Source organism: Nuphar pumila, chromosome 2, assembly GCF_984573655.1.
Source record: "Nuphar pumila chromosome 2, dmNupPumi1.hap1.1, whole genome shotgun sequence".
In the NCBI taxonomy this organism is placed as follows: Eukaryota; Viridiplantae; Streptophyta; class Magnoliopsida; order Nymphaeales; family Nymphaeaceae; genus Nuphar; species Nuphar pumila.
The window spans coordinates 31,240,762-31,312,850 of NC_143250.1; the positions used below are offsets into that span (position 1 = coordinate 31,240,762).

Genomic DNA, 72,089 nt, shown 5'->3' on the forward strand with positions numbered 1-72,089 from the left:
GGTCTTTCGGGTCTGGACATTACACCAGACCCGGACCCTCTGTTCATTTACACTTATTAATACCATGTTTAGGTCACGATTTCATATTATTGAAATCGTGACAGCCGCACCCTTTGTCTCCTGTTTTCTTCTTCTCTTTTCTCATTCCACAGGTATCTCTCGAACTTTCAGAAACTAGACTCAAGTCCATATGTGAATCCAAATATTCCAAAGATAGTGTGTTGACCGTTTCTAGACCTGGTGCCAACACTAACACATACAAACCTACTCACTTTGAGAAGCCTCATTTTGGAAAGTCGTGCATTGAAGAAGGGAAAAAGAAGATTATTTGCCATAGTTGTAGAAACCGAGACATATTAAGCTCTATTGCACGAAGCTAAAAGGAAGGGATGAGAAGAAGGTGGCATTGGTAGGTCCTTCTCAACAACAACAACAACAACAACAACTACGCCTTCATCCCAAAACAATTGGGGTCAGCGATATGAACCAAAAAAGAAATTCATTTTGGGTCTTCCACATGAATCCTTTTCCTCCAATCATTTCTATCCAACGCCATGTCCTCGGTGAGGTTCAAAGCATTCATATCCTTTCCTATCATCTCCATCCAAGTCTTCCTAGGCCTACCCCGACCTCTTTTAACTAATATATTTTCCCATTTCTCCAACCTTCTAACTGGAGCATCATTAGGCCTTCGCCGAATATGTCCAAACCACCGTAAACGATTCTCTCGCATCTTATTTTCAATGGGTGCAACACCTACCTTCTTACGTATCTCTTCGTTCCGAATCTTATCTTTTATTGTATTTCCACACATCCATCTAAGCATCCGCATCTCAGCTACACTCATTTTTTGAATATGATGTCTCTTGGCAGCCCAACATTCCGTACCATATAGTAAAGCGGGTCTAATAGTCGTCCTATAAAACTTTCCCTTCAACCGCAATGGCATTCTACGATCGCACAACACTCCAGTAACACTTTTCCATTTCATCCACCCAACCTTTATCCTATGATTTACATCTCCATCAATTTCTCCATACTTTTGAATGATGGATCCCAAATATTTGAAATAATCATTCACCGGTATATCTTGCTCACCAAGCTTCACTACACTCCCATCACTACTTCGTTGCTTACTAAACCGACATTCCATATATTCACCGGTAGGTCCTTCTCAAGAGGACAAAAATTGAACCAATGGAGACTCCAAATCCATTGGAACTATGACTTTGTCTCAATTGGTGGAGGCTTTCTAACCACTCTTCAAAACCTCATCCTTCATCACGTATCACACTTTACCTCCTGATAAGATTTCTTAGCTTTAGACTCTGGAACATTATTTCATATGGCCCCAAATGATACCTTGTTTTTTTATTATTGCACTAATTTAAGTAAATCCCATGTTTTCACGACCAATGGAACTTTACTTGAAATTAAAGGAATTGAAAACCTTGAAAAATTTTCAAAATTTTTAATTCCAAAAATTAGATTTATTCTTAAATTAAACTTGAATTTGCTTCTTGTTTCTCAAATTACCGATATAGTTGTAATGTCTCCTTCTCATCGGACAGTTGTTGGGTGCAGGATCACCAGTTAAGGAGGCTACCGTAGAGAATGAGGCCTTTACTAAAAATAAAATCCTTACCTTTAAAAAAAATTTATTTTCCTCTAAACCGCTTGAATTAGTGCACTCAAACATTTGAAGTCCCGCTCTTATTGTCTCTAAAAGTGGATATACTTATTATGTCATATTTGTGGATGATTATTCTAGATACACATGGATTTACTTTCATAGGCACAAATTTAAAGTTTTTGGTATTTTTAAGATCTTTCATAACATGATTGAAAATCAATTTAACTCTAATATATCTATTTTTTGCTCAGATTCAAAGGGAGAATATATGTCAAATGATTTTAAAATTTATTTTGAGACCAACGAAATTTTACACCAAAGATCGTATGCTAATACACCTCCAACAAAATGGTTTGTCCGAAAGGAACCATAGACATATTATTAAAACTACAAAAACTCTTCTTATATCAAACCATGCACTAAAAGAATTTTGGGTCGAAGTCGTTCTCACTATTGTGTATCTCACTAACAGAAATCCTTCTACAAAGTTTCAAAATGTATCCTCTTTTAAAGAACTTTATAAAATTTTCCCTGATTACTTGAGATTAAGAGTGTTTAGATGCAAATGTTTTGTTTTAAACAACAAAAATGATAAACTAACACTAAGAGTTGTACCCTATGTCTTTCTTGGATATGGTGAAAATAAAAATGGTTTTAGTTGTTATGGTCCCAAATGATAAACTTTATGTTTCAAAAAATGTTTCATTTCTGAAAAAAGAAGTTTTTTCGATTATGTTGTGCCTAAGAAAGATACTGTATACTCTTTTTTGTTAGAATTATTGCCTAAAAATTGCAATGGTGAGCATGAATTCAATGATGTGATTGTGAATGATATTATTGATGAAGAACCACAAATCAATATCCAAGATGGTAAAAATAATGATAATGTTGACACCGAACCCACATTAATTCAATATAGTAGAAGAAGAAGTAATAGACAACCCAATGTCGTACAAAAATACTCTAAAGTAGGAGATCAAGAACAACATAACCTTAGACGCTCTGATAGAGTCTCTAGACCCCCTGATAGATTTGTGTCCTATGAGTCATTTTCTCCTCGGTATAGAGCTTGCCTAGCTAAAATTTGTTCATATTTTGAACCATCAAACTAAAACCAAGCCAAAGATTACCCTAAGTGGATAGAGGCTATGAATATAGAACTAAAAGCCCTTGACAAGTCTAAAACATGAAAAATAAAGGACCTACCTAGTGGCAAAAAGACAAGAAGTCGTAGATGGGTATACAAAGTCAAAACTAAAAATGATGGATCATTAGAAAGATATAAAGTTAGGTTAGTATCAAAAGGTTACTCCCAGGAATATGGCATAGACTATGATGAAACCTTTTACCCAGTAGCTAAAATGACTTTTGTTAAGACACTCATAGTTGTTGTTACTATAAAAGGTTGAACAATATATCAAATGGATGTGAAGAATGTCATCTTAAATAGAAAATTAAAAGAAGAAGTTGCAGGTTTAGTACTGTTATGATAAACGTGGATATAAATCTTGTTACATTGACACTGCTATGTTTGTTAAGACATCTGATACAGGTATTGTTGTGTTACTTCTCTATGTTGACAACATGATTATTACTGAAAGAGATAAACAAGGAGTTAAGTATGTCAAAATTGTTCTTAAAGAAAATTTTGAAATGCATGATCTTGGGTTTCTTAGATTTTTTCTAGAAATTGAAGTTGTTTATTCTCCTCGTGAATATTTACTAATCCAAACCAAGCTTGCTACTGAAATTGTAAACAAGTCAGGAATTACTGAGGAAAAAAGGGTGGGCACTCCAAAAGTTATCAATGTCAAGATAAAGATAGATAATGGAACACCTCTGGATGATCTCACTCCTTACCGTCAGATGATTGGAGCACTTACATATTTGACAATTACTAGAACTGACATATCTCATACAGTTCACACTGCAAGCTAGTTCCAACAGTCACCTACCAAAGTACATATGAGCGTTGTGATGAGTATTATTAGATATTTACAAAATTTTGTTTCTAAAGGACTTTTATTATCTTTCTCCACCTCTCTTTACTTAATTACTTATTCTGATTCAGATTGAGGGGGAGATCATAATAACAAATGCTCAACTAATAGTTTCTATGTCTTTTTAGGTGATTTATTGGTGTCGTGAAAGTACAAAAAACAAAAGGTATCATTATCATCAACAAAAGCAGAGTATTGTGTTGTCTACTACGACATCAGAGATTATGTGGTTGAGAAGATTGATAAAAGATATGGTGGTTCACTTGTAGACACCCTCAAAATTATGTTGTGATAACAAGCACATTATTTATATAGCTAGCAACTACACATTTCATGAAAGAACTAAACATATTGAAATGGATTGTCACTATTTTCATGAAGAATGCTTGAATAAGACTATCATTTTTCCCTATGTCACCTTGAAATATCAGTTGGATGACTTCTTTACCAAGGTGCTTCTGTCTCATCGATTTCATTTTCTACTTGACAAACTTTTGATGAAATCACCGTAAGTTTGAGAGGGGGTGTTAAAATACGTAGTTCTATGTAAATATATATATATATATATATTAATATATATACATTAATATATGTATATTGGGTCTTATGTATCTTTTATTTTTATTTTCAGTTTCTTTTTGTGTCTCTTTTTTGTATTTTTTCTTTTATTTTATTATTATTTTTATGTGTCATAGGCTGTCCCCATTAGGGGCACTTTTGGTATCTTTTTTGTAACTGTTTGGGTTATCCCAACAGCTAGTTGAGCTTCCTCTTTTCATCACTCTATTGTATATATATATATATATATATATATATATGTGTGTGTGTGGGGGGGGGGGGGGGGGGGAGCGGTTTGCCTACATTAAGTAATGCTTCTCTTAAGCATTTTAATAATAAATATTTATTTTTTATTTGGGTTTTCCTGCCCTTTAGTGGGTTGTGATTGTGCTGCCTAGTATGTTCTTGTATTTGCCCATAAGTGGCTCTTTTGTATTGCCTTAGTGGCTTTGTGTTTGTGCACTCTTTTTGCAAGTGTATAATCCTTAGTGGGATTTGTATTGTGAACATCCTTTGTATTTGATTACAAATGTTCTGGGTTAACAACACTAAATACTAAATTAGTACATCTACTGCTAAGTTCTGGGTTAATTTTCTAGGATGCATGCCAATAAAGAAGAAATGTTGGCGAAATATAGATCTTTCTTTTTCCCCTATTAAATCCAAATTCTGGAATCATATTGAATCTACAAAAGTAAGACTCTATTAACCAACTAGGCAGTATGAAAATGTAAAAATAGCAAAGACAAGAAATTTTATTTTCAGGATCCATGCCAAAGAAATAAGCTTCGATTATAGTGAAGAAATTGAAGAACATTATGGTCGAAAACAAAAACATTTATTGCATGAAATAAAGTTTAATATCCACCTAATAACATTAATCAATGAAAGCAGTATATCCGAAGAAAAAGAAACACAAAAGAAATGGAATCCTACCTGCCACCATGCTGGTCCTGGCATTGTAAAGAGAAAGAAATTTCGAGCACTGCAGACGATGGATCGAGTCTTTCCAGGAGCCATAGGTATATTGAATGAACAAATCCAGATTTTCCATGTTTGGGGACCAAAAAACGGGAGTTGTGTATCTATTTCTACCCTGGAAAAACAAAGTAGAAATATTAATCAGCACTATAAAGAGTTAAATTCAAAAAATGAAGGATCAAGTTTTCTTCACAAATCATTGCATAAAGTGTGCTGAATAAAATATGCATATTTTTCTAGCTGAGGACAGAAAGAAGAAAACAGATTATCAATCTCTATCCTAAAAAACAGAAAAAAAAAAAGCAAAGACCACTAGGATACTAGAATGGATTCATCTTTACCTAGAATATGTCAAAGATATGGATAAGATAGGGTTAGGGAGATGGAAACTATATATGAATGTGTTAACAAACATGAAGAGAGAGAGAGAGAGAGAGGTTATTGCATGAACAAGCACAAAATGCAGTAGAATGCAGTAGTAGCTGCAGCTTATGGCAAAAATAGGCCCTTCTTCATCCTCATTATGAATAAAATGACAGCCTTGCTCCGCATTTGAGGCCAATATTCGCTTCACGAAACGTCAAGTTCTATTTAACCTCAACAAAAGGTTCACAAGAGTTCCATGAGCAATGGCCCAATATTTGGCTTCATCACAACATGCAACAACAATTTTGTTTTATGCATCTCCATGATACAAGGTTCCCACCTATGATCCTAACAGAAGCAGCCCAATTGGCAAAAGCCGGGCACTTCAATGACAATGGCCATAATTAGAAAAAGAAGATACCCTTACCATGGGTCCACTTAAGATACCTCAATATTTGACATTAAAATGACGAAACATGATATAGATCTATTTAATGACCAAATGAATAAGATTACCAACCAATCCTTAATACAGTCTCATATAGTCATAGAAGGATTGCTCATGACCATACCTCCCCAAAATTCTGTCTTCAGGAATTTCCCATACTACATAAATTTAGACTCTTTTATTCATAATTCATGGAAAAAGTTCAAGAAGTTTTAGTTCCATTTGTGTTGTGTGCCAAAATCTCGTTAACTGCACTCTTGAGTGAAGCAGAAATTCTCTACACATCCAAACATTCTGGCAATACTAATCTTTTTTCTCCTTAAAAGCCTATTCTAGCTACACTTATTCAAGGTAATGGGGCATGCATTGCATCAATAAAGGTGCAGAACCTGTATCTAGAAGTACAAATTTATATGAAATGGAAAAATGAGAGACTATGGTTTCCTACTAACACAGAAAATAAACAGTAAGATGCAATGTAGAACATAATACTGATAAACATCTTGAAGGATTTCACAGCCAAAACGGTAAATAAGGAGCTACAGATCCATATTTCATGCAACACCAATCTTTTTCTTCAGCCCATATTCTGGATACACTTATTCAAAATGAAGGTATTATACTGCGCCCTGCATCAACCAAGATGCAGAATCTATATCTAGAAGTACATTTTGTATCAAATGGAAAAACGAGAGACTATGGTTTCCCACTAGATAGAAAACAAATGCCAAGATTTCAGCACACAACTTACTGGCAAACATCTTGAAGAATTTCACTACCCAACAATGAATAAGGTGCTAAAGATCTATATTTCAGGCCATGAACTTAGAATGAAAAACTTCTTTCTTCCCTAACTTGATGTCTATATCTAATAAACACAAATCACACAATAAACAGTTCTGTCATTTTGTACATTTGGACCACATATTTCAGACTTCATGTTGGCCGTATCAATTGCTTGTTAACTCATACTTGCATTCACCCTGTTCTTAACAGAGCTATACACATTATTTCATGGGGTGTCCATATGTCATCAAACTATTAATCGAAAGAATCTAACATGCTTGCCAGTTGATATAAGTTAGTGTCAGCAGCCATAGGTCATCTAAGGTCATAGTCCCAGCCCACATGTAACTAATAAATTCAGCCAAAACAAGAAAAGCTTTAACTGGAATTATTTTGAGCTAAATGAGTGAATTTGGCAGACGCGGCATAAACCCAAGCCTTATGAAACAACCATAGGCATATACTCACTTATTAATGTAGTAACATGGAGCAATAAACGTGGAACTAATCCGAGGGTTTCCATCATTAGATCCTGAAAATCCACAAACACCACTGTCCTCCATTTTAAAAGGCAACGGCTTGGCTCTATCCCGTCTTCCAGTAACCTATCAAAGCAATCAACTGTTATAAACAATGTTTAATCATTTGGCAATCAAAATTAGCCACTATTAGATAAATTTTATAATCCATAAAAAGAACAGCTTTGCCTCTAGAGCAATAGGATCTGGGATAGCTGCTTCACAGAGATATTTTATTCATATAGTTACATGTGTGCAGTTTCATGTGCAAAGAATTGGTTCTACACTCTACACACACATAAACACAATGCATGCACACACACACACATGAGAGAGAGAGAGAGAGATTAAATAACATCTCTTTGTATGAATAAACCAGATTTGAAAATATGGTCTTATAGTTATTAAATGATACCTAAGCCATAGCAAAGAAGCTAAAGTGATACGCTTTTACCTCAAAAACAGGAACTGCACAAATAATTGCAAGAAAAACTCTTCATGAAAAATAGAACTTGTAGGGAATAATTATTAATGAAGCCATAGTAAAGTTGTGCCTTTTTATGCTTAAAACAATATCTGCATACTTATCAAGTGGCATATATTTTCATGAGTCTATCTCATGAGAGAGATTAAGATCTTGGGCAAAAAGAATTACGAAGCCCACAAGGAACTTCCATATTCCTTGATTGTCATGCATCATAACTTGTTAGACTTTTGCATTTATTTGTGTTTTTAGATAACTATTGGGATAATGCTCTGTTTTCGGTTAGAATGGCCGAAGGATATTTCTCACAAAGCAATCATTCATCTTAAAGGAGATAACATCCAAAGTATGCTTGGTAAAAGAGAAACGAGCATTCGTTTAATTGAAAACTATCAGATCAAGCTTTTGAGAATGACATCTTTCACTGCAAATTGATAGCTAGCAAGCATTGTGAGACGCACCTTGTGATGGGCGAAATCTATATGAGAAGGATCAGAAACATTTTCCATAAGCGTGTCATATCCATAGAACAAATCCCTCTGGATTGTCACACTTGAAAATCCGGGATCGGAAAAATCATTCGGCAACCTGATTTGGTCGCAAAAAGCAAAGAACCAAGGTTAGAATTTTTAAGATTAAGGAACAGAGAAGAAGAAACCAAAGAATTGGGTCAGAATTGAGGTGCAACATACATGGGTGGCTTAGTAACTGAAGCCTTCTCCCATCCATTCTCATCCGGCCAAACAAAGAGCAGACCCTGAGATACAAGAGCTGGAAACCTGATCACGCAGGCTTTTGGTGACGCCACGGCACGGGCTTCGGGGCCTTCAGGAGAGGCTTGAGGAATTCTAGCACACGATCCATCAGATTTAAAGGACCACCCATGGTAAGAGCACTGTAACCAGCCATCCTCATCCACCCTTCCTTCCTGTGAGGAGGACCACAATGCTCAATGTCAGCAAATCTGTACTGTGTGTGGCTCATCCATACAAGGTAAATCAGGGCTTAAAAGATCGTTTTGAAAGCATAGATGTTGGATTATGTAAGTGAATATTCCTGTACAACCTTTTGTTGGTCCGAGGCTTTGACAACGAGACTATGTCAAGTTAAAAGTGATGGACAAGAGGTGAATATTTCTGTACTACCTCTTGAACTTGATGATTGAAAGAGACTATGTTAGATGAAAGATGGTTATTGACGAGACTATGTCAGGTTAAAAGCGATGGACATCAATACAACCTCTTGGTCTCAATGATGGGAAGGGATTCTGTTAGCCGAAAGATGGTTGTCAATCCAAGAATGTAAAGTGTGTCTACATGTGTGAATGCACTTATCAAAAGGAGAGAGAGAGAGAGAGAGAGAGAGAGAGAGAGAGAGAGAGAGAGAGAGAGAGAGATCGGGGAGTTACGGAGAGCGGGGCTAGACGATGAGGGCACTTGTCCTCGAAGGCGATCCAGTTGCCTTCCCTATCCTTCCAAAGGACGATCTCCCTGCCAAGCAGCTGGAAAGGAGTGGGGAGGCGAGGGTCGAGGTCCTCGATGAGCGACACCGGATACCAATGGTCCCTCCACGAGAACTTCTCCTTCTCCTTCTCCGCATCGGCAGCAACAACTGAATACTCAGTCTCGTCTCTTTGGGAAGACGTGACGGCCGAAGACGTCGCAGCATGGGAAACCACGCACCTCCTTCCACTTCTTACAGCGGTAGCCAAGGAAGATGGACAGGATAGACATGATTGCTTGATGTTGCTGCTGCGGTGGTGGTGTAAAACGGAACGGCTCCCGCTTGGGATCGACGTGCACACGAATGATGTCATCGTCTCGTAATATTATATGCACAAAAACTAGCACTAGATCTGCTGCTGCTGCAGATGCAAACGCACTGGCCGGGAACGTTGGGAACGTGGTAATATATAATATATTCTCCTTCTGTCGGGCGATCTGTACTCCCTTTTCCGGTGACTTCGAGTGTTCAACCAGGGAAAACAAAAGAAGAGTCTGAGACGCAACGCGCTACGTGTGTGGAGGACAGTGCGACACGTATTTGTATCAACGCTTTATACCGGCGCCCGCAGGAACTGTGTACTAGGTGCGCTTCCGGTTTTGCCAAAAGCTTTGGTGCCGGATAGAGAGAGTGTTTGAGAGTCCGCAAATCCAACCAATGACCTGATTCCCATCCCACTTCTGGCATATCACCTTTTTGTCATCTGGAAAATAACCGTATCGCAAAAGTGCAAGATTTCCAAAATGTTGGTCTAACCAAAAAAATAGAGAAACAAAGCGATCACTGCGTTCGACGTTTCGCCATACATATGGGAAATGGAATCTTAACTTGTGGGCGGCTTCTTTTTTCTTACCCTCAACAGGAAAGTGGGAATCGAACAGACCCCTTGGAAAATTATTTTTGTGTTTTTATTGGTCAATATTATGTTGGTAAAAATGATTGCATGGACTTTGGCGTCTTCCGGTTTTTACGACGTTATTATTTTGGTTGGCCATGTAATGTTGCATACACAAATTTTATTCCAAAATATGTATAAAATATCCAGAGCCAGCAACCACCTTATTTTATGGATTTAGGATAGGAGGGTGCACGAGAAAACTTGAGAAAAAAAAGATTGACGATTGAAAATTGATTAACGGCATGCATCAAGGGGATCCTTGAACCTCCTTGGTTGTTCTCTACAAAGACAGGAGACGAAAAATTTAATTTTTCCTGGATAACCGTTATTCAGCCTAACTGTTTTATTGGATTTTCAAACATGCTGAGAATCTAATGTGTAATGGGCTCTACCATTATCCTGGTGGTGCATATCTTAATGACTCACTAAGTGGGTCATTATATTTCATGTGAGATTCATTTGGCCACACTGGATCCATATTAAGATCCAACATCTCTCACTTGGTCATATGAGACGAACACCCATATTTTATCATAGTCGGGGCATGACATTATGAGTTTTATATACGCTAGTTGGATTTCTCCTTCATTATATATCTTTATCATGAGGTTGTTCACAAAATATGTTATTTTTTCATTATGTCATAGATTTCAAGTATTCACCATTTACTGCATATTAAATCATGCAGTCACATTTATGTATTTACAAAACTATAACATAAAATCTGAATCAATGTCGCAAGAATCATTTAGGAACCTGAATCAATTTTTAAATATATTCAGGGATTCCAATTCAGGGCTGAATCGTTTTTTAATCACTGAAAGACATGTAAAAATAATATTAAACATATTAAAAAACCATTTTAACCAATTTCCAGATTTATTTGAAAAATTAGCATGTTCAGGTGAGTTTCATATCGAAATCCCCGGATTTAGGATGATTCACAACAATACTAACAACATTGATCCGAATCAACCATAAATTACCGAACGTGTCCTAGGATCTGGTTTCAAGTCCCAAATTACAATGATTTGAGTCCTAAGTCTTCAATTTGTGTCTTAATACCGATGTAAAGTCCAAATCTATCTGGGTCTTGTTGACTATATCGGATCCGTTACAGCCGAACCGTAACTGGTATAGGGGAAATACCTATGAATTTAACTTTAACCTTGAATGTATGACAGAACCCATTCGAATTTGAGCCCAAACGTTTTTCCATCCGATTCTATGTCGGATTAAACCCGACCCGACCCGACCCGACCCAGATTTAGCTCCCCCCTTGCGCAGATGTGAAGAAGAGAAGATTGCTTCTCACCCATCGCAGCGCGAGCTTCCAAGGAGGACGAATCAGTCAATCGATCGATCTCTGATTGGTGTTCCATTCACGCCCTTCTCTGATGGTCTGTGTTGGTGGCGGTGGCGAACCATGATGGCGGACGGCTGTGGAACTCCTCACCTTCCTGAAATCCCTCTGGAGAAGATATCGATATCGGGCGCTCTCTTGTCTTCCCTGATTCAGAGTTTCGCCTCTTCCAACGGCGACTGCGACGGCCTCCTCTTCGGCCACTTGCGCCACCTCTCCGCCCCCAAGCTCCACGACGACTACGACGGCTTCTCCGATCCGTCCGCCGCTCAACAAACCCTTTCCGCCTTCGTCACCGGCTTCTTCTGCTCCGGCTCCCCTCAGAGCTTCTACGATGCCGTGGGGTGCCTTCACCTTCCCACCCTCAACAAATTCATCTCCCAGCAGCAGGAATCCGATTGCGACGTTGCCACCACCTCCTCGACGTCCTCCTCCGTCCTGATCGGCTGGTTCGTCGGCCGGATGAACACTCAACTCCGGCCTTCTATGCGCGAGCACGCCGTCTCGTCTTCCCTCTTCAATAGCTTCTCGCCCTCGAGCAAAACCCTAGCCTCCCCGAACCAGTCGGGACCGCCTCGCGTTTTCCTCCTCCTCTCGGGATCACTCTCTCCGCAATTGTCCATTCATACGCACGAGTACCGTGCCTTTGAGTTCCTCCGCGGTGGCTCCTTCGTTCCGAAATCCACCAACATTGTCAATGTCGGCCCTGGATTCAGTGGCCATTACGATGCATTTTGTCCGATTTCGTCCTTCTCCTGGATGTCCGTGGAGGCCCTAGCGGATGAGAGGGAGGAGGTTGTAGATAACTGTCGCAAGAGCAATGCGGCTCAGAATAGTAGAAAGGATGTTTCTGAAGAAGTGAGCAGCAGGTTGATCGGTGCTGATTCTGTGAAGTACACTACGGATTTGGAGGATCTTTACAAAAGGATGCTCTCTAAACTTGAGAATTTGTCGCGTCGTGTAGAAGATAGCTCCGCTGAACTTCTTGAGCAGGTAAATCTCCAACGAATCCTCTGTGAGGAAACATTCTCCCGATTCTCCTCTTTATTGCCTTAATCAGTTTAGTGATTTTTGTGACGGTTTTAAAGCTCGATGTCTTTCGGAATTACTGGTTTTGATCCTTTGGTGCATGATGGATTAGCAATGAATAGTCTGCATCTATGTGTGTGTGTGTGTGCAGAGTGGTTTTGTAGGTTCTAATTGATTTATTTTCTTCCATAGTTCGAATGTAAGATCTTCAATGAGCCATTATATTGATTCTCAATCATTCTATGGTAAATACTAAAAAAGCAGAATTCACTTTATCTTTGGTTTTTAACAAGTAAATTGTGATCGTTCTTTAACAATCATCCACAAAGGATACAAAACATCTGTAATAAAAAATGTACACTATAGGTTTAGATCCTATACATCAGAGGAGATCAACTCAAAAGGTGTAGATCTCCTAAAAACACTAACCAAAAAGGTCCTGCTCAATTTGACCTTTTGACATACTTCACCTTGCATAATTTGACTATTTTTTACCATGCAACTTCAAGGTATGAGGTCTGCATTTTGGATAAAGACAAGATCTTTAATTTTTTTTTTCGATTAGAAATGCTGGGGTAATATCCCCTATCATATTCATGTTGGGTCGGACGGGGGTTTCCACCGCCGGTCTGGAGCGCCGGCGACTGTGCCATCACTTGATCCGGCAAAAGCCCTGCAAAAAAAACAGAAGAATAACACAGTAGCATACCTGAGGCGGCCATTGCCGGAGGGCAGAGGACGTTGCCGGAGAAGGGCGCTCTTCAACTCAGTCGGTCTGCAACCACCACAAGCGCAGGCTATTGAATGCAGACGGTGAGTCGACCTTCTTCCCTCCTTTACTGTTTTCTCACAGAGACAGTGTGTTTTTTGCTGTTTTGGGTTGCTTATGAAACCCCTTTAAATAAGCATAGTATGAGAACGGTTTGCATAACCGTTCCCCCTTATCTATGCTAGTTTATCGGGATGGATCATCCCTGATGTAGGGAGTTACCACATCGTGGATAACCACCACGTTTTACGTGGTGGTTAATCCAACATTCTCCCACTTGATCCGACGATAAACTCTTTAACCAGAAAACCTTATGGGAATAACTTGATGAATAGAATGGTCTTTTTATTCTATTCTATAGGTCCTTAGTTGAATCTCTAATCCTTATGAGATTAACAAAAACCATAATGAGAATAAAAAACTGGAAGTGATCACTTTATTTATGTGCATATGTCAAAAAGAGTTTAACAATCCCATCTTCATTACATGCTCGGAATATAATCCCGGTGCTAGCCCTTTAGTAAGAGGATCAACGATCATCTCTTTTGTACCAACATTGACAATATGACTAAATGATTCTCCGTCCTTTCTTTAACAACAAAATACTTCAATTCCATATGCTTGCATGACGTAATACTTTTGTTGTTGTTCAAAAAGGACACCGCAACTTCATTATCACAATAGACCTTCAGTGGCTTCCCAATGAAATCTACCACCTTTAACTATGATATGAAGTTCTTTAACCATATAGCCTGCGAAGTAGTCTCGTACAATGCTATGAATTCTGCTTCCATGGTGTGGGCAGCAGTGGTCGTCTGCTTTCCACTCCTCCAAGAGATCGCGCCCTCAGCAAGTAAGAAGATGTACCCAGTACTAGACTTTCTACTATCAAGGCATCCTCCTAAATCTGCATCTGAGTAGCCAATGACCTCGAGGTGATCAACTTTATGATACGTCAACATATAGTCTTTTGTCCCTTGCAAGTACCACAAGACTTTCTTGGTAGCCTTCCAATGGGGTAAACCTGGGTTAGACTGAAATCTGCCAAGTACCCCTACTGCAAAAGAAATATCTGGTCGAGAACATGTCTGCGCGTACTGCAAGCTGCCAACAACTGATGCATATGGATAAGCACTCATCTGTGCTTTGTCAATATCGTTCTGTGAACAATCCTTTAGGCTCAGCTTGTCACCCTTTGATATGGGTGTAGAACTAGGAGAACAATTCTCTATTCCATATCGCTTTAACACCTTTTCTATATAGGATCTTTGAGAGAGGCTTAGAAAATCTTTTGCTCTGTCTCGACGAATCTCTATGCCAAGAACGTAAGCAACCTCACCCATATCTTTCATATCAAAATGTGATGCAAAAAACTGTTTTGTCTCTGAAAGCAACTTTATATCGTTGGTTGCAAGTAAGATGTCAACCACATACAACATTAATATAATGAACTTACTCTCACTTTCCTTAAGGTATATACATTGATCAATAATGTTTTCTGTAAACCCAAAAGTCACAATGACATGGGAAAATTTAATATACCACTGTCGGGAAGCCTGTTTAAGTCCATATATTGATTTGTTAAACTTGCATACCAAACGATCATCTTCAGAAAAACCAAGAGGTTGTTCCATGTATACCTCTTCATTCAAATCCCCGTTGAGGAACGCTGTTTTCACATCCATCTGATGTAGCTCTAAGTCATAATGAGCTACGAGGGCCAAAATTATTCTCATTGACTCCTTAGTTGAGACAAGAGAAAATGTCTCATTATAGTCAATGCCCTCCATCTGGGTGAATCCTTTAGCAACCAATCTTGCTTTATGTCTCTCTATGTTACCTTTGGAGTCCTTTTTGGTCTTAAAGACCCATTTACACCCTACGGGCTTTACTTCTTTAGGTAACGTGACAAGATCCCACACTTGATTTTTAGCCATAGAGTCTAACTCTTCTTTCATGGTTTCTATCCAGTGCGAAGATTGTTTGCTTTCAACAACTTCCATAAAAGTCAACGGGTCATCATTCATATCTATGAAATCACCAGGCTCCTGAAGGTACACCACATAATCAGGATGTATGGCAGATCTCCTAATCCTTGTGGATCTCCAAACAGGTCGTTCCTCAGGCTCAGATTGAACCCGATCATCCTGTTCGTGCTCTTCCGCATTGTCCACAACAAGTTCACTTTGGATTTGTGCATTAACAATCGAATGATCAACCACACCATCATTAGGAATAACAATGTGGTATCTTTCGATGTTTTCCTTAACAGGTGGCAAAACTGGATCCTGTATTTCCTCAAAACCAAGGTTTTGAAGTGCACTCAATTCTACTGAACCATCTTGTAGGAATTTTGCCTTATCCGTTTCAACAATCTGTGGTGAGTGAGATGGGCAATAAAACCTGTACCCTTTTGATCTTTCTGGATAACCAATGAAATATCCGCTGGTTGTTCTTGGATCAAAGGCTTTAATGTGAGAGTTATACAGTTTAGCCTCTGCAGGACATCCCCATATGTGCATATAAGACAATGATGGCTTCCTACCTGTCCACAGCTCGTAAGGAGTTTTAAGCACAGATTTCATAGGAACCTTATTTAAAATATGCACAACAGTCCTTAAGGCTTCATCCCACAACTTTATGGGAAGCGTTGAATAATTCAACATAGCTCTGACCATTTTCTTAAGCGTACGATTTCTCCTTTCAGCTACACCATTCTGATAGGCACTATCAGACATGATATATTGAGGCACAATGCCTTTCTCTTTGAGAAATCGCGCTAATGGTCCTTCCCTTTGCCCTATCTCAGTAAATCTACCATAATATTCGCCATCTCTATCAGACCTGACTATCTTAATAACTTTATCAGTTTGTTTATCTACTTTTTTCTTAAATTTCTTAAACATCTGAAAAACATCAGATTTTTCAAAGATCAAGTAGAGATACATATACCGAGAATAGTCATCAATAAAGGTGACAAAATATTTTTCGCCTGTGTAACAAGGGAAAAAATGGTCCACATACATCCGTATGGACTATCTCCAATATCTCACTACTGCGTTTGACACCCTCTTTATATGTGTTTATATGCTTAGCCTTTATGCAATCAACACATGGGTCATTATCGGTAAAATCTAGAGATTTCAAGATCCCTTCATTTACGAGTCTCTTTATTCTCTTTTCAGAGATATGACCCAACCTTCGATGCCAAAGCATGTAATATTTATCATTTATCAAGCTACGTTTATTTCCAACCAATGCATATTCAGAAGTTAGAGACTCCTGAGTTTGGATCTTCACATTCAATCTATATAAACCATCATAAACTGATGCAGAACCAATTTCAATTGAATTTCTGAATATGAATAATTTAGAATTTTCAAACTTAAAACAATATCCAAATTTATCCAACTTTGAAATTGAAATTAAGTTTCTACTATATGATGGAATATAAAAGACATCGTGAAGATCTAAAACTACGCCTGTATCTAGAGTAATTCTGCAGGTTCCAACACCCTTCACATGTGAACGCATCTTTTTTCCCGAATAGATGCTCTTCTCATGCATTGTTGGTTCCCTTCTGCTCATGAACAACTGTAGACAGTTGAAAATATGAACAATAGCACCAGAATCAATCCACCAGCTATTTTCAGGAATTTGTAATAAATTATACTCATGAGAAACAAATGACAAATTACCTCTCTTTTTCAACCACTTCTTATACTATATGCAATCTGCCTTCATGTGTCCCTTCTTCTTGCAAAAGAAGCACTTTATGGGAGCAAAGTTGAATTGCTTTTCTTGGGATGACTTATCCCCAGTTGGCTTCTTCCTAGCATTTCTCTTAAATGCATTCTTCCTTGGTCTTACCTTGGACGTATGAGAAGCCATATGTGCACTCTGCACCTTCTCACCTTTCATCCTCTCTTCTTCTTCAACACACTTGGACATGAGTTCATTAAATGTCCATTCATCATTATGTGTGTTGTACGAGATTTTGAAAGGTCCATATTCCAAGGTAAGGATGTTAGGATTGAATGCACTAGGAAAAAATTAGAGATGGTGAACTTCATGTCATTTAGCTGAGATGCTATGTTCCTCATCTCCAAAATATGCTGGCGAATGTTTCTCCCTCCAATATATTTCATAAATATGAGTTTTGACATCAGGGTACTGGCTCTGGCCTTGTTTGAACTCACAAACTGTGCCTCAATGGCATTCATGAATTCCCTCACTGTTCTGCATTGTGGGATAACACTACGAATGTTCTTAGCTACTTTAGATTGCAAAAGCAACAAGCTAAGCCTATTCGAGCGCTCCCACTTCTCAAAAGCAATCTTTTGATCAACAGTGCTCTGATCAGTGAGGGCAGTATGTTCATTTATCCTTAGGGTCAAATCTAGATCCATATACCCTAATGCAAAAAGAACAGTTTCTTTCCAATCACTAAAATTAGACCCATCAAGAAAATTTATAAAGCTTGAGTCATCTAAAATCACAAAACTAGAAACTGCATGACAAAAGACACGTATCAAGAAGCATTCATACGAGACTAAACTTTAATAGAAAAAGCAAAAGAATAAAGACCCTTTATATGCTTATTTTCAGGCGAGTGAAGGGGGTCATCGGAGTCCTACTTTGGTAAGAGCTCCAACACGCGAAACCACTTCGCCTACCGACCATATTCGGTAAAACTAAGGTTCTTGTGAAGTAAACCATCAACACAAGGTACCTTTGGATACACATGTGTGATGTATCTCAACACATTTACCTTATTCTACCCTACTTAAATTTCAAACACGATAAAACTACCTTTGGGTCGTCTATCGTTTCATGAATCTAAGTACAATGTGCATATCGGCTTAAACTGTATGATAGTATAAAATTCATTGGTGACATACGTGTATTCAGTCACTTTGGTGACATGAAAACACTGATTCATCTAACTATCCTTAATGTCAATATGCAAAATAATATCTTAAAATGGTCCGTAAACCGAATGGACCAGACATATGACCCTCAAAATGGTTCGAAAACTGAATGAACCTGTGATATGTATCACGAACTGGTCTTAAAGCACTCTAAACCGGTCTGAAACGACCTCGAACAGGTCATCCAACGGTCCAAACCGATTCTAAACCTTATGAATCGGGTCAAGTATGGACAAAAGTTCATAAAAACCCTATAACTGTATGCCAAAATCTCTTTATTTTCTTATATTTAAGAAAACAAAGTCTTAGCATCTCGGAACCGGTGAGAAACTGGAAGAAACCGGTCAAAAACGGCTCTGAACCGGTCCCGGAAGGGGGCCGAATTAGTCCCTGATCCGGTTCAGGCCAAATAGTGCCTAGATCTGGATCAGACCCGACTGTAACCGGATCCGGGTCGGACCCGGTTGGAACCGAATCCGGGTCGGACCCGATTGGAACCGAATCCGGGTCGGACCCGGTAATATCTGGATCCGAGTCGGACCTGGTTTAACTTGATCCGGGTCGGACCCGGTAAAACTAGATTCGAGTTGAAAACCCAGTTTAACCACATCCGGGTCGAACCCGGTAGAACTTGATCCGGGTCAGACCCTGTTTATACCAAATTCGGGTCGAAAAACCCGGTACATCACGAATCCGGGTCAGGCCCGGTTGTAACCAGATCCGAGTCAGACCCGGGGTTTAACCGGATCCGGGTCTGACCCGGTAGCTACCAGATCCGGGTTTGACTCGGGGTTTAACCGGATTCGGGTTTGACCCGGTTGCTACTAGATCCGGGTCGGACCCGGTACATACCGGATTCGGGTCTGACCCGGCATAACCGGGATCCGAAAACGGATCCCGATATAAAACGTGAAACACGAAATAGGGTTTTCAAAAACCCTATTTCGCAGTTTCACTCACCCCTCTGCAGAGGGCGATGCACGCCGCCGCCGCCTACCGGCGACCCATGCCGTCGGCTGTCTGCAAACGCCTGCCGATCAACGCCGCCTGCCGGCGATCAACGTCGGAGCTCTGATGACGACTCTTCTCCGGTGATCGACGAGTCACCGGTGACCGACGAGTCGACGGTGAAATGAAAACGGCAGAGGATCATTTCTAAAATCCGGCGACTCAATAGTCGCCAGCGACTGCACGGATGGTTTCAACAGCAACCCCGACGGTGGAAAGACTCAAAAACCCCCCATCGACACTGGTAAGTTTTTTTTTTTTATCTGTCTGTCGCTGGCGACAGTCGCCGGTGCCGGCGACCAGCAGCAACGTCACTCCATGATGACTTGCTTTGCTGGACGACCCAGAGCACACCCCGCAGCGGAAGCGAGGTATGAGCCCATAACCCTTGTTGGGTCGGACGGGGGTTTTCACCGCCGGTCTGGAGCGCCGACGACTGTGCCATCACTTGATCCAGCGAAAGCCCTACAAAAAAAACAGAAGAATAACACAGTAGCATACCTGAGGCGGCCATTGCTGGAGGGCGGAGGACGTTGCCGGAGAAGGGCGCTCTTCAACTCAGCCGGTCTGCAGCCACCACAAGCGCAGGCTACCGAATGCAGACGGTGAGTCGACCTTCTTCCCTCCTTTACTGTTTTCTCACAGAGACAGTGTGTTTTTTGCTGTTTTGGGTTGCTTATGAAACCCCTTTAAATAAGCATAGTATGAGAACGGTTTGCATAACTGTTCCCCCTTATCTATGCTAGTTTATCGGGATGGATCATCCCTGATGTGGGGAGTTACAACATCGTGGATAACCAAAACGTGGTGGTTAATCTAACAATTCAAACTACACAACACTATACATAGTTACAAGGCACAACCAAAAACTGGGCTACAAAAAACCATATGTACAACGCCCAAAAGTCAAAATTTAGACATGAGTATCCCCACTGGGTAGGCTTCCTACCCACGTGACATAGCCTTCAGGAGGAGTGGGAACCTCTAAAAGTTCACAAGTCAAAACACAGGGCATCTCTGCAAGAAAACTCCAGTGTTGTGTCCAAAAAAAGAAACAGGACTAAGTTCTTGAGGTGGCCAACTGCGGCCCATCCTTGTTGCTTTGATCCATCTTATCCAGATCTCATTGTTGGATACGATTGATACCCTCTGTAGGCGCTCTAGATGACTACAAATGTGAGGCCAGATTAAGTTCTCGGCTAACAATAGATCGGTAGTACTAACAATCAGCCCTGCAATCAGCACCTCCCTGCTAATCATGATGAGCGAAAAAGCGACACGATGCATGGACACCTTGCGAGTAGAAACTACCTGAAGCTCAAATTCTCTAGAGTATTCTATGGGCCAGTCACCTGGAAAGAATCCAAGTTTGTGCCAGAGGTTTAACTTACAAACCAGACCCATTTGCCAATTAAGCTTGAGGAAGTGGCCGTGGCAGACTGCCCAAATGCGCCTCTTGAGTCTCCCCACTGTCAGTGGCTCCCCTCCACGAGTAATTTTGTTTCTTTCAATCCACAACTGCCAAATTACCGTAGGGAAAATGAGGGACCAACAGGGTTGTAGACTTTGAGCCAGACACTGTTCCATAGTTGTAGCTCTTGTTTAACTGACCTAGAGGGGTTTCATTTTTGCCCAAGCTATCTAACTATGAAATCCCATACATTAGCTGCGACCAGGCAGGTAATCAGAGCATGGTTATTACTTTCTTCACTGACCCCGCATAAGGAACACCCATTGTCTAGAGAAAACCCCAACCCCTAAAGTCTTGGTAAAATCGTAACAAACCTTTTGATTTAAACTCGAGAGCATTATCAGTGCGAACAATCTTGACACTAGATTCAACTGAGTTTTTATTTCAAGAATTAAAGATTTGATAATACTTGGAACGTCAGATCGTTCCTTTATTAAAAACACCCATGACAACTTAGAGAAATCATCAACAATAACTAAATAGTATCGACACTGAGTCCTAGTAGGAATCTATTAGGACCCCATACATCTGCATGAAGAAGTTCAAAGACTTTATTACTAGACTGACTCTGACTCGAAGGGAACGAACTTCGATGATGCTTGCCTAGCTGACATGCTTCACACTGAAATGATGTGGTGGAAGGAATCTGAGGAAAGACCGAACGAAGCTTTGACAATGAAGGATGACCAAGACGACGATGCCACTGAACATGACTGAATGAATGTTCCACTGCAGCATGAACAATACCCATTGGATGATGTAGGTAGTAAATTCCATTTTCTTCATAGCCTCCACCAATCTTCTTCCCCGTCAGCAAATCCTGAAAATGACAACCCATTGGATCAAATATTACTCTACAGTTTTGTTCTTTTATAAGGCAACTAACAGAGAGTAAACTTTGAGGAAATTTTGGAGCATGAAGAGCATTTTTCAACTGTAATGAGGAGGATATAGAAATATTTCCCTGACCAACAACCGGGGAGGAGCTCCCATCGGCTAATGAGACTCCAAGCTGAGCCTTAATATCTTTTAGATCTGAAAAAACAAGTGAATTTTCACACAAATGTCTGGATGCACCAGAGTCAATAATCCACTTACTGTCAGTCGAATGAAGATGATTTCAGGTAGAATAGGCAACACCAGCTACAGGAGGGGTGGAACTCAAAGGACGAAGAGCTATCAGCTCATCATATTCAGCACGACTGAGGGTGATACTACTGTCACTTGCAGAGATATTTTCCTGTGCCTTTGTTGCCTCGAGAGTAGTAACATTTGCTTTAGGAGCATATGACTTTGATGAATAGGAGGTTGGCTGGCCATGCTTATCCCAACAACGATCTTCTAAATGTCCAGATTTTCCACAGAATGTACATTGAAACTTTCCTCTGCCTCCCACACCTCGTCCTCTGATGTTCTGAAGATTTCCACGCCCATAACCAGATGAGACAACTAAGGCAGATGACTGAGTCACAGGCTGAGAATGTGGAAGAGAGATTGCAAGTCTACTCAGACGATTATATGCCTCAGCAAGAGTAGGTACATCCGAACCAATTAACATTTGGACTTTTGCAACAGAGAATTCTGAAGATAAACCTGTAAGAAACCGAGCAACCATAGTTTGTTCTTGATGATTCTTTTGTTTCGAACAGCAGAGGGGTCTGTGAGCATTAAGTCTTTCAAAGGCAGCTTTTACGGAGGCATAGTACTGGGCCAATGTTTGATCTCCTTGCTGTAAATTATATATTTCCTATTCAACTTGCAGGATACGACTCACATTAGTCTCTTGTGAGTACGTATCTTGAAGATTGTCCCACATCTATTTGGCTGTATTATAGTAAATTAAACCATCTGCAATATGGGGTTCGACACTATTCATAATCCATGACATAACTATGTCATTATCTTCATCCCAGGTAACATATTTTCCCACATTTTCAGTGGGTTCGTCTTCCAACAAGATATGTTTTCTACGATGTCCAGATACCGACATCATAAATGTTCTGGACCACATGGCATAGTTAGTTTCATTCAACCTTACAGACGAGCCGTACGAAAATGGATTGGCAAATGCCTTATATTCTTCAATATTTTCCAATTTTGAATCACATTTCGAAGATTCAGCCATACTTCTGGTTCAGCAAAAAAAAAACTGGACAGACTCCAATCAACACAGGGAAAAGCGTGTGTTACACTCAGACACCAACCGATATGACAATCAGCAGCTGTTCACACACGAACAAAAAAACCCACGACAGTAGTGAACAGCAACCCACAAACATGAAAAAAAAATTCAGCACGTTAGTGAATCACGACCAACATAACTTCTGCATACGCAGAACCTGTTTCATAACAGGGGCAGCTCCCCAGACATATACAGCTCGACAATCAGTCATTTTTCAATCACGAGCAACACCACTACGAGTTGGATTGCTGTTTCTCAAAAAAAAAAAAACAGGAAGTCGCGGCATGAAATCACGATAAAAACAAACTCAGGGCCCAAAAATCAGGGTATCACGGTTGAAATAAAAGCACTGATATCTTTCACACATTCACTGCAGATCAGAAAGCAAAGAGAGTAACACACAGGAGCTAACGTGGTTCAATACAAACTGTACCCATGTCCACGATATCAAGATCTCACGCGATAAAAAAAAACTGGGCCCAAACATTTGCAGAATCACCAACAACAATCAAACTCCCAGCGTAGGTAGTCACGAGAACTCACAGCGAAATTACAACCAACATTTTCAGAATCACCAACAACAATCAAACTCCCAACGTAGGTAGTCACGAGAATCACGAGAACTCCCAGCGTAGGTAGTCACGAGAACTCACCAACAACAATCAAACATTTGCAGAATCACGACAGGAACTACCAACTCGGCAGTAGGTAGTCACGAGAACAAAAAAAAACAACACTGAGGAGCTACGAAACCCACAACAAGCATCCACGACCAGCAGCACGCCCAGATCTGTCATCAGATCTTAAAAAAATTTTAATCGCTGACCTGATTGGAAAAATATTCATTGGATCGAAGTTTGATCACGATCAAGAAAGCCTCCACGATCTGCTGTGCTTTGATCACACTCGATCACGCTCCCACGATCGGCTAGGCTTTGATACCATGTATAAGATGCACCGAGCCTTATATATATATATATATATATATATATATATATAGAGAGAGAGAGAGAGAGAGAGAGAGAGAGAGAGAGACGGCTGCACAAGAAAAAGAGAACTTGATATAGTTATTAGGGCCTCTCTCTATGTTAAATAGAGAGAGGCTTAAAAGCATAATTACAATCAAGCCCCATTATAAAAGCAAAAATACAAATAGCATCTAATATAAAAGGACTTCACTTAAAACCACCTATTCTCAACACTAGTTATCATGATCTGCGTGTTTTTTGATGTGTTTGCTATGTACATATTGATCAGTCCCTAAGAAACAAGTTTCAGGACAAGGCCCAGAAGTGTAGGTTTGTGGGATATGCAGATGACTATAAAGGATATAGGTGTTATGATCACACCAACAAACGTATCAGAATCTAAAGAAATGTTGTCTTTGATGAACAAAATTTTGATGATGACAAAGCTGATGTAACGAATATGCCAACTGAAGTTTACTGTCCTTGGTTGAGTTCAGAACTTTTTGCTGGCTCCAATGAAGCATGCTCCTCAGATTGCGTGCAGCAAGAAGAAGAGATGTTTGAGAACACTGGGATGTCGGGACCACAGAATGTAGAGGAAGTACCGGGCAGATACAAAGGCGTTGTCTATTCTAAACAGAGACCGACAACATCAAGCCATTCATATCATGTCTCAGTTGACAATCTGACTCCTTCCCATACTCTTGAGGTTAGAAAATCAAACCGCATACGACATCCCATTGACAGGTGGGTTAGCTATAACAACTTCTCCTTGGATCTTCAACTCTTTTTAATTGCCCTCAATAAGGAAGATGAACTCATTATGTACTACCAGGAGTCACTTCTACCAAGTTGGTAGAAGCCATGAATGATGAAATACAAGCCTTGCATGAATGTGGGACCTGGGAAGTTGTTCCCAGATCACCTGATAAAAATGTTGCCTGATGTAAATGGGTCTACAAAATAAAGTACAAGCCAGATGAAACCATTGAACGATACAAGGCAAAACTTGTGACAAAATGATTCACTCAAGAAGCAGGACAAGACTATGATGAGACCTTTAGTCCGGTTGTAAGAATGAGAACAATTTGAATTATTATTTCTCTGGCTGTTGAACATGGATGGAAGTTGAGTCAGCTTGATGTGAAAAATGCATTCTTGCATGGGGACTTGAAGGAGGAAGTATATATGGAGCAACCCCCTAGATATCAAGAACAAAATTGTAAAACTCATGTGTGCAGGTTAAAAACAGCTATCTATGGTCTGAAGCAAGCATCTCGCTCTTGGTTTGATAGCTTCTCGCTAAAGATTCAGAAACATGGATTTTCACGTTCCATGCTGGACCACTCATTATTTATTTTTAGAAGTTAGACTGTGACCACTCTGTTATTAATTTATGTAGGTGATATTATCGTCACAGGAAACTCTGCGGCTCACATCCAAGAAGTAAAAGACTTACTAGGCCAGAGGTTCAAAATGAAAGATCTTGGAGTTCTACGTTATTTTCTTGGTGTAGAAGTTGATAGCAAGGCTCATGGCTTGACACTCACTCAGTATAAGTACACCGTAGACGTTCTCAGTAAGGCAGGCATGAAAGACTGCAAACCTCTGGGAACTCCGAGTGTGCTTCACCAAAAACTTAGCGCTCATGATGGAGATCTGTGTGATAACCTCACCAGATATCGAAGCATAATAGGAATGTTACAATACCTCACATTCACTAGGCCTGATATTGTTTATTCAGTCAATCAAGTGTCTCAATTTATGCATGCGCCACGTACTGGACATATGGAAGCTGTTAAGAGGATCCTTAGATATCTGAAAGAGACTATTGGGGATGGACTGATATACTCACCACAGTCATATGGCAAAGATGAGCACAGACTCACTGTATATTGTGATGCAGACTGGGCAGGAGATCCTGATGAACGAAGATCTACATCAGGATATTGTGTCTTCTTTGGAAGAAATTTAGTCTCTTGGAGCAGTAGAAAACAAAAGGCTATCGCTAGATCAAGTACTAAGGCTGAGTATAGATCTATGCCTGCTGCTACTGCCGAAGCCACATGGATCAGGCATCTACTAACTGAAGTAGGAGAAAAGATCTCCCACACTACCTTGCTATGTGACAACCAAAATGCTATCAACATGTCATTCAATCCTGTACATCACAGTCGAGTTAAACACATTGAGATCGATTAACACTTTGTGAGACAGAAAGTTGAAGAAAAAGAGATTGAGCCCGAGTTTGTCAATACTGAAAGAGAAGTTGCAGACCTATTTACCAAAGGGTTAACAAATGATCGTTTTTGGATGCTTAAAGGCAAGTTGTTCATGGTTCATAACCATGATCAACTTGAGGGGAGGTGAAAAAAGGTGGAAAAGTGTCATTAGGACCCGATCCGGATCCGATGCGATTCATGTGATACTTGTGTATAGTCTGGGTACATTAAGACCCGAGCCATGTATAGTCTCCTTTTATTCGGGTTTGGATACACCAGACCCAATCCAATACTTCTGTAATGTAAGTTATAAATATACAACTTTAGGTCACGATTTCTCTTCAGAAATCGTGACAGCCGCAATCACCTCTTTGGGTTCTTCTCTTCGTCTCTCTCTCTCTCTCCCTCTCTTTTCTCTCTTTCTCAATACATGTACAGATAAAAAAACTTTCAATAGTCAACTAAGGGACAACACAAGAAGCCTCCAAAGAGGCAACACATAAAAAATATATGAACTTTATTGAATGAGGGCTTGAAAAGCCATACTTTACATGGGGGGAATGCCCTTCTATTTATACACAAAGGAGAGAGGGAGAGTGAGAAAAAGTGAGAGAAGACCTTGGGAGGCCCAAAGGGGACTCGTTGAGGGTCCAACGACTCTTTTGGTTGGGACCCCCAATGCAATGCATTAATTACATTTTACAATAAATGAAAAAGAAAAAGGAAAAAGAAAATGGAAAATAAAATACATGTAAAAATACTAAAATGCCCCTAATGGGCAGAATTACAAAAATGCTCTTTATCGGGTATATATATATATATATATATATATATATATATATATATATATATATATTAACACTTTCATCCCCAAGAACCCCTTCTGGCCAGTTATGGTGACCACATGCTTCAAATCCTTAAGTATTTTGCCTTACATAACTCAGCCCATAAGGACTTATTCAACTGTACTCTTAGCCAAAGATAAGCCAAGTTAGCTTTGCTCCAATCTGCTATGTTTTTAAGGCCTACCCCCCTTCTAGTTTAGGCAAGCAAAGTTTGTTCCAACATACCAAATGTGCATGTGATGTGTTATCCATGCCATTCCAAAGAAACCTGTTGAAGCAACACTCTATTGCAGTAATAATTTCCTTAGGCAGTTTGAAGCAAAGAAGCCACTGAAGAGGGAGATTGGCCAGTACATGCTGAATTAGGCAGAGCCGACTTGCATGAGAAAAGAGCTTGGATTTTCACCCCTCAAGCCATTTAGAGATGCGTAGTAGGAGATTCCTACACATATTGATATTGATGCAGAGCAGGACCCTACTGAATCGGTACCACGTGACCCACACTCGGCCCAGGCACCACCCGATCCACTCCAGGGGACAGATGGTGGGATCCAGGAGCTGGCTGGATCCGATCCAGTCCACGGCACCACGACGAGGGAGTGACGTACCCTTGCGTACTTATTCAAGAAGAGTGCAGGCACGCACGACCCAGGCCCAACAGCAGCAGAAAGACATCTCGGGTCTGGTACTGGACCCGAGATCCGGATCCGGTTGACCCTTTTAAAAACCCTATTCTAGGGTTGTGGGAGAAGAGAAGAAGATTGATTCCTGGGCAACAGCCTTTTAGTTCCAGCATTTTTTTACTTTCTTTACCTATTGTCTCATTCCTTTGCATTGTTTGCTATTTTCATTTATAGTTCAACACTGTTATTCGTTCATTGAAGTTCTCTATTTCAATAAAAGGAGGTTTAACACAACCACCATCATTTTGGGTGACTGTTTCTCTTATTTCTGCCCATTGCTGAACGTGAGAGTCACATTTCCTCATCCAGTAGATACGTTGCAGCCGACCATCACCTCTGCATTAGAGTGGTATCAGAGCCAGCGCCTTTCTCCCCGACAGCAAGATGAGTTTGGAGGTGAGGGGCGATCCGGTGACAGAGACCGAGCAAGAGGACGTCGGCAACACAGACCCAATGCTACGGATGATGGAAATGATGATGAAGATGCAGGAAAGCGTATTGCGAGTCAGCCAGGATGTGGCAAGTATATCACGGCGATTAGATGGGGTAGAGAGTGGAGTTGCAGTGATTGATTCACCGGCAGTACCACCCTCAGCGTCTTCTTAGCAGGTTGGTGTCGTCTCTGTCGAATCTGTGGCTGTGACCCAACAACACTTTCCGTTAGTCGTGCCATCTGGTGATACAGGGAAGGAGTTATGCAGGGACGTCGGCCAGCCGTTGCCCCACCAAAGGCCACCGACGATGATTCATGGAACACAGTCCACTCGAATGGGGGAAGACAGCCTGCCCATCAGCAACGTGGGTGCGCAAGCATGGCAACGACCCACGCAGCAGGGGCTGCCAATCAGGCACGGTCTGCGTGGGCCGAACCCAGAGTTCCTCTCGAACCTGATGCCAAGTCAAGCTGCAAACACACCCACCTCAGCCCAGACTGGGGTGGGTTTGTCAGTTTTCCCAGCACTTGTGCGCGGGGGTGCTGTTGCAGCACATTTGCAGACCAAGGGGACTGAACCCCTATGGATCGGACCTGCTCCAGCAGGGTCCGGTCGAGATCCCACTAGGATCAGACCCATACCCGATTTCCAGGGACCACCCTTTGGGTTTCCGGTGGCAGGTACGGGTCCTGCAAACCCATATCCAGCCTACCCAGTTGGGTTTAGATCACAGTTTACTACGAATCCGGCCCAACCCGTTACTTTCGAACCCCAAATTGGACCCCATACCGACCCAAACCTGTATCGGACCCGGGCGGAACTCCAGTTTGATGTTGAGCCGGGTCAAAACCAGACCCATAATTGTATGGATCGTGGATCGAGTTCAAACCAAGCTTTTTACCCCCACAACTCGATCCTCGATCCAACCTATCCAAATCTGGGTCCGACGAGTAGATTAGGATCAGGCCCGATCCATATCCAATCGGGCGAACCATCCCAGTCCTACACCAACCCAACTCGATACCCGAACTCTAACCAACCCAATAATCCCTTCCCGATCCAAAGCCCAGTACTTCGCCCGACCCTACACCATTATCCTAACCCATACCCTTACTACCCTTTTCCTACCCACTTAGAGCCAGAGACCCAACACAACCACCCACCTTTAGTAGGACCCCCTTACATACCAGTGCAACAACGACAACCACAGACGGCCCCCACCCGCGGGCAAACCAAGCCGCGGCAGTTTCAGCAGGGAGCAGCGCGATCTGAGCATCGACCACCCCTCGGTGGAGTTCGTCAGCACCAGCATCCAGGCGAGCAGTACCGCATAGAGGACAATGAAGCAGCGTGGGACAATGACGCGTTCTGGAACGAGTATCCTGCAGGAATGGTGGAGGCTCGTCAACAGAGAGCAGTGGAGCATCCCTCCACTTATGAGGTGAAACTGGACCTTCCGGAGTTTGCAGGGCGGTTCGACGCGGAGCAGTTCTTTGACTGGTCTTATGCCGTGCAATTTTTCTTTGACTACCACACCGTAGCCGAGCACCGTCGTGTCTCTCTAGCGTCTACTCGGTTGAGAGGATTAGCACAGACATGGTGGGTGGAGCTGCAGCGATCGAGAGAGCGACAGGGGCTAGAGCGTGTACACTCGTGGGAGGAGATGCAGAGATTGATGCAATCAAAATTCGTGCCTTCAGATCACGCTGAGAGAGCCTACAAGGAGTATCTAACCCTGCGTCAAGGCACTCGTACTGTGGCAGAGTACACTGCCGAGTTCCATCATCTTTCTCTGTGGGTGCAGATCGAGGAAACTGCCCGCCAACAGGTCACGAGGTACATTTTTGGTCTCCGTCCTGTTATTTCTGACGACTTTAGTTGTATCACAGTTGAGACATTAGATCAGGGCAACAGTTATGCCATGAACGTCGAGGAAAAGTTGAAACGGAGGAAGGAATATAGGACCTTCCGTAGTGAACAGTCCAGTCGACCCAAGTCGAGTTTTCCAACCAGGGGAGCGAGCTCCCCTAGGAAGGAGGACTCAAAGTCTACTCTTAGAGCAGAATTTAGCAAACCTGATCCGTCCGGACCCGCATTCAATACCCGGTCTAAAACCAAACCTAGTGAGTCTACCATCCGTTGTTTTAGGTGTCAGGAGCTAGGGCATGTCGCGTCTAGGTGCCCCACTGTGGGCAAAAACACTCATCTCGTCGAAGGTATTGTGCAGTCAGCATCCGACAGTGAGAGTGAGTCTTTGGTCGAGGATGAGGATGAGAGGGAAGTCATAGAGTTCGACGGCAATGTCGACAATCTATTATCCATCCGTCATGTCTTCATCGCACCCCGTGAGTCGACCCCTGCCGAATGGCTACAGAACAACATCTTTAGAACCTGATGCAACTGTGAGGGTCACGCATGTGATGTTATTATCGACACCGGTGCTTGTGAGAACATGGTGTCCGAGAGTGTTGTGTGTACCTTGAATCTGAGAACCGAGAAACTGTCTCACCCCTACAAGATGATGTGGTTCAAGAAAGGAAACGAGGTTCCCATCACCCAACGTTGTTTAGTTCGATTCTCCATGGGGGAGCACTACCACGACGAGGTGTGGTGTGATGTAGCCCCTATGAGTGCGTGTCACATCCTGTTGGGGCGTCCTTGGCAGTTTGATCGCAAGACCATTCATGATGGTCGTAGGAACACATACTCGTTCATATTTAAGGGTCATAAGATAATCCTTCTCCCCATCAAGGAGACGGGGTTTCCCACGGTAGATAAGCCTGAGCGAGTTCCCCGGCTGGCCGGACTATCCTACCGATCTTTCTTGAACCAATGTCAGGAGGATGGTTATTGTTATGCTGTGGTGGCTAAACCGTCAGTGAGTACGTCGTTACCAGTTCCTACGGACATCAAACCCCTTATTGAAGAGTTTAGCGACATTATGCCAGATGACCTTCCAGATGGTCTTCCTTCCATGCGTGTCGTGCAACATGCTATTGACCTTGTGCCAGGGTCGAGTCTCCACATTCTCCCCGCGTATCGTATGAACCCCTCCGAGCATGCCGAGTTGTTGAGGCAGGTCCAGGAGTTACTGCAAAAGGGCTTTATTCGTGAAAGTGTAAGCCCTTGCGCGGTACCCGCCTTGCTCACCCCTAAGAAAGATGGGTCCATGCGCATGTGTGTAGATAGTCGATCCATAAACCGCATCACTGTCAAATACTGTTTTCCCATCCCTCGTTTGGATGATATGTTTGATATGTTGGCTGGTGCTTCTATTTTCTCCAAAATCGATTTAAAAAGTGGGTATCACCAGATTCGTATCCGAGAGGGGGATGAGTGGAAGACGACATTCAAGACACGTGATGGGTTGTATGAGTGGTTAGTCATGCCATTTGGGCTATCCAATGCCCAAGTACTTTCATGAATATGATGACCCAAGTGCTACGCCCTTATATAGGGAAGTTTGTCGTGGTATATTTTGATGATATTTTGATTTATAGTTCATCTTTGTCTGACCATTTGAGTCACCTGCGTCAGGTCTTAGAAATTTTAAGGAGAGAAAAATTGTATGTCAATGCGAAGAAGTGTGAGTTCATGACGTCCAGTGTCGTATTCCTAGGCTTTATTGTGTCATCTGATGGAGTTAAGGCAGACCCCGCGAAAGTTCGTGCGATTGTCGATTGGCCTATCCCAAAGACTATTGGAGAGATCCGTAGTTTTCACAGATTAGCCACTTTTTACCGACGTTTCGTGAGAAACTTCAGCACCCTCATGGCCCCCATCACGGAGTGCCTCAAGGGTACTAGTTTTCAGTGGACGCCTGCTGCGGGTAAAGCCTTTACGATCATTAAAGAGAAAATGACCAGTGCCCCTGTCTTAGCCCTTCCTGATTTTAGTGCAGTCTTTGAGGTTGAGTGTGATGCCTCCAAGGTGGGAATTGGCGCAGTCTTGAGTCAAAATCGTAGACCTGTTGCCTTCTTTAGTGAGAAGCTGACGCAGGCCAGGTGCCAGTATTCTACTTATGATGTTGGGTTTTATGCCGTAGTACAAGCCCTTCGTTATTGGAGACATTATCTCATTTATAAGGAATTTGTCTTGTACACAGACCATGAGGCATTGAAGTATCTGAATAGTCAAAAGAAGTTGAGTGCTCGTCATGCCAAGTGGGTCAGCTTCTTGCAAGAGTACACCTTTTCGATTCGCCATCAATCTGGTACCCTGAACAAGGTGGCTGACGCTCTTAGCAGGAAGAACAACCTCTTGATGACTATGTCAGTGCAGGTCATTGGGTTCGAACAGTGCAAGGAATTATATCCCATGGATCCTGATTTTCAACAAGTCTGGGAGGGGTGCATCTCTTCAGATCGCACCATCGACCCCCGTTTTAGTATTCATAATGGTTACCTCTTCCGTGGGAACAAATTATGTGTGCCTGATTTCTCCCTTAGGCTTCAGTTGATTTCTGAATTACATGAAGGAGGGTTAGCAGGGCATTTCGGACATGATAAGACGTTCGCTCTGTTAGATGAACGGTACTTTTGGCCCAAAATGCGCAAAGATGTTGTCAAGTTCATTCAAGGGTGTCATGTGTGTCAAGTGTCCAAGGGTCATCGTCAGAATAGTGGTCTGTATACTCCGTTACCCATTCCTGAACGGCCGTGGGAGCACGTATCCATGGATTTTATCGTGGGCCTCCCAAGAACGCCACGTCGTTTTGATTCAATTTTAGTCGTGGTTGACCGGTTCTCCAAAATGGATATTTTTGTTTCGTGTAAGCGAACCACCGACACTTCTTTAGTCGCTTCCTATTACTTCAAGGACGTCACTCGTTTTCATGGGTTACCCCGTACGATCACCTCTGATCGCGACACGCGTTTCATGAGCCATTTTTGGAAATCGTTATGGGCCTTATTGAAGACCAAGCTTCAGTTCAGTAGTGCGTATCACCCTCAAACAGATGGTCAAACCGAAGTTGTCAACCGCACCTTAGGAAACCTGTTACGGAGTTTAGTGGGGGAGAATGTCAAAACTTGGGACCTCATATTGCCTCAAACCGAGTTCGCATATAACAATTCCATCAATCGGTCTACAGGAAAATCCCCGTTCCAAGTGGTTTATGGTCGTTCACCCACCCATGTAGTAGACCTAGCTCATGTATCTAACATATCTGACCCAACTCCAGATGCCTTTGACGCTGTTGAGTACATGCGTGATATTCACTGACAGGTCCGAGCCAAACTTGTGGAGAGCTATGAATCCTACAAGGCTTTCGTAGACCAAGGTCGTCGTGATGTCCAGTTTCAAGTTGGTCAACTAGTATGGGTTTACTTGCATCCAGAGCGTTTTCCAGTAGGCACCTATAATAAGTTGAGTCCTAAGAAGTATGGTCCTTTTAAGGTCCTTCGGCGGTTGGGTCTGAATGCCTACCTTCTTGAGCTGCCCGACGATTGGCACATCTCGCATATTTTCAACATGTCTGATCTATATGCTTACTGTGGAGACAACAAGTCGTCAGAGTCGACTTCTTCCCAACCAGGGGAGAATGATGCAGAGTAGGACCCTACTGGATCGGTACCACGTGACCCACACTCGGCCCAGGCACCACCCGATCCACTCCAGGGGATAGATGGTGGGATCTAGGAGCCGGATCCGATCCAGTCCACGGCACCACGACGAGGGAGTGACGTACCCTTGCGTACTTATTCAAGAAGAGTGCAGACACGCACGACCCAGGCCCAACAGCAGCAGAAAGACATCTCGGGTCTGGTACTGGACCCGAGATCTGGATCCGGTTGACCTTTTTAAAAACCCTATTCTAGGGTTGCGGGAGAAGAGAAGAAGATTGATTCCTGGGCAGCAGCCTTTTAGTTCCAACATTTTTTTACTTTCTTTACCTATTGTCTCATTCCTTTGCATGGTTTGCTATTTTCATTTATCGTTCAACATTGTTATTCGTTCATTGAAGTTCTCTATTTCAATAAAAGGAGGTTTAACACAGTCACCATCATTTTGGGTGACTGTTTCTCTTATTTCTGCCCATTGCTGAACGTGAGAGTCACATTTCCTCATCCAGCCAACAGATACGTTGCAGCCGACCATCACCTCTGCATCACATATCAACCACTAGCTTTCCATGAAAGAGAGGGAGACCAAGGTAATTTATGGGAAGACCTGCGTTGGGTCAATTGAGAATAGCCTCTAGTCTAGAGTTGAGCTGGTTTGATATGTTGAGCGGGATAAAAAGCAATTTAGTGAAGCTAATTTTCATGCCAACACACATCTCCAACTCAACTAGTATATCTTTGAATGCTTTGATGGATCTTGTGGTAGCCTTACTAAATAAAATTGCGACATCGGCAAAAAAGAGGGAATGTACCATTGGGCTTCCAATGGCAAGCTTCGAAATAGAGACCTCGCTAAACTTGATTGCGAGTATGATCCTGAGACAAAAGCACTCCATAACTACCAAAAAAGGGTAAGGGGAGATAGGATCTTCCAGCCGAATTTCATAGTCACAAATATCGGTATCATCTATTTCTCGCAATATTATAGGTTTTGTATCGCCTCAATTTTTTAAACCAAAAATTTAGAGAATTTTTTAAATCCGCTTTACATGATTTTCAAGAAATACAACACAAACTCTTTTAAACACGGTTTAAGCCTTAGGCGAGTTATAGTTCTCAACTCACACGTGTAAGACTAGAATTAATTGAACCAAACCATTAAATGAATTGAAATAACTCAAAGTACTAGTCTCACTTAATCAAAGTTTACAAGTTCAATGAAATATTCAAATCATACCACCCGAAGCCTCCCATAATCACCTGTCAGCCTACTTGCTACCTGAAAATGTTAAAAGTAGGAGCATTAACAATGACCCCAATAAGAAACATCACACAACATATGCATAGAAAAAATACAACACATATCTCACACATCTTTTCATAATTCAAAAACCCTTATAACATGATAACTTTATAGCATACAAACATTCATAACAGGGATCAAGATTTCACAATAAGCAATAGGCACACATGCATTCATAATTAACAAATCTTATCTATCACTAAGAGCACCTGCAACCACACTTGGTAGAAATCCAAACTATAGGCAAATACAAAACAAGTATGCCAATATTCAAACACCTATACATATAATCATAAAATATGCATGGAATGTATAAACATATATATAACATATGACATTGATGTATTTGTGAACATTTTAATACATTGTTACATTGTTTCTCTTTCCGTCCCTGGGGGTACACTCTCGGTACTTAATTCTCACTCAACAATCATTTGGGGGGTTTACTATTCTATGTATTTTAATTATCCCAAAGATTCGAAGAGTGTGAGAACTTTCACTTGGGCAGCCAGTGACCGTGAGAACCCACAGTGAACTGTGCAAAATCTCAGTTTCTACTATGCAGAGCGATGAACTACCTATCTAGGCCTTTTTGGTAGCCTAGGTCCCTTACGTTTGAGGATGGGGAACCCATGGAAACGCCTTTGCTCTTCGAAATCATTAACAACACTTTTCCGGACTGTGCGTACTAACCACCTTCTCTAAGGTAGTTATAGTTTGAATAGACTACTAGGTGTTCTTTATTAAGGTTGTTTAAGTGCTCCCAACACTAAGGCTCTTTTAGCTCAGTCCTCCTCAAGGACAATAAGACAACATGAGTCATTTGTAGCCATTCAAGATCAAATTTGCGATTATACCCCATATGGGTACCGTTAGCCAATAATTCCTCTTTAAGGTTTAAATGTCTATAAGCATGTCAATTATATATTTAACTTTGTGCTCACTAGCACCTCTGGTTCCACTGAACCTAACTCACCCACGAATCCTGTGAATGCATGCTTTACATGACTTACAACACTTCACATGCTACATACCACACTACATGATGCATGTGACTCATTTCAACATAGCATGAACCATGAATAACATAAAATATCACATGTATGCTAATGCAGACTACATGACCTGTCTATTATGTTCAAAACTCATATGCTAACAAACAGTCTCATATATCATCATGCATAAATAATCAACATGCTTGCATACAACATAAACATAAAACATCATATATTAGAAAATACATGATTAAACATTTCATATCATAAGCAAGCATAAGATTTAGAACAAGGGAAGTTCACAAGACATGATATATCCCACACCGGAGACTGCATACATCAGAATATTTGTGGTGTTCACAGGTCTGTTAGACCATCATACTGAGTTTATCCGAACCCTAAAAACTTCACAGTCATACAAGATGATTTTAACTCTCATATCCAAGTGATGACTCAAATAAAACCAATTTCATTTTTCCGTAGAAATTCACGGACTAGAAACTGTTTTTCGGTTCTGCCTCAACATGACAGAAATTTGCTTTACAAAGAAGCACTCACTAGACCCAATCCAGGAGGAATCTCAACCTCTCAAATTTTCTTGTGATAGCTATACTTATTAGCTTTCAAATCAATCATATTTCACAGAAAAACTTTGTCGTGAATTTTTTGGACCGGACCCTGTCTAAGACAGTTCTACATCCAGATTTTCTGCAGAATCCTGAATCTCACCTGACTTGTGTAAATTTTTTATTTTTATATTATTTTTTTTCAGATTCATCAACATAATAACCATAACATATCAAAAATCAACCATAAACATCAAACCATTGATTTATTGGATTTTTCACAAAACCGTATATGAAAAATTGCTCTGCACTCAGGACAAATTTTTTGTCTTGTGTTGTAGCAGTCATAAACCACAATTTTGTATCGCAACTGGGACCCATTTTTTTTCTGTGACACCTCCCAAATGTCTAGAAAGTTCTCATAAAATGATTTGGCCAGAAGTGATTCGGTTTGAGAGTTATAATTTTTCTACTACAACAAATCGGTTAGGAAAACCATGACAGTATGTCCATCATAATATAGAACATGCTAAATATAAAGAAAACACAAGCATCAACGTGTAATATTTATTTCAATCATGCATAAACCATATACACAGTACCTACACACCACGTGGGCTCATAAAAAACATCACAAGTTTATAAAATATGCATAAGATCCTAAACCATTCATATAACTTTAGTTACATGCGGCTGTTATAGGTTTGGTGACAAATCTTAGAAAAATCTCGAGGCTTAAAAAATATAAAAAATAACAAAATTTAGAAAATATCATGTTTAGACAAAAAATACATAAATAATAAAAGAAATAAGTAAAAAATTTAAAAGAAAGAAGAAAACATATTTATAGTGTAAAAAATAAATAAAAACAGTAAAACTAATTGATAATATCACAAAAATATCACGATATTATCAAATTGGTGATATTTTACCTATATTATCGTTTGCTGAATTTACAATGATAATATCACAATATTTTGAAAATATCGTCGATATATGTGACTATGATGAAGGCCTCTCTCACTGCTAAATAAGTCCTTTGTCGATCCCTTTATCAATACTGAGAAGGAAGCTCTGCTGACACACAACATAATCTGTTCAATCCACTTATGTGGGAACCCCATGATCTGCAGACCTACTTCCAAGAATACCCGGTCTACTCTATCTTAGGCTTTGACTAGGTCTAGTTTGAGGCACGCGGAGGGGATCTTTCTCTTATTTAATGAGTCCAATACTTCATGTGCTAAAAGGATACTCGCTTGAATGTTTCACCCACAGAGGAAAAGATGATATGATCCTAGTGAGGATGGGTCAAATTCTCTCCACCATCACTTTTGTGATGATTTTATACAGAAGTTACATAGAGCTATGGGGCGGAAGTCACTGAATGAGGTGCCCCTCTCCTTTTTAGGGATGATCGCGATGCGAGTCCTGTTGAGCCTGCAAACTAATTTGCCTTACACGAAGAAGTCTCTGACCGCCCTTGATACGTCATGCCCAACCACATCCCAATACATCTGGTAGAAAAATTGGGAACGCAGTCTGGACCTAGGGCTTTGGACCCATCTGTAGAGAAGACTGCTACCTTGATCTCTTCATCTAAAACTGGAGCTAGTAATCTGGCTGCTTCATCATTGGACAATATGGGCCCCCTATCCAAATTCAGAAACATTGAATCATTCGCTTGCTTCTTAGACAACACTTGAAGAATTCTGTCCCGGCTAGTTGAATCTATCAGAATTCCTTTACAGATATTCTATCGTTTTCTATCTCCTTGTGACACCGAAAAATGCAACAAAAAAATAGACTTTTCATTAAGAGACGTTGTTACTATACATCAATACATGAGGAATAGTATACAATGATTACAATCCCTTCTCTTGATGTCCACGACCAAAGATCTTCTCCACCTTCAAGTCCTAAAATACACAATAAGAAGGATAAATGGTTACACAACAATCTAGATCCTTGGGAAAAAGAGCTCACAGATAAATGGTTATCATAGAATGTGGGACTATGGGAGTATGCAAGACAAAGTGTAATGAGAAACAAAGAGTATAGATGGTTCCACTTCCAAGAATGGGAGAAGGTGATCCATTAGCTCATTTTAAGTCTCCACTAAGATTAGATGCATGATAGTCAGTGAACAACTAATTATAGGCCTCATACCCAACATATAGTTGGTGGCATCCAAATCTATGACCCATGAGATAGAAGCCAAGTGTGTTTAGCTATTGATACCTTGTTGAGTGTGATAGAACCTAGAACTAGAAATCGAACACACATTCTAACTTGATTGGATATGTGAAGCTCTGATTCTTGAATTCGTCTTTTAAGAAAAGCAGTCTCGCTTTAAGCAAAGTCTTCATTTTTTCTTCCTGAATTGAATTTTTTCAAAAAGGCATTGTATGCATGATTTCTTCTAGCATAAAGCCTTCCTACTATATCTCAAGATTGGTCTTTAGTGCGCTTTGTTTTTGCACAAGCAATGCATCTTAATTCCTTTTTTCATCACTAATACTAGAACCTCTACCAAAACCCCAATTGGTAGCTACCTTTCTTGCCTTAACCATCTTGCTAGTCATCTTGTAGAAGAGGATTTCACTCAGGAAAGCAGATATCTTGACTTTCGACTCACGTTGGCTACCAAATTCTATTTTTTTCCCTTTGTAAGAGTGTATAGATTGCCTAGTGATGGTGACTTTGCCTGCACCGGCACCGGCACTATCACCCGCATCCGCACCTGCGCATATGTGACATAGACTGTATCCAAAGTTCTTTGGCTATTTCATAGTTCATGAATGTCTCACCAATTGATGACTCTATAAGTTGCAAAAGCCATGTCATTAGACGGTTTTGATATTCCCAAACCACATAGTTTGGATCATTTTCTTCGGGTTTCTCACAATCACAGCTTCCTGCTTTTATTCATAAAAAATTTGTCGAATAGAGACCATGTCTCATAAATTTTTTAAATTAAACTGTATATTTATGATTTTGAAAGCCTTGTAAATTGGTGGAGGATGTTTCACTCGTGCGTTTGGCTATGCTTGTTCATGGCTAATGGTGTTTGTCCCTTCTTCTTTGAGGGAGCCATCCTTAACAATATTTCAATATTGGCTATCATTCCCAACTCTCATTCACATAGGGGTACCTCTCTTCCATTACAAATAACATCTTTTTGGGGCAAAAATACTCTAGAATAGTTAGAATAATCTAGCCATACACACCCCAGATGGATATTGACACACTAAAACTTAAAAACACTACCCTTCAACAACATAATACTTTAATCCCAACAAAGATTTGGAATCCATTATTAATGGGATTTACCCATGAAAATCATATCAAAAACCTCTAAAATACTATGCAATCATGACTTCCAATCACCCACCTAGCACCTGTAATGGAGTCTTCACGGACCTAGGCATGATGTCAGCCTACCAATAAGTATTTTCTTTCAAAAGCCTCCAAATTGAGCCTAAGACTCTAATACCGTGTGCAGGCAGCTATTATTTGACGGTACTGCAAGCTTAGATTTAGAAGAGTAGAAGAAGGCAGAAGATGAGAAGATAATAAGTGGAGAAATAAGGCTTGAAACGAAAGGGCCCTAGGTTACAACTTTTTATGATGAAAATGCCTTTGTAATTTGCTCAAACTCGTGGTTTTACTCAGTCAACCAGATCATGAACAAATGACCCTCTGTCTCTCTCTCTCTCTATATATATATATATGTGTGTGTGTGTGTGTGTGTGTGTGTGTGTGTGTGTGTCACATAGATACAGATGTAGGAACGGGACACGGTGCAGCTACGCTTGGTACAATATGATAATTTGAAAAAATTAGGACATGGGGAGACAACCATACACGCATAGATGTGCGTATGTATGTGTATAAAACAACAATTCTAAATCACTATAATTAGGAACATCAAATGATGAAACTAAGGTGAAACTGAAATGGAATGTAATTGATAACAATTTTTAAAAGAAAAAGAACTCAAATGATTACAATATAAGTAAATAAAATCATAAAAGGAAATAGATAAAGTTATGGACACAATGTTGGCTATGTGTGAAATTGGTTTGATCAATATAGAAGTGTTCTGGAGTGTCCAAGTGTCACGTCGTGTTGACACGAGAGACACATTCTAAGTGAAGTATGCGTGTGACATAGCTCTCTCTCTCTCACACACACACTCACTGATATTTCAAAATTATCGCCATATTATCGGCATTTTTTGTCAGCTGATAATATCAGCAAAATAGTGCGATATTTTCAAAATATCACCAGAAATCAAGATATTGTGATATTATCACGATATTTTTGTGATATTTTTTTAAAAAAACCCTATTTTTGTATGTTGTAAGCCCAAGTTTTGTATTTTAAAAACTTTTCAAACTTATTTCCTTATATTTTTGCAAGAAAAAGTAATATGAAACCTATTTTTTCTTATCTTTATTCTTTTTTATATTATTTACTTTTTTAAAACTCCCTAGATTTTCTGGATAAAAACCCTTGGCCCCTTGGTGAGAAATTACCTTGAACGACATACATGAATATATATATATATATATATATATATATATATATAGAGAGAGAGAGAGAGAGAGAGTGGTTTTCTGTTATCCTAGTAATACTTTGGAGAACCATTTCTTTGTTGCTTTTATTTATCTATATATACTTGTGGCAGTGAAAGTTTTTGCACTTAGGGCACGTTTGGAAGCAAGAAAAATTTTCATAAAGAATTTTTTTTCTATTAGAAGTTTTGATATGATAACTTTTCTAAATGAAACATTTTTGCTTGTTTGTCTTGCATGAGAAAAACGGTGTGGAAAAACATGAGAAAAATGAGAGAGAGAGAGAGAGAGAGAGAGAGAGAGAGAGAGAGAGAGAGAGAGAGAGAGAGAGAGACTTGAAAATGGTGGTGGGTGGGAGGAAGACGAAGAATGAAGGAAGTTCTTCCTGTGACAGTCCATGGAATGAGATGTGTTATGGGTGCATGGTTGCCCTAATGCAAAAAGAATTTTTGATAGAAAAAATTCCTCCACCCCCTAGATGGAGGAATTTTTTCAATAAAAAATCAGACTTTTTAGAAAACTTTCCTTTCAAAAATGTTCTCTCGTTTGAAACGGATGGAAATGTTGCTATTTTTTCTTTCCTAGCATTTTTCCTACTATTTTCTCACTTCCAAACACCTCCTTATTGTTGTTTTTCTTGAAAGTTCTAAGTTACTTGACTATGAGAAATTTCATGCTTGATCTTATATCTGTTTGCAGAAGCTAGTTCCACATGAAGTATGTGATATTAATGTGATGCTACCAGCAAATTTAGTTATTCTTATGTGCTGCTTGACTACACTGATTTTATCCTTTTCAACTACCATTCATTACTAATGCGTGGTAGTTTCATCTGAATGGGACCTTCTGGTGTTTGGTTTCGCTGCATTGTGAAACTTAGTTTTTATCAATATTTGAAAAGGTTTTTAGATGCCTGATAACTCAACATAGTACTTGTATTTTTGACAACCATTAGGTTTCAAAGAATTTTTCGTTGTGTTTTTGCAGCCATAGATTATGATTTTCTGTCAAGATCCATGTTACTTCTATCACAAGAAATTCTAAATTTAAAATATGATGGCATATCTCTATATGTATTTTTCATCTGGTGGATAGTCAGAGATTTGTTAATGTTGTATGCACATGTGCCCGCTTACTGGAAACTCGCCTTGGAAGCGTGATACTCCTCGCTTTCAAAACTTGACGAGAATCTCGATTCTCCCATGCTTTTCCTATGCTTTTCACATGCTTCATCTATTTTTATTATATGTTCTCTCTACTTTTCATGTTTTACTATATAGTACGGAATGTTGGGCTGCCAAGAGACATCATATTCAAAAAATGAGTGTAGCTGAGATGCGTATGCTGAGATGGATGTGTGGAAATACAATAAAAGATAAGATTCGGAACGAGGAGATACGTAAGAAGGTAGGTGTTGCACCCATTGAAAATAAGATGAGAGAGAATCGTTTACGGTGGTTTGGACATATTCGACGAAGGCCTAATGATGCTCCAGTTAGAAGGATGGAGAAATGGGAAAATATATTAGTTACAAGAGGTCGGGGTAGGCCTAGGAAGACATGGATGGAGGTGATAAGAAAGGATATGAATGCTTTGAACCACACCGATGACATGGCATTGGATAGAAATGAATGGAGGAGAAGGATTCATGTGGAAGACCCATAATGATTTTCTTTGTTGGTTCATATCGCCGACCCCAATTGTTTTGGGATGAAGGCGTAGTTGTTGTTGTTCTCTCTACTTTTCATGTTTTTTATGTGTTTTCTCTCTACCTTCTCACTTACTTCCACGTGTTTTTTCTAAATTAGCAGTCAACATTTTAAATTTTGTTAAAAAATTAATTCTTACACTAAAAAATCATGAAATTTAAGAAGTCACTTTTATTTTAATTTTTGTGTCCCATTTCGATTCCCATTCAATTCTTATATTGTTTTTTTTATTTCTCGTTTCCTATGTCACATAGGTGTGGGTGGGGATACGGGTGCGGATGCGGCGATGCATCACTTTAAAAAAACTTGGTGCGGGGGTGCAGGGAGGGTATATATATATATATATTAACAGTTTTAAGTTAACGCTACATGTATGTGTGTGCATTTATGTATTTATATATAATATAGATGAAACTGGATTTGGTTAAGAGTAACTAAATCTACTTTTGGGCAGAAATGAACCTCAGTGTGGTTGACTTCATATGACACAAAGGAAGCCGTGTTCAAGTGTTGCACCCGCATGGGTGCGGGTGTGACGTGGGTACGGTGCCCTGTTAAAAGAGTCTGTGTTACATAGCTCGTTTTCCGCTTCCTATACATTTTAAAATGCATCGCTTCTCGCTTCCACTTCCCATATCGTTTCCGTTTCCGCTTCCTAGTCTAGCAACCTTAGTTTTGACCAACCAGTCCCAATGTAGTGAAAGAATATAAGGGGTTATAAAACTTTTTTGGGGCTACTTTCTGTTAGCATGTCCGAAGTTCTTTTGTGATTTTGGTCTTCTCGAAAGTTCCTTGATCTTGGCTTGTGTTGCTTTCAAGCGTCCATTGGGATTTCCTAAAGATATCTTTTCTTTTTCTTTACAGGAGAAGAAGAATTTAAAGCTAAGGTGCAAAATTGCAGGATTGGAATAAGTGTTTGAATATTTTCAGCCTTTTTATTTATTGTCTGATGAATATAACGATTTGCATTATTTGGATTTGCTTTTCTACGCTTCTGTAGGAGGATTTTCATTTTTTTTTGTTGGGGTGGTTGGGTGTGTAGGGGCGCTGGAGTTAAAGCCTTTTGTTTTGCTGTCATATTTTGCTTGTCTATTTCATAGATGAGATATGAAAAGCGTTTCTTAATTCTTGGTAATTTGGCATAGACATCAGCCTTTACCCAAAATGGTGTATCTACCGAGGTGGTATCGCATGTGGTAAGCGGGGTCCTGTTTCAAGCTTAAGGCCCAGGATCGAATCCCTCTGCCACATGGGGTGGCTGTTGTTCTGGTAGGGGTCCGCCTAACCTCAGCTTGCGTTAAAAAAAACTGTTTAAATAGTCTTGGTTTCTTGTAAATTTGATTTGCCATGAAGGCTTACTTTTTGAGATATTGAATGCATGCTTTTACCAAATTCTGTTATTTTTTTCATTAGGCAAAACAGCTACAAATTATGTTACTTTTGAGATGCAACTTTTTACTCAAAATATGTGATCTGTTGAGAGATTTTAGACATTTGTAGAACAAGAACATGGTTATTCTTGTCGATGTATCATCCAAGTAGTAGTTGAGTTGTGCAAATATTAATCTTTTTTTGTTCAGTTAATATAATTTCTTGTATCTATGGGCACAGGTGGGATGAGCAATCACAATTGAGAATCCAAAATCTGTGATTATTGGTCACATGGTTAGTCTTTTCACCAACTTTCACAGGATTCTAAGTAGAAGCATTTTCAAATTAGAATCACAATCATGACTTGCATTTTCTCATGTTTAGTTAAACTTAACTATTGTGATTGCGATTTGCAATCATAGGAAGTGAAATTCCAAAAATCACAGGGCATTGCGATTTGTGCCCTACATAACATGGATGCAGTAGGGATATGCTGTGAAATGTACATCTGATAGGCTATGCCACAAAGACAAACGTCTGTGAAGGCATGATTTTTAGCAATTTATAAAAATGAAAAAAATGACTAAAAATCACATGTTTTCCAAAAAATTCTACAATCTACCAAAATCCAAAATCACAATTAGTCAACTGTAAAAGGACCTTTTTAACTTTTGCATGTGCGAAACTCACGAAGTTTGTGATATACCCCTCCGCTTGTCGGGTATTGCGGAGGTGGTTTACACTTTTTTTTTTTGCAGACAGCACAAAGTTTGCATAATTATATTTGCGAACATCCTATTAAACGCAAACCTTGAAACTTTAAAAATGTCTGCACTATATATATCCTCTTAAATATATGTGAAGTTTTTTCACAAATATGCGAATATCTTTTTAGGAGATTTGCAAATATACAGAGATTTATGCAAATTTTTGGCATGTGAATTTTATGGAGCCACATTAATTATGATGCTTCGATATTGAAAATGATGGTTTACATTTTAGGGTTTGTTTGTCTTTAAAAAGTGATGCGGAAGAAAATTTTATAACATAAGGGGAGGATGACATGACTAAGGTAGATAATATTTTGAAAAGTATAAGAGGTAAAGATGTTGAGGTAGTGAATGATGTTGATGGTTCTCAATAAAATGAGTGTCTGAGTTGTTGATAGTATGCAGAAGATGCGGTTTCGACTCAATTATTTGCTTGAGAGAAGAGAGGGTCTCTGAAAAAAATAATAATTCGACTGACATTAAGAAGTTAAAGATTGAACCTAAAATGTGATGTAGAGCTACGTTTGATTGAAAATGAGCTATTGAAGGAACAAATGCATGCTTTGGAGTCCAATTGCAAGAGTTGGAATGTAGAGAAGGTGGTTTCACCTTAATAATTTATTGGAGAGAAGAGAGGGTTTGTGGACAAAAATAATAATCTGACTGACATTAAGAAGTCAAAGATCACACCCTTTGATGTTGAGCTTTTTTCTTATTTTATCAATTATTGACCTTGTCTAATGCAGTTTGTCGAACTCAAGTAGAGTACTTAGGATTCACATCTTTCAATTGCATTAAGAAGCCAAAGATTAAACCCTCTAATGTTGAGTTATGTACTGTGAATATTTTTAACATGTTCATTTTTTGAACGAATGAAATGAATATATGTATGGGCAAATTTATTTTTGAATAACTGAAATGGATATATATATGTATGAGCATTTCCATTTTTGAATGACTAGAATGAATATTTATGTATGAACTGATTTATTTTTTAATGAATGAAATAAATAAATATATGTAAGCGATCATCTTATAAAATGCATTTGTGTCTCTCTGCACAGTTAGATATACAATCTTCTTATAAAATATGTGATTTTAGTATGTTATTTGCGAAGTTACGATTAAAAGGGGTTCACATAAATTATATTTGTGCACTTTGTGAAGAATGCAAAAAAAAAAGTGCAAATATATATTTAAGTGAGGGTTACAAAAGGGAGAAAGAAAGTCTGTGCGGTCTCCGTTCACTTTGATATAAAATATGCAAATTTACTTACGTATTTGCGAAGTTGCGATCATAAGAAAGTTTACAAAATTTATTTTTTTGCACTTTCTTAATATCACAAAAAAATAAGTGAGAACATACATTTAAGTGATAGTTAAATAAAAGAGAAGAAATGCTTGCAAAGTTTTTTTTGACTTTGATATAAAATATGCAATTTTATGATTAACAAAGAAGGTTGCATAAATAACATAATTTTTTCACGCTTCTTGAGGACCACAAAAAAATGTGTGAATATACATTTAAGTGAGATTTTGCCTTGGTCGATGGGCATAACTATATATTGCACAAACTTCATAGAGTTTGCTTGTGGAAAGAGTAAAAAAGTCTCAAATAGTTTGCTATTTGCCGTTTCGAACATTGCATGAATTTCAAAAATTTTAGAGCATTTGAAAAATGCTTTTATAGTTTAAAATGTAGTACACAAGTTGCACATGCAAACATACAGAATATGACAAATCATATACTTTTTTTTTTATATATAAAAGGTTGAAGTTAGTCCGACCCTTACCTTTTTATTGAAATGATAACAATAATTCCATATTTACAATGGCGGAATCCATGCTGATTCAAATGAGACCAGTGTTTGTCATGGTTAGTGGTAACCATGATATCAAGAGATTTTGCTTCTCTATTACCCACCTTGGGAAAAGCCTAATTAAAACCTGATAAAAACGATATAAACATTGAGTGAGCTGCTCCATGAAACCATTCACTCTTTGTCTTCCTTCCAAACGTTGATTAATATGAATCACCAAATCCCTTCCAGATTGTTCTATTATGATACTAGCCGAAGCAGAAAGAGTTCAAAATCCGTTTCCAACATTTGATTTCTCTCTGTAATGGACGCATCATCAATGCACCAGTTTGCCTTTAAAAGATGTCCATGAGCATCCCAAATTACATACCCTACCTGACATTGATCCCCATACACGCTAAAAGTATTAATCTAGATCCAATTCGTAGGTTATGGGGTCCATTGGCCCGCATAGCACCAATGGACCTCCAAACTATCAAATGGTCTGTGTCGTTACATACTCTTAGCACATGTTCTCTTGTGGTAGCGAAACACATCTGTCGATTCTGAATTCTTGAGAACCTCCTTTAAAAATGATCACATTCTGAATTTCCCATCATTTTCAAATGTGAACTTGGAATGCAACCATCTATGCCTGATGAAGAATCTTTGAAGGCTGATGGCATCTACCCCATTTCTGTATTGTTTCGTGTACAGTTTTGTTTAATATACAATTTCTCAAACATTCTACAGATTAGACTCCAAGATTGTTGTGCAACTGGACATGATATAAAAATGTGGGAAATTGTCTCCCCCCATTTGCCACATAGATAGCACCTGTTTGCCAATGAAAAACCCAATTGTTGACCTATGATCTTGGCATAGCAGCCTTCGTTCACACGCCGGTAAGAGGTTCAAGGCAGCCCTTGGGTAATGGTTCTTGTATCAGATCCATCGCACTAATGGGTATATAGGATGCTTTTGACGACAAGCACTCCATGCTGATTTTATGGAGAAGATATGATTCTGTCCCAACGTTATCGAGTCTTGAACACCATGTTTTATCTGAACTGGGTTATCCTGCAGACCTGCTGCTATTACAATATGCATGACGTTGGCAGAGATCTGTTCTTGAATGACTTGATCATGTGAAACCATATCAACCACCCTAATAGGTAAGAGATACTTAATTAGAGATTTCGTAATGGCCATGTGGAGATGCCTGATCAGTGGTGTGTGGTTAATCCATGGATCTAACCAGAACATTGTATCATGCCCATCTCCTACGTGCCACTGAATTCCCCATTAACAAACTGCAACCCGTGAGTGAGACTGCACCATCCATGTGACCCACTGCTAAGAATTTTTTGGGAACCACATTGTTGCTCTCTGAAGATATTTTTGCATGGAACAATTGAAGTCATGGATTCATGTTCTTTTGTAATATCTTTCATCCTCTTTTTGCTACGTAAGCTGCATTATGCTCTGGCAGAGGCTTTATACCCAACCTACCTTCATATTTTGGTTTGTAGATCTTATCCCACGATATGAGATGAGTATGTCAGTGTGAGTCTGAGTCATACCAAAGGAATTGCTCCATAATGCTTTCCATCTGGGCAATATAATTAAGTTGTTGGTAATAGAAACCACATCATCCAAAACATGAGAAATGATGCAAGGACAGATTTTATAAGGACCAATAGAGTTCGAGGACTTCAGTTTTCAAGTCTCTTGCAAAATTTATCCACTAATGGTACACTTAGAGATTTAGTAAGTTTGCCTTTAAAGAGTAGAAGCCCCAAATACCGAATTGGAAGAGATCCCATTTACCATCCACTCAAATTGTGAATCTGATGGATACAAGAAGCAGACACATGGAAAGAAACAAAAACAGGTTTACCTGGGCTCACCACCAAACCTGAATTGTCTTCAAATTCTCGAATTATGCGCAAAAAAATTGGAATAGAGTCCTTATAATGTAAAAGAAAAGGCATCATCAGCAAACAAAGAACGACTCCAATTAAAACTTCTTCATCAGAAATTGAGGCACTGTCCCCATCCAAATCAAAAACCGTTGTCATGACAATTCTTCATCACAAATTGAAGTTAGAAGGTGTAAATTCTCAACCATAGGGTGAATGGGACCCTCGAACTCATTTGTGTTGATGTTCTCCTTAGTAAACAGATTAGAGAAAAAAGAAGATGCTTCTTGAAAAATTATCCCTCCTTTCTTACGATCCTAGCCATCCATGCATTCAGTTGGATGGCTAAGATCAACATAGGATGCACAGCACATGATATGTCACAAGATACGGTCTTTTTCAAGACTCTGTTAACATCAACTCAGATCTTAACGTGATTTTGCCGATTACTTCCTCTCATCTATGCTATTTTTTTATGAATACTTCGTGGGACAAGTTCCAGTACTCGTGTCAGTTTTTGATTGGGCAGGTTCTTAGACAGAGCCAACTAACCCTCTTAGCGACCAATTTTGTTGGAGAATAATCTTTCTAGTGGTGTCTTAATAATATGTTCATATGAAAAAAAGAAAATCAACCTCTTCCTTTCTTTCCGTTGTCCTTTGGGTCGTGCTTGGAAATGAAAAAAAATCTATTATGACAAGGAATTTTCATCTGCCTTTTCTATTCTATACACGTTTTCCCTATCATTTTCCACTTTCAAACGTGCCGTTAACTGGTGCCACCTATTTGTGGGGGTCATGACTAAAGCATGTTTCATATATAGTACCAACGGGAGTTCTGTCTGGTAGGAGCAGCTAGTGCAATTAAGTCACCTTGTGTTTGGGACGTTGTAGGTTCAAAACCCAATGATATAGTTCTATAACTGGTAGGGGTCTGTCTAACCCAGCTTGCCTTTAAAAAAAAACAGTTCTCCTTGGCTAGGTAATCGGTTGATTAACCAAACTGCTGTGAGAAATGCTTCCATCCAAAATTTTATAGGTAAAGTAGCATAAAACATTGTGGCAAGACTGAGTTCAGCAATACTAAGATGTTTCATTTTTTCATGTCCATTTTGTTTTGGTGTGTGTGGACACGAAACATTTTGATGAATTCCATTGTCTCTAAGTATTGTTGAAATTTATGTCCCATGAATTCTCCACCACCGTCAGATTGAAAGATTTTAATGAAGGCATTGAATATGTTTGAAATCAACTTATGAAACTCATAAAATCAATTAAGAAAATCAAATTTCAATTTTAACAAGTATATTCAAATATATCTAGAGAAGTCATTGACCATAATGACATAATATTTGAAACCTTGGTGAAAAACTTCGGGTGCTAGCTCCCAAATGTCGCAATATATCTTTTCAAATGGTTTACTAGAAGATACTTCAGAACTATTAAATGGGAGTCAACTTGATTTGGCCATGATGCAACTTTCACAAAAGGTTTTGTTTTTATTTGCAAGAAAAAAAATCAATCTTTTATTTTGCAAAAATCAACTATTCTCATACTCAGGTGTCCCAACCGGCGATGTCATTCTTCCTTGCTCACATTGCGCTATCTATTTGAAAAGAAAACCTCTTTCTTCGTAAGTTCTAGGATGTAGAGGTCGCCACTTCTAAGCCTCAAAGCTATGTGTCTCTTGGTCACCTTGTCCTTTATAAGAAACCGATCATTATAGAACTCGAAAAATAAAGGTTGGTCATATGTTAATTGGCTAACAAAATATCAGAAACAAGTAGAACATTATCAAGTTTAAGTTTTTCCTGACCTGTTTGAAGGTCAATTAAGCCAATATGGGTTATAGAGAGTTTTTCTTCATTTTTCACCATTATTTTTTCTCGACCGAGTAGGGATTAAGCTTATGAAGCATACTTGGGTCAGCTGTGACATGAGAGCTTGCACCCATGTCAAGGAACCAAGCATGATCTTGATTATCTGAAACTGTCATAGCTACCAATGTTTGAGGAATGTCGTCAACTTGGTATATTTTATTGAACATGTGGTAACACTTTAAGGCAATGTGATTCGGTTTTGAACAAATTTGGCAGACTATATGCTTATCCTCGTGCTGATTGCCTTGCTTATTTTGCCAGTTTTGATTATTCTGAAATTGTTGATTCATTTGGCGCGATGATTGATTTCCCATTTGAGAGAAACCGCGACCTCGAGACGAAAAATGATTTTGAAAACCTCTTCTCTTATTGTTTTGATTTTTATCTTGATGATGGCTTATAAATGCCACATTTTGATTAGGACAATGATCCAGATCAGGCGTCTTAAGAGTTTTAAAAGTCTCATGGGACTGAAGCAAAGAAATTAACTTTTTATATGTATGAACCAACGACTTTATCAAGGATATGACAAATGCTTCTTATTCATGTCCAAGATCGTTAAAAAAAGAGAATACTTTGTTCCTGTCATCAACAGGTTTGCCAATAATGACAAGCCTATCACATATATTCTTAAAGAAAGCTATGTATTCAGAGAGAAAGACTACCTTTTAGAAATGTCTAAAGCTTCTGCAACAAATAGCATTCACGCTCTTGAGAGTCAAGAGCAAATGCCTCTTCAAGGGTCGTCCACACTTGTGCAGCATTGTCAAGCCCAATGATGAATCCAAGAACTTCCTCAGATAGGGTGTCAGTTATCCACCCATGTAGTAGCCGATCCGATTTCCTCCATGTGATGAAATCTGAATTTTCAGCACAAGCTCCATTGTCATAAACTAAAAACTGCTTTGGGACATGGGATTCATGGCTGATGAATCCTTGGAGATCTTGACTTTCTATCAACCCCAATGGTTGCATCCTCCAGAGTAGATAGTTAGTGTGTGTCAATTTTAGTGACACGAAATTAGCAACATTCAATGTTGCTGGATATGAGAATTTCATTGAGGAAGAAATAACAGCCATGAGAATGAACACTACGAACTCGCGATTCTAGTTTTGATACCATACATGAATTTGAAAGCCGACGATAAAATGAAAAACATGATATGATAGAGTGAGAGGGAGAGAGAAATGAATACGCATGATATACGTGGTTTGGTGACCGCACCTACGTTCATGGGTTGATAATATGAATCTTCCTTACTCTTCCTTAATGTTTCTATGTGTTACATTTTAATCCTAATAAGCCTTTCTATAAGATAAAATATGCTTCTTATCTTCTCTAACTTCTTCTTAATTATTCGAATATTTAATCTCTCTTCTAGTCTATCTCCTTGGCAAATGTAATTATCCATATCATTGAGAGACAAACTGGACTGTTGTTGTTCACGATAAATGTGGTTAGCATTATCTTAAATAGATTGATCATGTTGTTGCCGATCTCTATCTTGAATAAATCGACCATGCTATTGTTGTTGTTCACGATAAATGTGGTTAGTATATCTATCTCGAATAGATTGACCATGTTGTTGCTTCACTTGTTGTATAAAGAATCTAGATCTGCCAAATCCGATAATAGTCTAGAGGCACCTCCATCCGGATCTTTGCAATGCTTCTCCTCTCTTTCGTTCTTGTGTATACATCCACTCCAAAGTTCTCCCCCAATAGCCTCGACAATGCTTTCAAAAAAGTCCTCTGACCACAACTCAGGGGACATGTCAGAGAGGTGAATCCAGATGGGGATGAGGGAGTTTACCTCTAGCCTGATCGGAGATCTTGACCTCCATCTATTAGTGATTAGGGTCTTACTTGCAACACGCCAGGCTCTTCTCTTTGTGATTATACAATATTATTGCTTTGATGTGATAGAGATGAGAAAAATCCCATCTATGAGAGTCAATAGAAGCAACCCCAGCATAGCATAGTCACCTTCTGTCTCTCCATGTCTGTCCCCTACCCCTTCATTTTCCCCTGTCACCCTATATTTGATGAAAGAATATAAACAATGAGCTAAATTGAGCTCTCTCTCGTGTGTTCAGATGTCGTTTTGAGAGGATCCTTAATATGGAACTTGACCTTTTTTCATTGATTCTTGCACCAACAGGTCCAAGAAGTTGATGCAAGTGGTGTGTGTGTGTCTGTATGCATGGACACACGTGTGCCTATACTAAAGAAAAAAATATGGGTATCGAGTTCTTTTTATTGAGTCTGAGACTCTGTTCCTATTTATTTTTTGTTTCTAACTAATCAAATGCACATTCACCTTGGAGAATTATACATATATCTTGTTGGGAATTGGCTGCACTTACGAATGACATAAATATTACTGTTGCTTTAGCTTCATCTATGTCAGTGGCATATTTCTACATGTTAGCCTTAGGAAAATGAGATTGGGTTATTTTATTAAGCACATTCAACCATTAGATCTTGTAAATGAACTAGTGTCAAGCATGGACAAAGGGTGTTCCAGTTAGCTTAGCAGGCATGAGCTCGTAGACATAATATATATATATATATATTATATGTCACAAAAAGCAACATGGTATAGGTGGCTAGAGTATAGAGTGTAAAAAATCAGGTAATAGGAATCCATCCCCAATGTCTTTATTTCATAGAATGCATATCTGAGCCCAAATACCTTGTAGTTGGCTCGACTCATTTACCATCAATACATCTTTAATATTATTACCAATTAATGTTCTAAGATTCCATGATTTTAACTGGATAACTTGGTGGGTCCGCCTCCCAGTGAGAAAAAACTTTGGGTTGATGATACGACCACCCAGCTTTACGTGCCCCAACCATGCTAAAGCAACTCTCATGCGCTAGCGGGATTTGATCCTAGGCCTTCAGCTTGACATAGGACCCCGCTGACCACATGGGTAACCACCGCGGTGGTGATTCCATGAAATTTTTATCTCTTGTTTTTTTTTTTTAACTTTTCAAGAATACGTTGATTTGGGAAACAAAGTGGGTTAAACTGTACCCAATATGGAATATTAATTAACAGCATTGTCAAAGCTAATAGAGGTGCATTTGCATTTGATACATACATAATCACATTACAATCTCTAAAAAGTTGTTTAATAAGATCTAATTATTTTTATTTTCGGAATGGGGCATGTGCAGTGCGGAACTTTAATGAGTGAAAAATACACCGAGTGTAACAATGAGCGGTATGCGTTGGCTTAATTAGTGATGTGTGGTGGTAGCATGACATGCGATAGACAATGGTAGGAGGACGGTAGAAACAACTTTATGATCGACGGGCTTCTGAACGACAAGAGATCGCCAAAAACCGGATCAAGGCTAGAGGTTGCACAGGTGAGGGTTTCCGGTAAATGAGCTCTGGCTTCCATGAAAATTTCCATTTTATTTCTCGCTTTTCATTTTAGAAAAGTTATCATATCAAAACTTCTCATAGTAAAAAAATTTCTTTTCCTATGAGAGTTTTTCTTGCTTTCAAAAGTAGCCTAAGGCGAGGGGTGCGACACAACTTTGACAGAATTTGTTCCTCCAACCATTTAAATGAGTGGCCCCACACTGCATTCTGCCTATGTCACAGAGACACCATTTTGGTGGAGTGTCCCTAGTGACACAAGCCAACTAGCTCAGACATGTGGACACGTAGGGTCTATATTTTATTATTTTTAATGTTTTAAAGTTTTATTTTAATAAAATACATTTGTAACATTAAAATATCAAAATTTAGCTTTTTATTGATTAAAAAAAAACCCGGTGTCCTCGTTCTATTTTTTGTTGTTGTTGTTGTACTTTCAAGTAATATCCCCATGTCTTTGTGACAGCCTTCCGCTTGGGATGTTCGTTTCACCCGAAAGCAAGAAAGAAACCAACTTTAACTTTCACCTAAAAGTGGGCCTCATTACCAAGAAACCAACTTTAACTTTCACCTAAAAGTGGGCCTCATTACCTTCCATTCAGGGTGAAACAAATGGCCCCTGAGAAGACAATGTCTATTTTTTTTTTTTGGGACCCCTCCCCTCCTCCCTCGAATCACTGACCACATTGGCTCTCCTCCAGTTGGTGGGTCTTCCCTGCCCACCGGTAAGTACACTCAGCTTCGACCATGCCGGCAAAAGATACCATACATGGGTTTCGAACTTGTGACGTCCAGTCAACATGGTGATATCTACAAGTCGCCCCTGCTAGATGAGTAGAGCCCTTGTGGGCAAGATAATGTGGAAGTTGCGGCCTCTTCTTTGTATTTGCACCCAAAAACTGGAATTGGTAACCAACACCTTCTAAAGGTGCTAACTGTCATGCCCAATAATTAATGTCCCTAGGGACCCTCCAGATTCTCAGCTCCCAAACAGAGCCTAAAAAATCGGGGTAGCTGATAGAAACCATACTCCAGGGGATGTGGGTGCAGGCCCACATGGCCCTGCAAAACAGGGCCGGCTCCATTAGGGTTCGACCCTACCAACAACGGCAAGGCATCAAGGGAGAAGGTGGGTTGCACACTAGAAAGGGCACCAAGTAGGGCCAAATAGAAGCCTTTTTCTTTTTGTAGATTGACATATATTCCACATGTCTTGCCTACAAGGAAAATCTAGAGTGGCAGCACCACACAAGAAAGTGGCTTTGACAAGGACCCTCATGGATTAGGTCATGACCCACCAAACTTATTGATCCAAATATTGAACCCATGCACAAGAAACCTCCCTCCTAGGGGAGGTGGCCTACCTAAAGTGGCATTTTCGTGTGGGCTCGTAACCTAAGTCACACAGTCGCTTTCCGGAATTTTCTTTTTTTTTTAGGTCGCTTTCTGGAATTGTGTTAACTGTTCAGAAAACCTTTTCTATTAACGAAATTTCATTAAAAGGACAACTTTTATTAGAAATTTCGGATTTACTATCAAGCTTTCGAGACAATGGTGACTGAACGCTTAGGTAAACCACCAACGGCCCACAGTGATGATTATGAACGTCTCTTTCATTTTCAATTTAGCTCAAACTTAAAAAGGGCAAATATTTGCTACTGTTCAAGATATTGTACTCAGGGCTGGGAAACAAGCCCAGCTGCTCGTGGCTCGGCTCATAAAGAGCTTGTTCAAACATGTAAAATGTGCTCGTTCAGCAGAAAATTAACACTAGATACTCCACTCGTCTCGTATTAAGCTTGTTAGGTATCAAAAAGTATATTTTACACTTGTTTTTTTTATAATCCTATTACTTTCATGTATAACTTGGGTTCATTATAAGATCAAAACTTGGTTTGGCTCGCCACAAGAATGAGCCAAGCTTGAACACTTCAAGCTCGGCTCGTTCAGTTTTACCAACCCTCATTGTACACACTTGAGCTGGAAATCATAGCATAGATGCCTTCAGCATGGCTTGTTTTTGCAGAATCAATTAAAGGTCATGTTTTTTCGAGAGCAGATCAGGCCGGGTTACCGTTGACGCAAACCGTCAGGGTCTTCCTCCGACGTGATGTGATGAACGGCATGCCAAACACCATGGTTTTTATATAGCTTTCAGCCAGTTAGGGATGGCAGTGGACCGGGGAAAATGGGGCCCTGCCCTGCCCTGCCCTGCCCTGCCCTGCCTCGCCCCATTTGGACCGGAGATGGAGGACATAAAACAGGGATGGAGGTTAAAATTAAAATCCGTGGGAGGGTGGACTTACTTTTTTCTCCCGCCCTGCCCTGTCCCTGATCCCCGTTAGTAAAATAACTAAAATGCCTTTAGGAGAGAGAAACGGGGCTCCGCCCTGCCTCACACCGTTTGGACCGGGGATGGAGGACATGAAACGGAAATGGAGGCGGGGATGGAGGTTAAAATAAAAACCCGTGCGAGAATAGAAGGCAAATTTTTGAGACAGGGTGGGTGTGGAGACCTTGTCCCCCCGCCCCAGTTCACTGTCATCCCTACAATCAATCTATTTTCTACGTTCTAGACATCGTTCCGTTCACCTAGAGCATCAATGGCTTCGAAAAAAAATTGTGGTGCGCATCTCAGAGGTCAACAATCTAACCATTGGCTTTAGAAGGATGGTGTTCATCGCCTGGATGAAACGGACCTCTATCGGACTACCAGTACAGTTATGTCATAAAATTTGGGTGCATTGTAAGCAATTGACCTGTGAAGTATTTAAATAGCCTGCTTATACATAGCAAACAAATGACTTAATTTTTCTTTTTCTTTTTTTTTTTTAGTGCTGAGAAAATCATGTGCCTTATATTTGGTATGATTTATAAAAAAAATGACATTAGCCAATATAATATCATTTAACCTATTAAAAAAAACGACCTGACTTGATCACCCCTGTTTCCCCACGGTCATCTTTTTCATCGATGAGTTTTCCCAAGGTCACAGACCTCTGTCATTCAAACTGAACCGATCAATCCCATCTCTCTTTCCCCACAAGCCCTGCTAAATCTCCAACCCTTTCAAGCACCCTTTTTCTTCCATGATTTACTATAAGGTTGCCATGAAGGGAAATGACGACTAGGAAACAGGAAACGAGAATTTCTAAAGTTTATGTGAAACAAGGTGATATATATATATATATATATATATATATATATATATATATATATATATATATATATAATTGCAAATATTAACATGCATGAAGAATATAAGTTAAGATAAAATTCACATTTTTATTAGTATTATGATAAATAGTAAGAAATATTTTTATAAAATATAGAATTACATTGATTAAAATAAGCAATTAAAACTTTCAATAACACATATATATCTCAAATTTTCATTGAAAAAATTATTTAAAAAAACTTGTAAGAAACGTACAAAAACATGTTTATCAAATATGAGAAACGAGTTTCCCATATAAAGAAATCAGGTTTCTCATGGGATGTGAAATGGGTTTATCACCGGCTAGGAAATGAAGCTCTTAAATATTTTTTAAAGAGTGGTTTTTCAATAAAATGAGTTTCCTATATATAAGTAGAGTATCAGGTACTCCTACAAGGTTACCATTTGGCTATCCCCATGCAACACTCCATATCAGACTTTTAGGGGTTGTTTGTTTCATCCAATTTTCACATGAAAACGAGGGCTTACATAGGAAACCCTTCGAGTGAAACAAACATGCCAAGTCTATTTTCCTACGTCCATTTTCCTGTAAAGCTCAGTCATCATGACCATGCATTTACTATGTAAATCCATATAGACCACCCCCTCAGAATGGATTTAGATATGCATTTTTTTGACAAGCGAGATGACCTTCCCATCATGGGAGACATTTTCCATGGAATCTTTTCTTATTAGCGGGAATCAAACAAACGACTTCTTAAAGATAACATCTTAATCAACACAAATGTGGAGTTCAAGCAATTATCGAATCTGGCAAATTCAGATCCATTATCTAACAAGTGTAGCAACAATCAGGTCAGTTGCTACAACATGGTTGATCCATTTAAGATAGAGATAAGCATGATAACCACATTTGTCGAACAACAACAACTCAGTCAGTCTCTCAATGATATAGATAATCACAATAACCCCATTTGCTAGAAAAATAGATCAGATGGGAGAGAAAGAAGTTAGAAAAGATAAAAAGCATATCTTATCTTATAGAGAAACTTATCAGGATCCAAATGTAATACATATAAAAAACATGTAAAAATGTAGAGGAAAAGTAAAAGAAGATTCATATTATGAGGCCATGGACACAGGCACAATCACTGGACCACGTATATCATGCATATTCATTTCTCGCTCTTCCTCTCACTCTATCATATTGTGTTTTTAGTTTTAGTATTACTTGTCAAATTCATTTATGGTATAAGAGCTAGAACCGTGACTTCATACAGTTCATTTTCATAGCTGCTATCTCTTCCTCAACAAAATTCTCATATCCAGCAACATTGAATGCTGTTAATTTTGTCACTAAAATTGACATACACTAACTATATACTATGGAGGATGCAACTATTGAGGTTGATAGAAAGTCAAGATCTTCAGAGATTCATTAGCCATGAATCACACGTCCCAAAGCAGTTTTTAGTTGATGACATTGAAGCTCGTATTGAAAATTCAGATTTTATCGTATAGAAAAAATCAGATCGGCTACTTCGTGGATGAATAAACGGCACCCTATCCGAGAAAGTTCTTGAATTTAATCGTTGGGCTTACACTGCTACACAAGTGTGGTTGATTCTTGAAAAGGCATTTGCTCTTGACTCTCAAGAGTGTGAATGCTATTTGTTGTAGAAGCTTCAGACATTTCGAAAAGGTAGTAGTTCTCACTTCGAATACATAGCTTCCTTTGAGAATACATGTGATGAACTTGCCGCTATTGGCAAACCTATCGATGACAAAAACAAATTGTTATTTCTTTTGAACGGTCTTAAACATAAATGCGAAGCATTTGTCATATCCATGATAAAGCCATTGGTTCTTACATATAAAAAGCTAATGGTGGCAGAGAATTCATGTGACATGAATTTCAACAATACTTAAGAGATAATGGAATTCATCAAAATGTTTTTTGTACCCCCACATGCCCGAACAAAATGAACGTATAAAAATGAAACAACGTAGTATTGTTGAACTCAGTCTTGCCATGATGTTTTATATTACTTTACCTACAAAATTTTGGGTGAAAGCATTTTCTCACAACAGATTGGTTAATCAACATATTACTTAGCTCAACATTAAAGATGGCATCTCCGTATGAAAAGCTATTTCGCAAGAAGCTTGAATAAGGATACCTTCATGTTTTTGGATCAAGGCATTTTTCGCATTTGTGTGATTATGTTAAGAATAAATTATCTCCACGGTCTCTACCATGTGTGTGATAATTATCGTATTAATACTGGTTGAGTTTACATCAATCGTCATGTGATTTTTTTATGAGTTGATATGCTTTCAAAGGCAATTTGTATAATGACCATGATTTTTTTTCGTTGACAGCGAGTTAAAAAGAGTCCAATAGTACATATTGACAACTGAAATCAAAGCAGTGTACGTCCTTGACTCCCTAACGGCTACAACACAATACCTTGTCAATCCGGATCATTCGAAAAACACTAGTTTCAACTTCGATGAGTCTCAACAACTGCAGCCCATGACATCCAACCACACCAATTCCTCTAGTAACCCAATCTTACCCATCACTCCTCTGCCACCGTTGAACTCACTTAGATGGCATTCATCCTTCATGATCTTGGCCTTTATATTTTACAAGCTCTTACAATCTCTGCAACCCCGTGTTTCATAATCATTCTAAGCATATCAAGATCGACTACCACTTCGTGTGCAAAAAGATAGCTCAACATCAACTCATTATAACCTTCATTCCTTCACATCTCCAAGTTGCCGATATATTTACCAAGCCACTTAAGAAGGTCGTCTTCCATTATCTCAGACCCAAACTTGAACTGTGGACTGCACCACCACTCAGTTTGAGAGTACGATCGAATCTAACAGATTCAGATCCATTATCCACCATGTGTAACAACTGATGGACAACATAATCGATCTATTCATATTCAAGATAGAGATAGACGTGCTAACCATATTTGTCATAAACAGCGACAGCCTTGTCAATCTTTATATGACATGGATGATCACAATAACCACATTTGCCAAAAAAATAAACCAGACGAGAGAGAGATTAAAATCCTGATAATAAAAAAATGTTAGAAAAGATAAAAAAGCACATCTTATCTTATTCAAAGGCTTATCAGGATGTAATACACATAAAAACGTTAAGAAAAAAAAAAAGATTCATATTATCAATCGCCGTTCATTTCTCTCCCTCTCACTCTATCATACTGTGTTTTTCCATTTTATTGTTGGCTTTCAAATTCGATTGCAAACATGTTTTAGCAGTTCCTGTTTTCATAACTAAAAAGTGTAGGATCAAAAACCATTTAGCAGTTCCTGTTTTCGGAATTAAAAAGTTTAGGATCCAAAATCTGATAACCATCAAACTCAACTTTTTATTGGTGGTACGAGAAATGAATAGATGGGGGGTTGAAACTTAGAAGGAAGTGGGTGAGGTGGAAGCATGAACAAGAGAGGGCCAGAGAAGAAGATGATGAGCAGGATCTATATTATATTATATTAACCAAAAGGTGTTCTGAATCTTCTGATACAAAATAAACAACTTGTTCAAAACTCGATATAAACTTTAAATAATGCCCTCCGCCTGACGGTAGGACAAATTTTTTTATTTTTAAAGGTGGGACAGTTACAATATTAAATGACACATCGGACTAAGCGTCACTAGCTCTGTTCCATCCGTAGAGGTGCCAGCTCAGCTCAGCTCAGGTGATAAATTATTCACCCACCACACCAACCTTATCAGAAATGCCGATTTGAAAACAAAACAGCGAAGCGAATGGGGGGATGGAGATGGAGGCAAAGATGCTGCCCCTCACGTCACGTGACGCCTCTGTCAGGAATTCATCAAAATCTCTCCAGCTGTCACCCACCTTTGATAACAAGATAATTGCCAGCCCATTCTTCCACCGGACCCCCATATCCTCTACCCTTTTCATGCAGTGATCAACTATAGAATTTACGGTCTTCGGTTTGAATTGAACGAGCGAACGAGGAGGGTGTTTTAGTCTTTCTGTTTGGCAAAAAGAGGTCAACGGGATGAAATCAAAAGTGTCTTTAGACAGAGTCCTTATAATGTAGGCTGTAAATTGCAAAATTTTACGTCGCGTTTTGTAAATATCCGATAACATTGGAGGTTTTTTGTAAAATTACACCTCGTCTGCTTGAGGGCTTTTCTGTTTTTATGAAAAGGATCATCCACCCCCTTCGTGGCAGGAGATGATTGGTGATGAGTCAGTGTGGATTCTCGCCTACTTGGATGACGAGCGCTGCATGCTTATCGTCCTGTGGCGGGCCAGGGCTCGCAAGACTTGCCACGTGGCATCTCCACGGCGGAGGGGGAGGTTGAACAGCAGCGCGCGACGGTTGGATTCGCGCCAGAGGTTGCGCTGGATGGCGCTGAGGTTGGTGGCGGTGACGTGGGAGAGGACGCGGCCCAGCCTCCCGACGTCCCTCTCCGCAACGCTCAGGCTGATGTCCGCCCAGGGGATGGCCTCCGGGAAGGGCAGACGGATGTCGTCGGCTATGATGACCGGAACGCAGCCGAGCGCCACCGACTCGACGATCCTCGGGCTCCACGGGGCCCACCCCAACGGGCAGAGGCAGAAGACCGACCTCGCGATCTCCGAGAGGTACCCCTCCGCCCTCTCTCTCTTCACGTAGAACTTCCTCCGCCCACTGTACCTCTTCCAGATCGCCGTCCGAACGCCCCTGAAAATACACAACCATCAGGTCAGATAATATCTAAGATTATTTAGATTAGAAGAACCGAGGACGCGGATCCAGTATCGGGCGTTCGCCGAATTTATCAGTTCAATAAGATCATAATTCATGATTGAAAATGGCTTTCGACCGTGACTTGTTATTAACTGAAAAAATCACCTTTTTCAAATAGTTTTATTAACTGAATAAAATATGATTTATAATTAAAATCAACCTTTTCGGTTTTGTTCAGAGGAAGCTTTGAAATAAGCACAATTTTTCGCAAAAAAATTGTTCTCAACCAAACAAAAAGTAATTCATACTTGAAAATCACCTTTCTCGTTGCCACCAAGTAAAAGCTTTGAAACAGAAAAACTCGGTAGAGGTTGAAATTTGAAAAAGCATATTTTTTCTCAAAGCTCGTTAGCTAGATAAAGGACACGTATTAGGATATATGAAGGAAACGACCATCGGATGGATTACTGGATCAGGTGTTCAAACTTCAAAGCGCTTGAACGTATTACTAAGTTTTGATTCTAAGACTGACTTGCTATAGACTCGGCCGCTGATGTTCTTGGGGTGAATCTCCATCTTGCCCCTGAAGAAAACCCATATGTTTTTCTTGCCCTTCCACTCCGCCAGGGCCTTCCCGACCTCCTCCGGCGACACGTACGGCGGGATCTGCACGCTGAGAGCCGCGTCTTGGCACCGGTGAGGCCCCTTCACTCCGAACGTCTGCAGTATGATCGACCTCTTCAGGAACACCGGAATTCCATCCGCCTTCGCCACGTTCTCCTGCACTTTTTTCAGTACATCATACACGTATTTTTTGATTTCTTCCTCATATAACAAGTCTCATCATTTTCCTCAAGCCAAATAACGAAAAAGAAGGCGGGGCACGCTAACAGGAGTCTGTATACGAACCAAAACGAAGACTTACCATCGTATGGAAGCATGCACCATAGTCGTGAGTAGCGACGAAGACGTGATCGGCGCCGTTGCTCCGGTTCCAGAAGGGGAACTCGGAGGAGACGAGCGACACGGCCGAGGCAAAGAGCTGCCGGGCGTGACCGATGTCCGGAAACCCGTTGACCGTGCTGAAATTGCAGGAGGCGTAGATGGGGAGGAAGAAGAAATGGGCCTCCTCGGGGTTCATCGTCCTGAAAGAGCTCCCCAGCAACGCCTTGTGAACGGCGACCTCCGCAGCGAAGAGATGAGTGCGGCAACGCTCGTTCGAGAGCCAGTCTTCGTTGAATCTCGACGGCAGATCGTAAACGTAGACCTTCAAATCGTCCACGAGACTGCCTGCATAATCACATACATAGATAATCATTTTAAACCCCACCAAGATAACACCAACTTTGGTACAGAAGAAAACGTCAAAACGACCAACCTGCGGAGAGAAGGAGCTCTTCAGGTTGGTGCATCACGGTGGAGTTGCTGGCTTCGACCAGAGCGCGAGAGAAGAGGGTGAAGGGCGAGAGCGTGCTGTGGAGGTTGTGAAGAGAGGCGTGGGCATCGGTGGGGGAGCTTTCGCCGCCGGAAAAAGAGGAGGAGGCGAGCAGCCAGAGGAGGTCGGGACCGCACGTGAAGAGGTAGAGGAAGAGGAATAACCAGAGGAAGCCCCTTATGTATCTGTACACATAGCGACCCTTCTCGCTTCGCCCGTGCCTATGGCTGGTGACGCTAGAGGTTCCGCTGTTGCTGCTGTTCTTCATCGTTCCTCTTATGCCCAAAACGTCGAAGGGGAAAAAGCAGAAGGACCAACCTCGCCTCCTCTTCCTCTTCTTCTGCTTCTCCGCCTCGTTGTTATTTATAACCATCTTTGGTTGTGTTTTTTTCCTCTTTTCTTCCTCTGGTTAGGATGTACCATTCAGGTGGGGAAGAAGTTGGTGGGTGAAAGGGGGAGTCTCTTTTCTCAAGTCTCCTTTTCTTCTTCTTTCGGGTGGAGGGTCTTTGCCCTCTTTGTTGGTTGGGAGGTTGAAGGAAGAAGGGTGATGGTCTGATAGAGAAAACCGATGGTGTTGGTGGTTTGGAACAGAGGTGATGTTCTGTCTGAACCTTCACTCCCCCTCACTCTTTCTTTGTGAATCTATATCCAAAGCTGTCAGCTCACGTGACCAGTGGGACAAGAAACATGAAACCAGGAATTAAATAAAAAACTAAAAACTCCTTTGTTTCTCTCGTTATTTGATCTTTCGTTTGACGAGGGAAACAATTAAAAAAAAGCTGAAATATCGCGATGGCGTGCAGATTGGCAGCGAAGTACCGCAGGGGGAGGAAGGTGCGAACGGGACAAGAAGGGTAACGCGCCACATTACGTGATAGCGATGCTGCATAATGTCACATCACCCTTTGAATCATTAACCCTACCTTGAGTTTTTTTTTTACCAAAGCCTTGTTGGGAGCCTTCATAGATGCTGGGTAACAAGCTGGTAGATACTGCTTCTATGATATTCACATCTTATACCGACTGCTGAGTGCTGACCCATCTCCTCTTTAAGCTTCCACTTCTTCTTATTATTTATTATCAAGTTCATTAGGTTATCTCCATTCTCTAGATTTTAAGATGATCAATGCCCAGAAAGAATAAGAAGATGCTTAGGAGGCCTTGCAAGTTGCAACGTCGAAAGGGTCACTGTTTGGCTTTGGTGGCGACCCAGTTAAAAAGAGAACAAGTCCTGGAATGCAAAGGTCTCGGCCTGTTTTCGTTTCTTTAGTTCTTGCCTCTTTGCTTTTGGGTTGTCATGTGGGGGTGCTGTTTTCGATCAAATGATCAATTCGTCTTTTATTAAAGCTGCGTGTACAGGGAGGCTTCTGCAGTCTGGGATTTGACGTGGTGTGTGTGGATGGTCGTGCTTCTATGAAGATCCCAAGGCCTACTCAGACCAAATTGAACGGTCTTGATTTCTCAGTCTTTTATGCGAGGGTGCGTACAGACAAAACACAGTAAATATTGGTCTTGATTTCTCATCTTTTATTTTACGCGGGGGATGAGTCCCATGTTTCATTTATAAACTCGTTCCAAACTGTCTATAATATAACACCATGATATCACTTTATAACACTTTATAATAGATCATTGACAGAACTATATCCAACAATTACAGTTTGAGGTGTTCTTGTCCTTGATTTGAGCTTGAAGATGTGTTTATCATAGTTTTTTTTTTAATAAAAAACATGTATCAAATTGGGCAATTTTCATGATGAGATTGCCTTTTCAGAGAGAGAGAGAGTGAGAGAGAATTAGTTTACCTCTCACCTTTCATGCTTGCCGGAAGAGCCCAAGACTTATCTCCAATTTGAACGCTCTTGATTTCTCACGTGACATGCCATCATCCATAGTAGGGTGTAATTGGATCGTGTGTACCCTATTTGAATTCGTGTCCTTAACTGACTGACTTCTTAAGTACGGCTGGCTCTGCTAGGTCTCTGATCTTGGGACGATTTCTCTGTGTAGTAAATAAGAAAAAAAAAATTGACTGACTTGATTTTGATGGACTCATGGGCAATGTTACCAGTATCGGTGCGTATCGGGCAGAATTTTGATGGCTGCTGAATCAACTATTTTTTAATAAATGTAAAAAATACTATTTTTAATATTATTTTAAAAGTATTTTAATAATTTTAACATGTGTCACGATTGACATTTTTTATTATTTTTGGGCCGATACAACTGAATCGGTGGCCCAACAATTCAGGGCCGATACTGACAACATTGCTCATGGGTTCAGATTAGATTAGAAATCTAAACTCTTCTAACAAACAAGTCAGTTCTTCCCTGAGAAAAGTATAAACTCAAACTAGTTTATGTCACATCCTTCTTTATGTCTAATGCAAATGGTTTTATCCAATTGGTATTCGGAACCTGAACCTCAACCCATCCTGTTTTATACCCGACCAAACTTGAACCAACCCAATTTTTTTTCTTGAGGAGAACCCAAACCTAAATTTGACTAGTACTCAAACTGGCCTCGAGTACTGTTCTTTTAATTTCTAAATTTTGGTATGATTTAGAATAGTGACTTTTGTAAGCCTTTGAATTGACAACCGTCTATAGTAGCTTTTGTTGATATATAATCCAGTCAAAGATTAAAATTTGACCCAATTAAAAAATGAATCCTTGTAAAACTCTGTCAGTTTATAACCAAACCCATTAACCCATACAGATCTCTCTCTCAGGTTTCCAATGATCACAGGTTTGGCGACCATGATGGGATTTGTCTTCAACTAGTCAAATTAATGCATTTGCCTTGTCTAAATTTGTTTGAGTCATTATTCTACAAATGCCAGTTTCATTTTCATGCAAAACTTAGGAGCCAAGACTCTGACCCAGCTGACATAATGCATATAAGATTAAATATGGTTTGGTAGGACCATATTGAGAAGATTTATACATGCTCACTTAGAATTAGGTTTGAAGTACAACTCTCCTCAATCTAGGGCTTGAATACAATTAATGTATGCAAGTCTGTGCTTCTTTATGAATTTCAAAATTCTATCTCTTTAGGACTCTGCATTAGAGTCATCTGATTTCTTGCATGCTTGAATCATATTTTCAAAACATCTCCACCTATATTGTCTCGATTTTTACGTTATTGGGATGTCTCACTGAACCATAGCTCGAGAAAGAGCCTCACAACTGAATCACTTATTTGGGTTATACCCCCTGCCACGTACTAATGGCCATAGTTCAAATTATATCGGCAGACATTCAAGGATATTGGAAAACTATTACCTTAAAACCAGAGAGAATTTTTATGCCACGTACTTCGAGCTTTGGCTTGAATATATCGACATATCTTGATTGGATTTAGATGATCTAAACCTTAGAGTTAGGATTAAGGTCCTACAAGCTCTTTCAAAATTTGCATATTAGAGTCAGCTTCTAGGGAGTGCTATTCTGTGCATCATTTTTTGTATAGTTTTGCTTGCTAATGTAGATGTTATCTTGTAACTCTCATTTATTTCTAATATTTCTTTCTATTTTCATAAACCCAGGATATTTTTTCAAAATTTTCCTCTATTTTTTGAAAATCCAGGTGTATATTTCTCTCTTCGTTCATTTCTTTAGATCAATTTTCTCTAAACCCTGGAAATCTTTTTCTAAAAATTTTTCTTTGTTTTCTAAAATCCATATGATTTTCTTTCTTTTCTTCATTCCTTTAGGATCTCAATTTTTCAACCTTACTTTGATCCTGCCTGCTATTTTTCTCAAAAATCATGTATTTTTCTTGGATTTTTCAATCTCTATATTTCAATCCTATTTTCAAATCTCTTTAACTTATCTTCTTCGCATTTTCCAATAAATCCCCTGATCATTTCAGCGAAAAATTGTCAGCTCGAATCTTTTATTTTCTTACTCATTATTTTGTCATGGTTGGCGACCCCACTTGGGTAACAAGCCATGTTTTAGTTGTTTACTCCCTTTACGGAAGCAATAACGCAATTGTCATGACTTTCATGATGACCCAATCCCCGGTAATGGGATATCCTTTCCAAATTATCAACCTGATTCTCAAATATCTCCTTTATTATCTCTCTTTTATTTAAAATTTCCTCATTCTAAATCACCCCCTTTATTCTACAGAGGAAGCATTGACATTGTGATCTGGAAGGAATACAGTACGGTGGTACAGAAGAAATGGACTCTCCAAGATTGACCAAAGGTCAAGATCAGACAGACGACAATGACATTGATCCCGCCATGTACGGTTTATTTCAAAAGATGATGATCAAGATGCAATCAGACCTAGCCAAGGCAGGTTCAGGAAAGAAACCATGTAAGAAGAAATTCAAGGGAAATTTCATGAAAGAACCTGTCAAAGTTACCAAGAAAAGGGTTCAGCTTGACAATAGTTCAGAAGGGACAAATTCAACATAAGAAAACTATGAAGAAGTGCAGCCTGCGTTTTTCCAAAACCCCCTATATCAACCCCAAAAAATTGGGATTCGAGCCCTACTGTTTAGCCTCGTCTGGATTTTCTTTGAAATTAGACCAACTTGTTTGAGTGATTTCTCCTTAACCAGAGGATCTTTCAAATCTGTAAAAAGAGAAATCTCCAGCATTGAGTCTAGTTTTTTCATGTAAATTTTTATCAATTTCTATGATGTTTTGATATCTATTTTTTTTTCCAAAAATCGCAATAATATTTTACTGTATCACTTTTGTAGTCTAATTTTTAGCTCATTTTGTTTCAATGATTTCTCTCTAATGAGAGATCATTTTTCAGATCTATAAAAAAGATCCTCTCCATCTTCATGTTTAATTTGTTAATGTAAAAATTTTTTTATTTGTATGAAATATTTGTATTTATTTTGTATTTCAAGTCAAAACTTTGTCTGTTTGTAATTACAGGCCTTATTTCGACTTAAAACCAACTTGGTGCATTCATATATCCCTAATAGGAGATCATTTTTTATATCTGTAAAAGGAGTTTTCTCCTTATAATGTCTCGTTTATTCATGTTAATTTTCATAAATTTTCATTAAGTTTTCATCTGTCATTCGGATAAAAAATTAGAAACCTGTTGAAATTTCTTTCACAGGCTTTTACAGATTTTTGATAAACTTGATCAGATGAGATCTCCCTTATGGGAGATCATTTTCTAGATCTGTAAATTAAAATTTTTTTCTTTACATGTTTAGTTTATCTCCATAAATTTTTAGAAAATTCTAAAAAGTTTTCATATTCAATTTTGAGCAAAAGTCAGAATACTATCATTTTTCCCTTTTAAGCATTTCTCAAGCTTCATTTCAACTTGTTTTGATGTGTTCTCTTTAATGAAAATTCATTTTTGAAATCCGTAAAAAGAGTTTTCTTTTATTTTAGTTCTAGTTTATCCACATAAAATTTCATAATTTTTTGACATGCTTATGAATTTTTCCTATATTTTCTGGGGCATAAATAGGCAAATCTTAGATTTTTCTTTAATTTTTCAATAATTGAAGAAAATTCATAAATGACTACATTTATTTCTAACATGTTTGTTCATTTTGCAAGATTTTTTTTCTTTTCTTTTCAATTAATGTAATTCATTCAAGTGTTGTAATAATACATTAATGAGAAAATTTACTTTATCCTTTGTTTAGAATGAATGAGCATCTTAATTTAATTTTCTTTATTTTAATTTGTTGAATATTTTTTTATTTCTTAAAAACACTGTGGAAACACGAATGACACGTGCATCATTTAATAAAGGATAAATAATGTTAAGTAAAGTTCATATCCACGGCCATAGTCGGGATATAAATAATACTTAAAATTGTTATTCTTTGTTAAAATATAATTCATTTTAAAAGATCATCATATTTCAAAATACATTTTTTTCCTTTATTAGAATCTAAAATAAAGATTAAATCAAAGTATATACGTGGCCATAATCATAAATATACAAAAATTTAATCTTGTTTTAATTCTATAAAGGCACAAAAAATTATTTCATTCTTTATTGAAATTTAGATAAAGATTAAAATTAGAATATATTTGTAACCATAGTCATGAATATATTAAAGTTTCAATCTTGTTTTAATTCTATTAAAGAATAAAGTTTGATTTTAATTCCAATTTCAAATAAATTCTTTTAAATACGTTCATCATTTAAGATAGAATTTCGTCATTCTTTTTCAAAAATTATTATTTAAGTTATTTTTGAATTTCCAAGTGATTTTCAAAATAATTTTAATTTCTTAATTCAAATGTCTATTTTTAATTTCCAATTTTCAATTCTTATTTCCAATTCTAATTTTCCATTTTCAAATTTCTAAAATTAAACTTTGAATTTCATTTTCAATTCCATGTTTTAATTTCAATTTTCAAATATTGATTTTATTTTCTATTTTCAAACTTTTACTTTGAATTTCATTCCAATTTCACATATTGAATTCTAATCTTTATTTTAAGTTTTAAATTCTATTTTTATTTTCAAATCCAAATTCGAATTTTCCATCCAAAAACTTCAATTCTTAGCTTGGAATTTCATTTCAATTCTTAATTTCATTCCAAAGCGAATTTTAAGTTTCCTTTTTTTTTAAAGCTTCAAAATTCTAAAATTTCAAATGTAATTCTAAGCTTGATTTCTAAATTCAATTCTCAATTTAGAAATCAAACTTGGAATTTTGATTTTCTATCTTAAACTCAATTTAGATCTCAAATTTTAAGACTTAACTTTGAATCCATTTCAAAATCACTTGGAAGATTCAGACTTTTAAAAAAATATTTTTCAAAAGAATATACATTCTCTAATTCAAAATCATAGCACAAGTCTGATTCAATGTGCATTTAGAACTTAGAATAATTTCTTAAACAAATTTAGGCAAGTCAAAGGCATAAATTTGATCATTGGTTCAATTACCCCTAGTAAAGGCGCCATGAACTATAGAACCTCGTACCGATGAGCGAATCTCGTCTCTTTATTTTTCCGTAAATTTCAAAACGGAGGCGAGTAATTTTAAAACATCTTTATAAAAGGTCAAGTGAGACCTTGTAAGAGTTTTTCTCTTTTTCTCTTAAAAATGAACAAAAGAAAAAAAAATTGCAACGACCACATGTTTGGTGCTTAATGATACTTGCTTAATAAGCTTTTAGGCCTTTTCATTTTATTTTTAAATTCTATCATACAAATGTGATCTATGTACTTGATTTTATAGGGACCAGCTCTTGAAGTGTTCGATTCCAACACATGGTGGATTTTTATAATGTTAAAAAAATCAAAGGTCCAAAATATGTATAAATTTTTGAGGCTCCAAATATCATTTTTTTCATTGAAAACACATGATCCAGGTGTTATTTTCTTGTAAATCAATCATGCCCAACACATTTATGAGGTCAGAATTGCAAAAAAAATGCCAAAAGAGAAAAAACCCCATTAAGCAGGTATCATTACTCATATTTCATTAAGCACCTGTACAATTCTTTCTCTCTCTCTCTCTCTCTTTTATATATATATATATAAAAGAGAGAGAGAGAGAGAGAGAGAGAGAGAGAATTGCAAGACACCCTACACCTCATATTCATGACCTCTTCTGACATTTTTTTCTATATCTCCACCATGCCCGCCCTTCTCTTTAAATTGCAAGACACCCTACACCTCATATTCATGACCTCAAGATTTGTTGGTTTGATTATCCGAGTATGATCGCCCTGTCATTGTTGATTTCTCATTACTTTGGTTGGTATGCATCACCATCCAGAGGCGATGTGCTCCGGATGGATTATCATCTCCTTCAAAATGGTCATTTTCACATGAAAATGGCCAATTTCCTACTGAGAAAGCATGCCCTAAGTTTGAGTCTTGAGGTAACATTTTGTTAGATGCCTAATAAGTTGCAAATTTTAGGTTTTAGAATTTTTTTTTTTTGGAAAAAAAGAAAAAGATCAAGGGTTCACAGGGCATCCATGATACGCATGAATATACCAATTTGAAAGCTGGCTATGCATGATACCTTTGAATTCCAATTGTAATTGCTCTCTCCAACGAGTGCTCTCACAAGAATGAAATGTCCACTTTATCTCATATGCCCAATTTAAAGTTTCAACTCTCCAGTTGTGATGCTAACCAAAGTTTCATAATGGTGTGCCTCCTTAAATCTTTCCCTGATACTTCCTACACCTCTTATTTTGACCAAATTACCACATCAAGATGATCATTGATCAAACTTGGTGGTCCATTAATTTACTTGGTAACAGTAGCTCTTTGCAAAGGCCATCTCTCTCTGGATTAGAATTTTGACTCGTGCAAATCTTGAGCCAAGAGGCTCAACAAAAGCTAATAATAATAAAAATAAAAATAAAAATAAATAATCATAGTAATAATATTATTATTATTATTACTAATGGTGGGTCATAGAGGCCCCTATTGTCTCTGTTTAGGCCTGGTCCCCCCATCAGACCTGGCCTAAACTCTAGGTCCAAATTGGGCGAAGGTGGGGCTGGGTTGGCTTGGCCCAGCAGGCCGTTTGAACGTGTCACCCTATCCTTAACGTACATGCATGCACATGTCTTGTAATTCTTGATAGCAAATTCCTTCAATGCATAGAGTAATATGGAGGGTCCACGTAACTCCAGCTTGCTTATTAGGGAAATAAAAAAATGAGTCAAAGGTCTATACTAAGCTAAGACAACCATATGTAACAAATAGTTCCACTTTTCCTATTGGACTGACCGTTGGATGACAAAAAGCAGAGTTGGGGATCTTGGAGAACATTACAACTGTAAAGATAGGTATCATGATTGGTAGA

At 39.1% G+C, this 72,089-nt stretch overlaps 3 protein-coding genes across 3 annotated transcripts in view; 1 reads left to right on the forward strand and 2 right to left on the reverse strand.

Moving 5' to 3' along the window:
* ACD1 (Pheophorbide a oxygenase family protein with Rieske 2Fe-2S domain-containing protein) overlaps positions 1 to 9,620 on the reverse strand; it is a 22,668-nt gene extending 13,048 nt beyond the window's left edge. The window contains exons 1-5 of the mRNA XM_089995565.1: positions 9,183 to 9,620; positions 8,467 to 8,702; positions 8,236 to 8,362; positions 7,241 to 7,377; positions 5,128 to 5,287 (exon numbers count right to left, since the gene is read on the reverse strand). Coding sequence (XP_089851691.1) covers positions 5,128 to 5,287; positions 7,241 to 7,377; positions 8,236 to 8,362; positions 8,467 to 8,702; positions 9,183 to 9,590 — 1,068 coding nt within the window. The 5' untranslated portion in view covers positions 9,591 to 9,620. The remainder of the gene's footprint in view (positions 1 to 5,127; positions 5,288 to 7,240; positions 7,378 to 8,235; positions 8,363 to 8,466; positions 8,703 to 9,182) is intronic.
* Positions 9,621 to 11,478: 1,858 nt separating this feature from the next.
* LOC149845160 (BRISC complex subunit Abro1-like protein) lies at positions 11,479 to 44,189 on the forward strand. The gene is made up of 2 exons (XM_089997492.1): positions 11,479 to 12,531; positions 43,662 to 44,189. Exons 1-2 carry the CDS (start codon positions 11,602 to 11,604, stop codon positions 43,707 to 43,709), a joined length of 978 nt encoding a protein of 325 aa, XP_089853618.1. The 5' UTR covers positions 11,479 to 11,601; the 3' UTR covers positions 43,710 to 44,189.
* Positions 44,190 to 60,626: 16,437 nt separating this feature from the next.
* LOC149845161 (putative glucuronoxylan glucuronosyltransferase IRX7) lies at positions 60,627 to 64,054 on the reverse strand. The gene is made up of 4 exons (XM_089995567.1): positions 63,244 to 64,054; positions 62,791 to 63,155; positions 62,398 to 62,645; positions 60,627 to 61,859 (listed from the first exon to the last, which is right to left on the reverse strand). The coding sequence occupies exons 1-4, from the start codon at positions 63,671 to 63,673 to the stop codon at positions 61,400 to 61,402; spliced, it is 1,503 nt and encodes a 500-aa protein (XP_089851693.1). The 5' UTR covers positions 63,674 to 64,054; the 3' UTR covers positions 60,627 to 61,399.
* Positions 64,055 to 72,089: the final 8,035 nt, after the last annotated feature.

What these genes read in the sequence shown, in the direction of transcription:
- LOC149845160 (XM_089997492.1), top strand. Translation starts at nt 11,602, where the DNA reads ATGATGGCGGACGGCTGTGGAACTCCTCACCTTCCTGAAATCCCTCTG. An exon ending in CCGCTGAACTTCTTGAGCAG is followed by an intron (nt 12,532 to 43,661) that starts GTAAATCTCCAA and finishes TTTTCTTTACAG; the next exon opens with GAGAAGAAGAATTTAAAGCT.
- LOC149845161 (XM_089995567.1), bottom strand. Translation starts at nt 63,673, where the DNA reads ATGGTTATAAATAACAACGAGGCGGAGAAGCAGAAGAAGAGGAAGAGG. An exon ending in AGAGCTCCTTCTCTCCGCAG is followed by an intron (nt 63,156 to 63,243) that starts GTTGGTCGTTTT and finishes GTGATTATGCAG; the next exon opens with GCAGTCTCGTGGACGATTTG. An exon ending in AGCGGCCGAGTCTATAGCAA is followed by an intron (nt 61,860 to 62,397) that starts GTCAGTCTTAGA and finishes GTGTATTTTCAG; the next exon opens with GGGCGTTCGGACGGCGATCT.